Source organism: Phyllobates terribilis, unplaced genomic scaffold, assembly GCF_046119375.1.
Source record: "Phyllobates terribilis strain yellow unplaced genomic scaffold, ASM4611937v1 Scaffold_7__3_contigs__length_470593459, whole genome shotgun sequence".
Lineage (NCBI taxonomy): Eukaryota > Metazoa > Chordata > Amphibia > Anura > Dendrobatidae > Phyllobates > Phyllobates terribilis.
Window position 1 is genome coordinate 167,994,095 of NW_027362767.1, and position 72,089 is coordinate 168,066,183.

Below are 72,089 nucleotides of genomic sequence, written 5' to 3' on the forward strand. Positions count from 1 at the left end.
GCTCTCCTGGGATGCCCTATAACATACTAGAACCTCATTTTGTGGAAGTTTTCACAAAATTGTGAAATTTTCAAAAAACTCAGAAATTTTGCCAAAAACGACTAAGTGTCAAGGACTCATCGGAGGAATCGCTCTGGAACTGAAATCGGATGCGCGCACTGACATGCTCCCCTCTCTGGAAGTCTGACACAAGTTGAAAAATTTTCTAAGTCCCAAAAAAATTTTTTTTTTCAGCTTTTTTTCAATTTTCCCCCTGTGGGATATATATTTTACCCACACATATGGAGCCCTCCTGGGATGCCCTATAACATACTAGAACCTCATTTTGTGGAAGTTTTCACAAAATTGTGAAATTTTCAAAAAACTCAGAAATTTTGCCAAAAACGACTTAGTATCAAGGACTCATCGGAGGAATCGCTCTGGAACTGAAATCGGATGCGCGCACTGACATGCTCCCCTCTCTGGAAGTCTGACACAAGTTGAAAAATTTTCTAAGTCCCAAAAAAATTTTTTTTTTCAGCTTTTTTTCAATTTTCCCCCTGTGGGATATATATTTTACCCACACATATGGAGCCCTCCTGGGATGCCCTATAACATACTAGAACCTCATTTTGTGGAAGTTTTCACAAAATTGTGAAATTTTCAAAAAAGTCAGAAATTTTGCCAAAAACGACTAAGTATCAAGGACTCATCGGAGGAATCGCTCTGGAACTGAAATCAGATGCGCGCACTGACATGCTCCCCTCTCTGGAAGTCTGACACATGTGTGAACATTTTCTAAGTCCCCCAAAAATTTTTTTTCAGCTTTTTTTAAATTTTCCCCCTGTGGGATATATATTTTACCCACACATATGGAGCTCTCCTGGGATGCCCTATAACATACTAGAACCTCATTTTGTGGAAGTTTTCACAAAATTGTGAAATTTTCAAAAAGTCAGAAATTTTGGCAAAAACGACTAAGTATCAAGGACTCATTGGAGGAATCGCTCTGGAACTGAAATTGGATGCGTGCACTGACATGCTCCCCTCTCTGGAAGTCTGACACATGTGTGAACATTTTCTAAGTCCCCAAAAAATTTTTTTTCAGCTTTTTTTAAATTTTCCCCCTGTGGGATATATATTTTACCCACACATATGGAGCTCTCCTGGGATGCCCTATAACATACTAGAACCTCATTTTGTGGAAGTTTTCACAAAATTGTGAAATTTTCAAAAAACTCAGAAATTTTGCCAAAAACGACTAAGTGTCAAGGACTCATCGGAGGAATCGCTCTGGAACTGAAATCGGATGCGCGCACTGACATGCTCCCCTCTCTGGAAGTCTGACACAAGTTGAAAAATTTTCTAAGTCCCAAAAAAATTTTTTTTTTCAGCTTTTTTTCAATTTTCCCCCTGTGGGATATATATTTTACCCACACATATGGAGCCCTCCTGGGATGCCCTATAACATACTAGAACCTCATTTTGTGGAAGTTTTCACAAAATTGTGAAATTTTCAAAAAACTCAGAAATTTTGCCAAAAACGACTTAGTATCAAGGACTCATCGGAGGAATCGCTCTGGAACTGAAATCGGATGCGCGCACTGACATGCTCCCCTCTCTGGAAGTCTGACACAAGTTGAAAAATTTTCTAAGTCCCAAAAAAATTTTTTTTTTCAGCTTTTTTTCAATTTTCCCCCTGTGGGATATATATTTTACCCACACATATGGAGCCCTCCTGGGATGCCCTATAACATACTAGAACCTCATTTTGTGGAAGTTTTCACAAAATTATGAAATTTTCAAAAAAGTCAGAAATTTTGCCAAAAACGACTAAGTATCAAGGACTCATTGGAGGAATCGCTCTGGAACTGAAATTGGATGCGCGCACTGACATGCTCCCCTCTCTGGAAGTCTGACACATGTGTGAACATTTTCTAAGTCCCCAAAAAATTTTTTTTCAGCTTTTTTTAAATTTTCCCCCTGTGGGATATATATTTTACCCACACATATGGAGCTCTCCTGGGATGCCCTATAACATACTAGAACCTCATTTTGTGGAAGTTTTCACAAAATTGTGAAATTTTCAAAAAACTCAGAAATTTTGCCAAAAACGACTAAGTATCAAGGACTCATCGGAGGAATCGCTCTGGAACTGAAATCAGATGCGCGCACTGACATGCTCCCCTCTCTGGAAGTCTGACACAAGTTGGAAAATTTTCTAAGTCCCCAAAAAATTTTTTTTTCAGCTTTTTTTCAATTTTCCCCCTGTGGGATATATATTTTACCCACACATATGGAGCCCTCCTATGATGCCCTATAACATACTAGAACCTCATTTTGTGGAAGTTTTCACAAAATTGTGAAATGTTCAAAAAAGTCAGAAATTTTGCCAAAAACGACTAAGTATCAAGGACTCATCGGAGGAATCGCTCTGGAACTGAAATCGGATGCGCGCACTGACATGCTCCCCTCTCTGGAAGTCTGACACAAGTTGAAAAATTTTCTAAGTCCCAAAAAAATTTTTTTTTTCAGCTTTTTTTCAATTTTCCCCCTGTGGGATATATATTTTACCCACACATATGGAGCCCTCCTGGGATGCCCTATAACATACTAGAACCTCATTTTGTGGAAGTTTTCACAAAATTATGAAATTTTCAAAAAAGTCAGAAATTTTGCCAAAAACGACTAAGTATCAAGGACTCATTGGAGGAATCGCTCTGGAACTGAAATTGGATGCGTGCACTGACATGCTCCCCTCTCTGGAAGTCTGACACATGTGTGAACATTTTCTAAGTCCCCAAAAAATTTTTTTTCAGCTTTTTTTAAATTTTCCCCCTGTGGGATATATATTTTACCCACACATATGGAGCTCTCCTGGGATGCCCTATAACATACTAGAACCTCATTTTGTGGAAGTTTTCACAAAATTGTGAAATTTTCAAAAAACTCAGAAATTTTGCCAAAAACGACTTAGTATCAAGGACTCATCGGAGGAATCGCTCTGGAACTGAAATCGGATGCGCGCACTGACATGCTCCCCTCTCTGGAAGTCTGACACAAGTTGAAAAATTTTCTAAGTCCCAAAAAAATTTTTTTTTTCAGCTTTTTTTCAATTTTCCCCCTGTGGGATATATATTTTACCCACACATATGGAGCCCTCCTGGGATGCCCTATAACATACTAGAACCTCATTTTGTGGAAGTTTTCACAAAATTGTGAAATTTTCAAAAAAGTCAGAAATTTTGCCAAAAACGACTAAGTATCAAGGACTCATCGGAGGAATCGCTCTGGAACTGAAATCAGATGCGCGCACTGACATGCTCCCCTCTCTGGAAGTCTGACACATGTGTGAACATTTTCTAAGTCCCCAAAAAATTTTTTTTCAGCTTTTTTTAAATTTTCCCCCTGTGGGATATATATTTTACCCACACATATGGAGCTCTCCTGGGATGCCCTATAACATACTAGAACCTCATTTTGTGGAAGTTTTCACAAAATTGTGAAATTTTCAAAAAGTCAGAAATTTTGGCAAAAACGACTAAGTATCAAGGACTCATCGGAGGAATCGCTCTGGAACTGAAATCGGATGCGCGCACTGACATGCTCCCCTCTCTGGAAGTCTGACACGTGTGAAAATTTTCTAAGCCTCCAAAAAATTTTTTTTTCAGCTTTTTTTCAATTTTCCCCCTGTGGGATATATATTTTACCCACACATATGGAGCTCTCCTGGGATGCCCTATAACATACTAGAACCTCATTTTGTGGAAGTTTTCACAAAATTGTGAAATTTTCAAAAAACTCAGAAATTTTGCCAAAAACGACTAAGTATCAAGGACTCATCGGAGGAATCGCTCTGGAACTGAAATTGGATGCGCGCACTGACATGCTCCCCTCTCTGGAAGTCTGACACAAGTCGAAAAATTTTCTAAGTCCCAAAAAATTTTTTTTTTTAACTTTTTTTCAATTTTCCCCCTGTAAGATATATATTTTACCCACACATATGGAGCCCTCCTGGGATGCCCTATAACATACTAGAACCTCATTTTGTGGAAGTTTTCACAAAATTGTGAAATTTTCAAAAACTCAGAAATTTTGGCAAAAACGACTAAGTATCAAGGACTCATCGGAGGAATCGCTCTGGAACTGAAATCGGATGCGCGCACTGACATGCTCCCCTCTCTGGAAGTCTGACACAAGTTGAAAAATTTTCTAAGTCCCAAAAAAATTTTTTTTTTCAGCTTTTTTTCAATTTTCCCCCTGTGGGATATATATTTTACCCACACATATGGAGCTCTCCTGGGATGCCCTATAACATACTAGAACCTCATTTTGTGGAAGTTTTCACAAAATTGTGAAATTTTCAAAAAAGTCAGAAATTTTGCCAAAAATGACTAAGTATTAAGGACTCATCGGAGGAATCGCTCTGGAACTGAAATTGGATGCGCGCACTGACATGCTCCCCTCTCTGGAAGTCTGACACATGTGTGAACATTTTCTAAGTCCCAAAAAAATTTTTTTTTCAGCTTTTTTTCAATTTTCCCCCTGTGGGATATATATTTTACCCACAAATATGGAGCCCTCCTGGGATGCCCTATAACATACTAGAACCTCATTTTGTGGAAGTTTTCACAAAATTGTGAAATTTTCAAAAAACTCAGAAATTTTGCCAAAAACGACTAAGTATCAAGGACTCATCAGAGGAATCGCTCTGGAACCGAAATCGGATGCGCGCACTGACATGCTCCCCTCTCTGGAAGTCTGACACATGTGTGAAAAATTTTCTAAGTCCCAAAAAATTTTTTTTTTCAGCTTTTTTTCAATTTTCCCCCTGTGGGATATATATTTTACCCACACATATGGAGCCCTCCTGGGATGCCCTATAACATACTAGAACCTCATTTTGTGCAAGTTTTCACAAAATTGTGAAATTTTCAAAAAACTCAGAAATTTTGCCAAAAATGACTAAGTATCAAGGACTCATCGGAGGAATCGCTCTGGAACTGAAATCGGATGCACGCACTGACATGCTCCCCTCTCTGGAAGTCTGACACAAGTTGAAAAATTTTCTAAGTCCCAAAAAAATTTTTTTTTTCAGCTTTTTTTCAATTTTCCCCCTGTGGGATATATATTTTACCCACACATATGGAGCCCTCCTGGGATGCCCTATAACATACTAGAACCTCATTTTGTGGAAGTTTTCACAAAATTGTGAAATGTTCAAAAAAGTCAGAAATTTTGCCAAAAACGACTAAGTATCAAGGACTCATCGGAGGAATCGCTCTGGAACTGAAATCGGATGCGCGCACTGACATGCTCCCCTCTCTGGAAGTCTGACACAAGTTGAAAAATTTTCTAAGTCCCAAAAAAATTTTTTTTTTCAGCTTTTTTTCAATTTTCCCCCTGTGGGATATATATTTTACCCACACATATGGAGCCCTCCTGGGATGCCCTATAACATACTAGAACCTCATTTTGTGGAAGTTTTCACAAAATTATGAAATTTTCAAAAAAGTCAGAAATTTTGCCAAAAACGACTAAGTATCAAGGACTCATTGGAGGAATCGCTCTGGAACTGAAATTGGATGCGTGCACTGACATGCTCCCCTCTCTGGAAGTCTGACACATGTGTGAACATTTTCTAAGTCCCCAAAAAAATTTTTTTCAGCTTTTTTTAAATTTTCCCCCTGTGGGATATATATTTTACCCACACATATGGAGCTCTCCTGGGATGCCCTATAACATACTAGAACCTCATTTTGTGGAAGTTTTCACAAAATTGTGAAATTTTCAAAAAACTCAGAAATTTTGCCAAAAACGACTTAGTATCAAGGACTCATCGGAGGAATCGCTCTGGAACTGAAATCGGATGCGCGCACTGACATGCTCCCCTCTCTGGAAGTCTGACACAAGTTGAAAAATTTTCTAAGTCCCAAAAAAATTTTTTTTTTCAGCTTTTTTTCAATTTTCCCCCTGTGGGATATATATTTTACCCACACATATGGAGCTCTCCTGGGATGCCCTATAACATACTAGAACCTCATTTTGTGGAAGTTTTCACAAAATTGTGAAATTTTCAAAAAAGTCAGAAATTTTGCCAAAAATGACTAAGTATTAAGGACTCATCGGAGGAATCGCTCTGGAACTGAAATTGGATGCGCGCACTGACATGCTCCCCTCTCTGGAAGTCTGACACATGTGTGAACATTTTCTAAGTCCCAAAAAAATTTTTTTTTCAGCTTTTTTTCAATTTTCCCCCTGTGGGATATATATTTTACCCACAAATATGGAGCCCTCCTGGGATGCCCTATAACATACTAGAACCTCATTTTGTGGAAGTTTTCACAAAATTGTGAAATTTTCAAAAAACTCAGAAATTTTGCCAAAAACGACTAAGTATCAAGGACTCATCGGAGGAATCGCTCTGGAACCGAAATCGGATGCGCGCACTGACATGCTCCCCTCTCTGGAAGTCTGACACATGTGTGAAAAATTTTCTAAGTCCCAAAAAATTTTTTTTTTCAGCTTTTTTTCAATTTTCCCCCTGTGGGATATATATTTTACCCACACATATGGAGCCCTCCTGGGATGCCCTATAACATACTAGAACCTCATTTTGTGCAAGTTTTCACAAAATTGTGAAATTTTCAAAAAACTCAGAAATTTTGCCAAAAATGACTAAGTATCAAGGACTCATCGGAGGAATCGCTCTGGAACTGAAATCGATGCACGCACTGACATGCTCCCCTCTCTGGAAGTCTGACACAAGTTGAAAAATTTTCTAAGTCCCAAAAAAATTTTTTTTTTCAGCTTTTTTTCAATTTTCCCCCTGTGGGATATATATTTTACCCACACATATGGAGCCCTCCTGGGATGCCCTATAACATACTAGAACCTCATTTTGTGGAAGTTTTCACAAAATTGTGAAATTTTCAAAAAAGTCAGAAATTTTGCCAAAAACGACTAAGTATCAAGGACTCATCGGAGGAATCGCTCTGGAACTGAAATCGGATGCGCGCACTGACATGCTCCCCTCTATGGAAGTCTGACACAAGTTGAAAAATTTTCTAAGTCCCAAAAAAATTTTTTTTTTCAGCTTTTTTTCAATTTTCCCCCTGTGGGATATATATTTTACCCACACATATGGAGCCCTCCTGGGATGCCCTATAACATACTAGAACCTCATTTTGTGGAAGTTTTCACAAAATTGTGAAATTTTCAAAAAAGTCAGAAATTTTGCCAAAAACGACTAAGTATCAAGGACGCATCGGAGGAATCGCTCTGGAACTGAAATCGGATGCGCGCACTGACATGCTCCCCTCTCTGGAAGTCTGACACAAGTTGAAAAATTTTCTAAGTCCCAAAAAAAATTTTTTTTTTCAGCTTTTTTTCAATTTTCCCCCTGTGGGATATATATTTTACCCACACATATGGAGCTCTCCTGGGATGCCCTATAACATACTAGAACCTCATTTTGTGGAAGTTTTCACAAAATTGTGAAATTTTCAAAAAAGTCAGAAATTTTGCCAAAAACGACTAAGTATCAAGGACTCATCGGAGGAATCGTTCTGGAACCGAAATCGGATGCGCGCACTGACATGCTCCCCTCTCTGGAAGTCTGACACATGTGTGAACATTTTCTAAGTCCCAAAAAAAATTTTTTTTAAGCTTTTTTTCAATTTTCCCCCCGTGGGATATATATTTTACCCACACATATGGAGCTCTCCTGGGATGCCCTATAACATACTAGAACCTCATTTTGTGGAAGTTTTCACAAAATTGTGAAATTTTCAAAAAGTCAGAAATTTTGGCAAAAACGACTAAGTATCAAGGACTCATCGGAGGAATCGCTCTGGAACTGAAATCGGATGCGCGCACTGACATGCTCCCCTCTCTGGAAGTCTGACACAAGTCGAAAAATTTTCTAAGTCCCAAAAAATTTTTTTTTTTAACTTTTTTTCAATTTTCCCCCTGTGGGATATATATTTTACCCACACATATGGAGCCCTCCTGGGATGCCCTATAACATACTAGAACCTCATTTTGTGGAAGTTTTCACAAAATTGTGAAATTTTCAAAAACTCAGAAATTTTGGCAAAAACGACTAAGTATCAAGGACTCATCGGAGGAATCGCTCTGGAACTGAAATCGGATGCGCGCACTGACATGCTCCCCTCTCTGGAAGTCTGACACAAGTTGAAAAATTTTCTAAGTCCCCAAAAAATTTTTTTTTTCAGCTTTTTTTCAATTTTCCCCCTGTGGGATATATATTTTACCCACACATATGGAGCTCTCCTGGGATGCCCTATAACATACTAGAACCTCATTTTGTGGAAGTTTTCACAAAATTGTGAAATTTTCAAAAAAGTCAGAAATTTTGCCAAAAATGACTAAGTATCAAGGACTCATCGGAGGAATCGCTCTGGAACTGAAATTGGATGCGCGCACTGACATGCTCCCCTCTCTGGAAGTCTGACACATGTGTGAACATTTTCTAAGTCCCAAAAAAATTTTTTTTTCAGCTTTTTTTCAATTTTCCCCCTGTGGGATATATATTTTACCCACAAATATGGAGCCCTCCTGGGATGCCCTATAACATACTAGAACCTCATTTTGTGGAAGTTTTCACAAAATTGTGAAATTTTCAAAAAACTCAGAAATTTTGCCAAAAACGACTAAGTATCAAGGACTCATCGGAGGAATCGCTCTGGAACCGAAATCGGATGCGCGCACTGACATGCTCCCCTCTCTGGAAGTCTGACACATGTGTGAAAAATTTTCTAAGTCCCAAAAAATTTTTTTTTTCAGCTTTTTTTCAATTTTCCCCCTGTGGGATATATATTTTACCCACACATATGGAGCCCTCCTGGGATGCCCTATAACATACTAGAACCTCATTTTGTGCAAGTTTTCACAAAATTGTGAAATTTTCAAAAAACTCAGAAATTTTGCCAAAAATTACTAAGTATCAAGGACTCATCGGAGGAATCGCTCTGGAACTGAAATCGGATGCACGCACTGACATGCTCCCCTCTCTGGAAGTCTGACACAAGTTGAAAAATTTTCTAAGTCCCAAAAAAATTTTTTTTTTCAGCTTTTTTTCAATTTTCCCCCTGTGGGATATATATTTTACCCACACATATGGAGCCCTCCTGGGATGCCCTATAACATACTAGAACCTCATTTTGTGGAAGTTTTCACAAAATTGTGAAATTTTCAAAAAAGTCAGAAATTTTGCCAAAAACGACTAAGTATCAAGGACTCATCGGAGGAATCGCTCTGGAACTGAAATCGGATGCGCGCACTGACATGCTCCCCTCTCTGGAAGTCTGACACAAGTTGAAAAATTTTCTAAGTCCCAAAAAAATTTTTTTTTTCAGCTTTTTTTCAATTTTCCCCCTGTGGGATATATATTTTACCCACACATATGGAGCCCTCCTGGGATGCCCTATAACATACTAGAACCTCATTTTGTGGAAGTTTTCACAAAATTGTGAAATTTTCAAAAAACTCAGAAATTTTGCCAAAAACGACTAAGTATCAAGGACTCATCGGAGGAATCGCTCTGGAACCGAAATCGGATGCGCGCACTGACATGCTCCCCTCTCTGGAAGTCTGACACATGTGTGAAAAATTTTCTAAGTCCCAAAAAATTTTTTTTTTCAGCTTTTTTTCAATTTTCCCCCTGTGGGATATATATTTTACCCACACATATGGAGCCCTCCTGGGATGCCCTATAACATACTAGAACCTCATTTTGTGCAAGTTTTCACAAAATTGTGAAATTTTCAAAAAACTCAGAAATTTTGCCAAAAATGACTAAGTATCAAGGACTCATCGGAGGAATCGCTCTGGAACTGAAATCGGATGCACGCACTGACATGCTCCCCTCTCTGGAAGTCTGACACAAGTTGAAAAATTTTCTAAGTCCCAAAAAAATTTTTTTTTTCAGCTTTTTTTCAATTTTCCCCCTGTGGGATATATATTTTACCCACACATATGGAGCCCTCCTGGGATGCCCTATAACATACTAGAACCTCATTTTGTGGAAGTTTTCACAAAATTGTGAAATTTTCAAAAAAGTCAGAAATTTTGCCAAAAACGACTAAGTATCAAGGACTCATCGGAGGAATCGCTCTGGAACTGAAATCGGATGCGCGCACTGACATGCTCCCCTCTATGGAAGTCTGACACAAGTTGAAAAATTTTCTAAGTCCCAAAAAAATTTTTTTTTTCAGCTTTTTTTCAATTTTCCCCCTGTGGGATATATATTTTACCCACACATATGGAGCCCTCCTGGGATGCCCTATAACATACTAGAACCTCATTTTGTGGAAGTTTTCACAAAATTGTGAAATTTTCAAAAAAGTCAGAAATTTTGCCAAAAACGACTAAGTATCAAGGACGCATCGGAGGAATCGCTCTGGAACTGAAATCGGATGCGCGCACTGACATGCTCCCCTCTCTGGAAGTCTGACACATGTGTGAAAAATTTTCTAAGTCCCAAAAAATTTTTTTTTTCAGCTTTTTTTCAATTTTCCCCCTGTGGGATATATATTTTACCCACACATATGGAGCCCTCCTGGGATGCCCTATAACATACTAGAACCTCATTTTGTGCAAGTTTTCACAAAATTGTGAAATTTTCAAAAAACTCAGAAATTTTGCCAAAAATGACTAAGTATCAAGGACTCATCGGAGGAATCGCTCTGGAACTGAAATCGGATGCACGCACTGACATGCTCCCCTCTCTGGAAGTCTGACACAAGTTGAAAAATTTTCTAAGTCCCAAAAAAAATTTTTTTTTTCAGCTTTTTTTCAATTTTCCCCCTGTGGGATATATATTTTACCCACACATATGGAGCTCTCCTGGGATGCCCTATAACATACTAGAACCTCATTTTGTGGAAGTTTTCACAAAATTGTGAAATTTTCAAAAAAGTCAGAAATTTTGCCAAAAACGACTAAGTATCAAGGACTCATCGGAGGAATCGTTCTGGAACCGAAATCGGATGCGCGCACTGACATGCTCCCCTCTCTGGAAGTCTGACACATGTGTGAACATTTTCTAAGTCCCAAAAAAAATTTTTTTTAAGCTTTTTTTCAATTTTCCCCCCGTGGGATATATATTTTACCCACACATATGGAGCTCTCCTGGGATGCCCTATAACATACTAGAACCTCATTTTGTGGAAGTTTTCACAAAATTGTGAAATTTTCAAAAAGTCAGAAATTTTGGCAAAAACGACTAAGTATCAAGGACTCATCGGAGGAATCGCTCTGGAACTGAAATCGGATGCGCGCACTGACATGCTCCCCTCTCTGGAAGTCTGACACGTGTGAAAATTTTCTAAGCCTCCAAAAAATTTTTTTTTCAGCTTTTTTTCAATTTTCCCCCTGTGGGATATATATTTTACCCACACATATGGAGCTCTCCTGGGATGCCCTATAACATACTAGAACCTAATTTTGTGGAAGTTTTCACAAAATTGTGAAATTTTCAAAAAACTCAGAAATTTTGCCAAAAACGACTAAGTATCAAGGACTCATCGGAGGAATCGCTCTGGAACTGAAATCGGATGCGCGCACTGACATGCTCCCCTCTCTGGAAGTCTGACACAAGTCGAAAAATTTTCTAAGTCCCAAAAAATTTTTTTTTTTAACTTTTTTTCAATTTTCCCCCTGTGGGATATATATTTTACCCACACATATGGAGCCCTCCTGGGATGCCCTATAACATACTAGAACCTCATTTTGTGGAAGTTTTCACAAAATTGTGAAATTTTCAAAAACTCAGAAATTTTGGCAAAAACGACTAAGTATCAAGGACTCATCGGAGGAATCGCTCTGGAACTGAAATCGGATGCGCGCACTGACATGCTCCCCTCTCTGGAAGTCTGACACAAGTTGAAAAATTTTCTAAGTCCCCAAAAAATTTTTTTTTTCAGCTTTTTTTCAATTTTCCCCCTGTGGGATATATATTTTACCCACACATATGGAGCTCTCCTGGGATGCCCTATAACATACTAGAACCTCATTTTGTGGAAGTTTTCACAAAATTGTGAAATTTTCAAAAAAGTCAGAAATTTTGCCAAAAATGACTAAGTATCAAGGACTCATCGGAGGAATCGCTCTGGAACTGAAATTGGATGCGCGCACTGACATGCTCCCCTCTCTGGAAGTCTGACACATGTGTGAACATTTTCTAAGTCCCAAAAAAATTTTTTTTTCAGCTTTTTTTCAATTTTCCCCCTGTGGGATATATATTTTACCCACAAATATGGAGCCCTCCTGGGATGCCCTATAACATACTAGAACCTCATTTTGTGCAAGTTTTCACAAAATTGTGAAATTTTCAAAAAACTCAGAAATTTTGCCAAAAATGACTAAGTATCAAGGACTCATCGGAGGAATCGCTCTGGAACTGAAATCGGATGCACGCACTGACATGCTCCCCTCTCTGGAAGTCTGACACAAGTTGAAAAATTTTCTAAGTCCCAAAAAAATTTTTTTTTTCAGCTTTTTTTCAATTTTCCCCCTGTGGGATATATATTTTACCCACACATATGGAGCCCTCCTGGGATGCCCTATAACATACTAGAACCTCATTTTGTGGAAGTTTTCACAAAATTGTGAAATTTTCAAAAAAGTCAGAAATTTTGCCAAAAACGACTAAGTATCAAGGACTCATCGGAGGAATCGCTCTGGAACTGAAATCGGATGCGCGCACTGACATGCTCCCCTCTATGGAAGTCTGACACAAGTTGAAAAATTTTCTAAGTCCCAAAAAAATTTTTTTTTTCAGCTTTTTTTCAATTTTCCCCCTGTGGGATATATATTTTACCCACACATATGGAGCCCTCCTGGGATGCCCTATAACATACTAGAACCTCATTTTGTGGAAGTTTTCACAAAATTGTGAAATTTTCAAAAAAGTCAGAAATTTTGCCAAAAACGACTAAGTATCAAGGACGCATCGGAGGAATCGCTCTGGAACTGAAATCGGATGCGCGCACTGACATGCTCCCCTCTCTGGAAGTCTGACACATGTGTGAAAAATTTTCTAAGTCCCAAAAAATTTTTTTTTTCAGCTTTTTTTCAATTTTCCCCCTGTGGGATATATATTTTACCCACACATATGGAGCCCTCCTGGGATGCCCTATAACATACTAGAACCTCATTTTGTGCAAGTTTTCACAAAATTGTGAAATTTTCAAAAAACTCAGAAATTTTGCCAAAAATGACTAAGTATCAAGGACTCATCGGAGGAATCGCTCTGGAACTGAAATCGGATGCACGCACTGACATGCTCCCCTCTCTGGAAGTCTGACACAAGTTGAAAAATTTTCTAAGTCCCAAAAAAAATTTTTTTTTTCAGCTTTTTTTCAATTTTCCCCCTGTGGGATATATATTTTACCCACACATATGGAGCTCTCCTGGGATGCCCTATAACATACTAGAACCTCATTTTGTGGAAGTTTTCACAAAATTGTGAAATTTTCAAAAAAGTCAGAAATTTTGCCAAAAACGACTAAGTATCAAGGACTCATCGGAGGAATCGTTCTGGAACCGAAATCGGATGCGCGCACTGACATGCTCCCCTCTCTGGAAGTCTGACACATGTGTGAACATTTTCTAAGTCCCAAAAAAAATTTTTTTTAAGCTTTTTTTCAATTTTCCCCCCGTGGGATATATATTTTACCCACACATATGGAGCTCTCCTGGGATGCCCTATAACATACTAGAACCTCATTTTGTGGAAGTTTTCACAAAATTGTGAAATTTTCAAAAAGTCAGAAATTTTGGCAAAAACGACTAAGTATCAAGGACTCATCGGAGGAATCGCTCTGGAACTGAAATCGGATGCGCGCACTGACATGCTCCCCTCTCTGGAAGTCTGACACGTGTGAAAATTTTCTAAGCCTCCAAAAAATTTTTTTTTCAGCTTTTTTTCAATTTTCCCCCTGTGGGATATATATTTTACCCACACATATGGAGCTCTCCTGGGATGCCCTATAACATACTAGAACCTAATTTTGTGGAAGTTTTCACAAAATTGTGAAATTTTCAAAAAACTCAGAAATTTTGCCAAAAACGACTAAGTATCAAGGACTCATCGGAGGAATCGCTCTGGAACTGAAATCGGATGCGCGCACTGACATGCTCCCCTCTCTGGAAGTCTGACACAAGTCGAAAAATTTTCTAAGTCCCAAAAAATTTTTTTTTTTAACTTTTTTTCAATTTTCCCCCTGTGGGATATATATTTTACCCACACATATGGAGCCCTCCTGGGATGCCCTATAACATACTAGAACCTCATTTTGTGGAAGTTTTCACAAAATTGTGAAATTTTCAAAAACTCAGAAATTTTGGCAAAAACGACTAAGTATCAAGGACTCATCGGAGGAATCGCTCTGGAACTGAAATCGGATGCGCGCACTGACATGCTCCCCTCTCTGGAAGTCTGACACAAGTTGAAAAATTTTCTAAGTCCCCAAAAAATTTTTTTTTTCAGCTTTTTTTCAATTTTCCCCCTGTGGGATATATATTTTACCCACACATATGGAGCTCTCCTGGGATGCCCTATAACATACTAGAACCTCATTTTGTGGAAGTTTTCACAAAATTGTGAAATTTTCAAAAAAGTCAGAAATTTTGCCAAAAATGACTAAGTATCAAGGACTCATCGGAGGAATCGCTCTGGAACTGAAATTGGATGCGCGCACTGACATGCTCCCCTCTCTGGAAGTCTGACACATGTGTGAACATTTTCTAAGTCCCAAAAAAATTTTTTTTTCAGCTTTTTTTCAATTTTCCCCCTGTGGGATATATATTTTACCCACAAATATGGAGCCCTCCTGGGATGCCCTATAACATACTAGAACCTCATTTTGTGGAAGTTTTCACAAAATTGTGAAATTTTCAAAAAACTCAGAAATTTTGCCAAAAACGACTAAGTATCAAGGACTCATCGGAGGAATCGCTCTGGAACCGAAATCGGATGCGCGCACTGACATGCTCCCCTCTCTGGAAGTCTGACACATGTGTGAAAAATTTTCTAAGTCCCAAAAAATTTTTTTTTTCAGCTTTTTTTCAATTTTCCCCCTGTGGGATATATATTTTACCCACACATATGGAGCCCTCCTGGGATGCCCTATAACATACTAGAACCTCATTTTGTGCAAGTTTTCACAAAATTGTGAAATTTTCAAAAAACTCAGAAATTTTGCCAAAAATTACTAAGTATCAAGGACTCATCGGAGGAATCGCTCTGGAACTGAAATCGGATGCACGCACTGACATGCTCCCCTCTCTGGAAGTCTGACACAAGTTGAAAAATTTTCTAAGTCCCAAAAAAATTTTTTTTTTCAGCTTTTTTTCAATTTTCCCCCTGTGGGATATATATTTTACCCACACATATGGAGCCCTCCTGGGATGCCCTATAACATACTAGAACCTCATTTTGTGGAAGTTTTCACAAAATTGTGAAATTTTCAAAAAAGTCAGAAATTTTGCCAAAAACGACTAAGTATCAAGGACTCATCGGAGGAATCGCTCTGGAACTGAAATCGGATGCGCGCACTGACATGCTCCCCTCTCTGGAAGTCTGACACAAGTTGAAAAATTTTCTAAGTCCCAAAAAAATTTTTTTTTTCAGCTTTTTTTCAATTTTCCCCCTGTGGGATATATATTTTACCCACACATATGGAGCCCTCCTGGGATGCCCTATAACATACTAGAACCTCATTTTGTGGAAGTTTTCACAAAATTGTGAAATTTTCAAAAAACTCAGAAATTTTGCCAAAAACGACTAAGTATCAAGGACTCATCGGAGGAATCGCTCTGGAACCGAAATCGGATGCGCGCACTGACATGCTCCCCTCTCTGGAAGTCTGACACATGTGTGAAAAATTTTCTAAGTCCCAAAAAATTTTTTTTTTCAGCTTTTTTTCAATTTTCCCCCTGTGGGATATATATTTTACCCACACATATGGAGCCCTCCTGGGATGCCCTATAACATACTAGAACCTCATTTTGTGCAAGTTTTCACAAAATTGTGAAATTTTCAAAAAACTCAGAAATTTTGCCAAAAATGACTAAGTATCAAGGACTCATCGGAGGAATCGCTCTGGAACTGAAATCGGATGCACGCACTGACATGCTCCCCTCTCTGGAAGTCTGACACAAGTTGAAAAATTTTCTAAGTCCCAAAAAAATTTTTTTTTTCAGCTTTTTTTCAATTTTCCCCCTGTGGGATATATATTTTACCCACACATATGGAGCCCTCCTGGGATGCCCTATAACATACTAGAACCTCATTTTGTGGAAGTTTTCACAAAATTGTGAAATTTTCAAAAAAGTCAGAAATTTTGCCAAAAACGACTAAGTATCAAGGACTCATCGGAGGAATCGCTCTGGAACTGAAATCGGATGCGCGCACTGACATGCTCCCCTCTATGGAAGTCTGACACAAGTTGAAAAATTTTCTAAGTCCCAAAAAAATTTTTTTTTTCAGCTTTTTTTCAATTTTCCCCCTGTGGGATATATATTTTACCCACACATATGGAGCCCTCCTGGGATGCCCTATAACATACTAGAACCTCATTTTGTGGAAGTTTTCACAAAATTGTGAAATTTTCAAAAAAGTCAGAAATTTTGCCAAAAACGACTAAGTATCAAGGACGCATCGGAGGAATCGCTCTGGAACTGAAATCGGATGCGCGCACTGACATGCTCCCCTCTCTGGAAGTCTGACACATGTGTGAAAAATTTTCTAAGTCCCAAAAAATTTTTTTTTTCAGCTTTTTTTCAATTTTCCCCCTGTGGGATATATATTTTACCCACACATATGGAGCCCTCCTGGGATGCCCTATAACATACTAGAACCTCATTTTGTGCAAGTTTTCACAAAATTGTGAAATTTTCAAAAAACTCAGAAATTTTGCCAAAAATGACTAAGTATCAAGGACTCATCGGAGGAATCGCTCTGGAACTGAAATCGGATGCACGCACTGACATGCTCCCCTCTCTGGAAGTCTGACACAAGTTGAAAAATTTTCTAAGTCCCAAAAAAATTTTTTTTTTCAGCTTTTTTTCAATTTTCCCCCTGTGGGATATATATTTTACCCACACATATGGAGCCCTCCTGGGATGCCCTATAACATACTAGAACCTCATTTTGTGGAAGTTTTCACAAAATTGTGAAATTTTCAAAAAAGTCAGAAATTTTGCCAAAAACGACTAAGTATCAAGGACTCATCGGAGGAATCGCTCTGGAACTGAAATCGGATGCGCGCACTGACATGCTCCCCTCTATGGAAGTCTGACACAAGTTGAAAAATTTTCTAAGTCCCAAAAAAAATTTTTTTTTTCAGCTTTTTTTCAATTTTCCCCCTGTGGGATATATATTTTACCCACACATATGGAGCTCTCCTGGGATGCCCTATAACATACTAGAACCTCATTTTGTGGAAGTTTTCACAAAATTGTGAAATTTTCAAAAAAGTCAGAAATTTTGCCAAAAACGACTAAGTATCAAGGACTCATCGGAGGAATCGTTCTGGAACCGAAATCGGATGCGCGCACTGACATGCTCCCCTCTCTGGAAGTCTGACACATGTGTGAACATTTTCTAAGTCCCAAAAAAAATTTTTTTTAAGCTTTTTTTCAATTTTCCCCCCGTGGGATATATATTTTACCCACACATATGGAGCTCTCCTGGGATGCCCTATAACATACTAGAACCTCATTTTGTGGAAGTTTTCACAAAATTGTGAAATTTTCAAACAGTCAGAAATTTTGGCAAAAACGACTAAGTATCAAGGACTCATCGGAGGAATCGCTCTGGAACTGAAATCGGATGCGCGCACTGACATGCTCCCCTCTCTGGAAGTCTGACACGTGTGAAAATTTTCTAAGCCTCCAAAAAATTTTTTTTTCAGCTTTTTTTCAATTTTCCCCCTGTGGGATATATATTTTACCCACACATATGGAGCTCTCCTGGGATGCCCTATAACATACTAGAACCTAATTTTGTGGAAGTTTTCACAAAATTGTGAAATTTTCAAAAAACTCAGAAATTTTGCCAAAAACGACTAAGTATCAAGGACTCATCGGAGGAATCGCTCTGGAACTGAAATTGGATGCGCGCACTGACATGCTCCCCTCTCTGGAAGTCTGACACATGTGTGAACATTTTCTAAGTCCCAAAAAAATTTTTTTTTCAGCTTTTTTTCAATTTTCCCCCTGTGGGATATATATTTTACCCACAAATATGGAGCCCTCCTGGGATGCCCTATAACATACTAGAACCTCATTTTGTGGAAGTTTTCACAAAATTGTGAAATTTTCAAAAAACTCAGAAATTTTGCCAAAAACGACTAAGTATCAAGGACTCATCGGAGGAATCGCTCTGGAACCGAAATCGGATGCGCGCACTGACATGCTCCCCTCTCTGGAAGTCTGACACATGTGTGAAAAATTTTCTAAGTCCCAAAAAATTTTTTTTTTCAGCTTTTTTTCAATTTTCCCCCTGTGGGATATATATTTTACCCACACATATGGAGCCCTCCTGGGATGCCCTATAACATACTAGAACCTCATTTTGTGCAAGTTTTCACAAAATTGTGAAATTTTCAAAAAACTCAGAAATTTTGCCAAAAATTACTAAGTATCAAGGACTCATCGGAGGAATCGCTCTGGAACTGAAATCGGATGCACGCACTGACATGCTCCCCTCTCTGGAAGTCTGACACAAGTTGAAAAATTTTCTAAGTCCCAAAAAAATTTTTTTTTTCAGCTTTTTTTCAATTTTCCCCCTGTGGGATATATATTTTACCCACACATATGGAGCCCTCCTGGGATGCCCTATAACATACTAGAACCTCATTTTGTGGAAGTTTTCACAAAATTGTGAAATTTTCAAAAAAGTCAGAAATTTTGCCAAAAACGACTAAGTATCAAGGACTCATCGGAGGAATCGCTCTGGAACTGAAATCGGATGCGCGCACTGACATGCTCCCCTCTCTGGAAGTCTGACACAAGTTGAAAAATTTTCTAAGTCCCAAAAAAATTTTTTTTTTCAGCTTTTTTTCAATTTTCCCCCTGTGGGATATATATTTTACCCACACATATGGAGCCCTCCTGGGATGCCCTATAACATACTAGAACCTCATTTTGTGGAAGTTTTCACAAAATTGTGAAATTTTCAAAAAACTCAGAAATTTTGCCAAAAACGACTAAGTATCAAGGACTCATCGGAGGAATCGCTCTGGAACCGAAATCGGATGCGCGCACTGACATGCTCCCCTCTCTGGAAGTCTGACACATGTGTGAAAAATTTTCTAAGTCCCAAAAAATTTTTTTTTTCAGCTTTTTTTCAATTTTCCCCCTGTGGGATATATATTTTACCCACACATATGGAGCCCTCCTGGGATGCCCTATAACATACTAGAACCTCATTTTGTGCAAGTTTTCACAAAATTGTGAAATTTTCAAAAAACTCAGAAATTTTGCCAAAAATGACTAAGTATCAAGGACTCATCGGAGGAATCGCTCTGGAACTGAAATCGGATGCACGCACTGACATGCTCCCCTCTCTGGAAGTCTGACACAAGTTGAAAAATTTTCTAAGTCCCAAAAAAATTTTTTTTTTCAGCTTTTTTTCAATTTTCCCCCTGTGGGATATATATTTTACCCACACATATGGAGCCCTCCTGGGATGCCCTATAACATACTAGAACCTCATTTTGTGGAAGTTTTCACAAAATTGTGAAATTTTCAAAAAAGTCAGAAATTTTGCCAAAAACGACTAAGTATCAAGGACTCATCGGAGGAATCGCTCTGGAACTGAAATCGGATGCGCGCACTGACATGCTCCCCTCTATGGAAGTCTGACACAAGTTGAAAAATTTTCTAAGTCCCAAAAAAATTTTTTTTTTCAGCTTTTTTTCAATTTTCCCCCTGTGGGATATATATTTTACCCACACATATGGAGCCCTCCTGGGATGCCCTATAACATACTAGAACCTCATTTTGTGGAAGTTTTCACAAAATTGTGAAATTTTCAAAAAAGTCAGAAATTTTGCCAAAAACGACTAAGTATCAAGGACGCATCGGAGGAATCGCTCTGGAACTGAAATCGGATGCGCGCACTGACATGCTCCCCTCTCTGGAAGTCTGACACATGTGTGAAAAATTTTCTAAGTCCCAAAAAATTTTTTTTTTCAGCTTTTTTTCAATTTTCCCCCTGTGGGATATATATTTTACCCACACATATGGAGCCCTCCTGGGATGCCCTATAACATACTAGAACCTCATTTTGTGCAAGTTTTCACAAAATTGTGAAATTTTCAAAAAACTCAGAAATTTTGCCAAAAATGACTAAGTATCAAGGACTCATCGGAGGAATCGCTCTGGAACTGAAATCGGATGCACGCACTGACATGCTCCCCTCTCTGGAAGTCTGACACAAGTTGAAAAATTTTCTAAGTCCCAAAAAAATTTTTTTTTTCAGCTTTTTTTCAATTTTCCCCCTGTGGGATATATATTTTACCCACACATATGGAGCCCTCCTGGGATGCCCTATAACATACTAGAACCTCATTTTGTGGAAGTTTTCACAAAATTGTGAAATTTTCAAAAAAGTCAGAAATTTTGCCAAAAACGACTAAGTATCAAGGACTCATCGGAGGAATCGCTCTGGAACTGAAATCGGATGCGCGCACTGACATGCTCCCCTCTATGGAAGTCTGACACAAGTTGAAAAATTTTCTAAGTCCCAAAAAAAATTTTTTTTTTCAGCTTTTTTTCAATTTTCCCCCTGTGGGATATATATTTTACCCACACATATGGAGCTCTCCTGGGATGCCCTATAACATACTAGAACCTCATTTTGTGGAAGTTTTCACAAAATTGTGAAATTTTCAAAAAAGTCAGAAATTTTGCCAAAAACGACTAAGTATCAAGGACTCATCGGAGGAATCGTTCTGGAACCGAAATCGGATGCGCGCACTGACATGCTCCCCTCTCTGGAAGTCTGACACATGTGTGAACATTTTCTAAGTCCCAAAAAAAATTTTTTTTAAGCTTTTTTTCAATTTTCCCCCCGTGGGATATATATTTTACCCACACATATGGAGCTCTCCTGGGATGCCCTATAACATACTAGAACCTCATTTTGTGGAAGTTTTCACAAAATTGTGAAATTTTCAAAAAGTCAGAAATTTTGGCAAAAACGACTAAGTATCAAGGACTCATCGGAGGAATCGCTCTGGAACTGAAATCGGATGCGCGCACTGACATGCTCCCCTCTCTGGAAGTCTGACACGTGTGAAAATTTTCTAAGCCTCCAAAAAATTTTTTTTTCAGCTTTTTTTCAATTTTCCCCCTGTGGGATATATATTTTACCCACACATATGGAGCTCTCCTGGGATGCCCTATAACATACTAGAACCTAATTTTGTGGAAGTTTTCACAAAATTGTGAAATTTTCAAAAAACTCAGAAATTTTGCCAAAAACGACTAAGTATCAAGGACTCATCGGAGGAATCGCTCTGGAACTGAAATCGGATGCGCGCACTGACATGCTCCCCTCTCTGGAAGTCTGACACAAGTCGAAAAATTTTCTAAGTCCCAAAAAATTTTTTTTTTTAACTTTTTTTCAATTTTCCCCCTGTGGGATATATATTTTACCCACACATATGGAGCCCTCCTGGGATGCCCTATAACATACTAGAACCTCATTTTGTGGAAGTTTTCACAAAATTGTGAAATTTTCAAAAACTCAGAAATTTTGGCAAAAACGACTAAGTATCAAGGACTCATCGGAGGAATCGCTCTGGAACTGAAATCGGATGCGCGCACTGACATGCTCCCCTCTCTGGAAGTCTGACACAAGTTGAAAAATTTTCTAAGTCCCCAAAAAATTTTTTTTTTCAGCTTTTTTTCAATTTTCCCCCTGTGGGATATATATTTTACCCACACATATGGAGCTCTCCTGGGATGCCCTATAACATACTAGAACCTCATTTTGTGGAAGTTTTCACAAAATTGTGAAATTTTCAAAAAAGTCAGAAATTTTGCCAAAAATGACTAAGTATCAAGGACTCATCGGAGGAATCGCTCTGGAACTGAAATTGGATGCGCGCACTGACATGCTCCCCTCTCTGGAAGTCTGACACATGTGTGAACATTTTCTAAGTCCCAAAAAAATTTTTTTTTCAGCTTTTTTTCAATTTTCCCCCTGTGGGATATATATTTTACCCACAAATATGGAGCCCTCCTGGGATGCCCTATAACATACTAGAACCTCATTTTGTGGAAGTTTTCACAAAATTGTGAAATTTTCAAAAAACTCAGAAATTTTGCCAAAAACGACTAAGTATCAAGGACTCATCGGAGGAATCGCTCTGGAACTGAAATCGGATGCGCGCACTGACATGCTCCCCTCTATGGAAGTCTGACACAAGTTGAAAAATTTTCTAAGTCCCAAAAAAAATTTTTTTTTTCAGCTTTTTTTCAATTTTCCCCCTGTGGGATATATATTTTACCCACACATATGGAGCTCTCCTGGGATGCCCTATAACATACTAGAACCTCATTTTGTGGAAGTTTTCACAAAATTGTGAAATTTTCAAAAAAGTCAGAAATTTTGCCAAAAACGACTAAGTATCAAGGACTCATCGGAGGAATCGTTCTGGAACCGAAATCGGATGCGCGCACTGACATGCTCCCCTCTCTGGAAGTCTGACACATGTGTGAACATTTTCTAAGTCCCAAAAAAAATTTTTTTTAAGCTTTTTTTCAATTTTCCCCCCGTGGGATATATATTTTACCCACACATATGGAGCTCTCCTGGGATGCCCTATAACATACTAGAACCTCATTTTGTGGAAGTTTTCACAAAATTGTGAAATTTTCAAAAAGTCAGAAATTTTGGCAAAAACGACTAAGTATCAAGGACTCATCGGAGGAATCGCTCTGGAACTGAAATCGGATGCGCGCACTGACATGCTCCCCTCTCTGGAAGTCTGACACGTGTGAAAATTTTCTAAGCCTCCAAAAAATTTTTTTTTCAGCTTTTTTTCAATTTTCCCCCTGTGGGATATATATTTTACCCACACATATGGAGCTCTCCTGGGATGCCCTATAACATACTAGAACCTAATTTTGTGGAAGTTTTCACAAAATTGTGAAATTTTCAAAAAACTCAGAAATTTTGCCAAAAACGACTAAGTATCAAGGACTCATCGGAGGAATCGCTCTGGAACTGAAATCGGATGCGCGCACTGACATGCTCCCCTCTCTGGAAGTCTGACACAAGTCGAAAAATTTTCTAAGTCCCAAAAAATTTTTTTTTTTAACTTTTTTTCAATTTTCCCCCTGTGGGATATATATTTTACCCACACATATGGAGCCCTCCTGGGATGCCCTATAACATACTAGAACCTCATTTTGTGGAAGTTTTCACAAAATTGTGAAATTTTCAAAAACTCAGAAATTTTGGCAAAAACGACTAAGTATCAAGGACTCATCGGAGGAATCGCTCTGGAACTGAAATCGGATGCGCGCACTGACATGCTCCCCTCTCTGGAAGTCTGACACAAGTTGAAAAATTTTCTAAGTCCCCAAAAAATTTTTTTTTTCAGCTTTTTTTCAATTTTCCCCCTGTGGGATATATATTTTACCCACACATATGGAGCTCTCCTGGGATGCCCTATAACATACTAGAACCTCATTTTGTGGAAGTTTTCACAAAATTGTGAAATTTTCAAAAAAGTCAGAAATTTTGCCAAAAATGACTAAGTATCAAGGACTCATCGGAGGAATCGCTCTGGAACTGAAATTGGATGCGCGCACTGACATGCTCCCCTCTCTGGAAGTCTGACACATGTGTGAACATTTTCTAAGTCCCAAAAAAATTTTTTTTTCAGCTTTTTTTCAATTTTCCCCCTGTGGGATATATATTTTACCCACAAATATGGAGCCCTCCTGGGATGCCCTATAACATACTAGAACCTCATTTTGTGGAAGTTTTCACAAAATTGTGAAATTTTCAAAAAACTCAGAAATTTTGCCAAAAACGACTAAGTATCAAGGACTCATCGGAGGAATCGCTCTGGAACCGAAATCGGATGCGCGCACTGACATGCTCCCCTCTCTGGAAGTCTGACACATGTGTGAAAAATTTTCTAAGTCCCAAAAAATTTTTTTTTTCAGCTTTTTTTCAATTTTCCCCCTGTGGGATATATATTTTACCCACACATATGGAGCCCTCCTGGGATGCCCTATAACATACTAGAACCTCATTTTGTGCAAGTTTTCACAAAATTGTGAAATTTTCAAAAAACTCAGAAATTTTGCCAAAAATTACTAAGTATCAAGGACTCATCGGAGGAATCGCTCTGGAACTGAAATCGGATGCACGCACTGACATGCTCCCCTCTCTGGAAGTCTGACACAAGTTGAAAAATTTTCTAAGTCCCAAAAAAATTTTTTTTTTCAGCTTTTTTTCAATTTTCCCCCTGTGGGATATATATTTTACCCACACATATGGAGCCCTCCTGGGATGCCCTATAACATACTAGAACCTCATTTTGTGGAAGTTTTCACAAAATTGTGAAATTTTCAAAAAACTCAGAAATTTTGCCAAAAACGACTAAGTATCAAGGACTCATCGGAGGAATCGCTCTGGAACCGAAATCGGATGCGCGCACTGACATGCTCCCCTCTCTGGAAGTCTGACACATGTGTGAAAAATTTTCTAAGTCCCAAAAAATTTTTTTTTTCAGCTTTTTTTCAATTTTCCCCCTGTGGGATATATATTTTACCCACACATATGGAGCCCTCCTGGGATGCCCTATAACATACTAGAACCTCATTTTGTGCAAGTTTTCACAAAATTGTGAAATTTTCAAAAAACTCAGAAATTTTGCCAAAAATGACTAAGTATCAAGGACTCATCGGAGGAATCGCTCTGGAACTGAAATCGGATGCACGCACTGACATGCTCCCCTCTCTGGAAGTCTGACACAAGTTGAAAAATTTTCTAAGTCCCAAAAAAATTTTTTTTTTCAGCTTTTTTTCAATTTTCCCCCTGTGGGATATATATTTTACCCACACATATGGAGCCCTCCTGGGATGCCCTATAACATACTAGAACCTCATTTTGTGGAAGTTTTCACAAAATTGTGAAATTTTCAAAAAAGTCAGAAATTTTGCCAAAAACGACTAAGTATCAAGGACTCATCGGAGGAATCGCTCTGGAACTGAAATCGGATGCGCGCACTGACATGCTCCCCTCTATGGAAGTCTGACACAAGTTGAAAAATTTTCTAAGTCCCAAAAAAATTTTTTTTTTCAGCTTTTTTTCAATTTTCCCCCTGTGGGATATATATTTTACCCACACATATGGAGCCCTCCTGGGATGCCCTATAACATACTAGAACCTCATTTTGTGGAAGTTTTCACAAAATTGTGAAATTTTCAAAAAAGTCAGAAATTTTGCCAAAAACGACTAAGTATCAAGGACGCATCGGAGGAATCGCTCTGGAACTGAAATCGGATGCGCGCACTGACATGCTCCCCTCTCTGGAAGTCTGACACATGTGTGAAAAATTTTCTAAGTCCCAAAAAATTTTTTTTTTCAGCTTTTTTTCAATTTTCCCCCTGTGGGATATATATTTTACCCACACATATGGAGCCCTCCTGGGATGCCCTATAACATACTAGAACCTCATTTTGTGCAAGTTTTCACAAAATTGTGAAATTTTCAAAAAACTCAGAAATTTTGCCAAAAATGACTAAGTATCAAGGACTCATCGGAGGAATCGCTCTGGAACTGAAATCGGATGCACGCACTGACATGCTCCCCTCTCTGGAAGTCTGACACAAGTTGAAAAATTTTCTAAGTCCCAAAAAAATTTTTTTTTTCAGCTTTTTTTCAATTTTCCCCCTGTGGGATATATATTTTACCCACACATATGGAGCCCTCCTGGGATGCCCTATAACATACTAGAACCTCATTTTGTGCAAGTTTTCACAAAATTGTGAAATTTTCAAAAAACTCAGAAATTTTGCCAAAAATGACTAAGTATCAAGGACTCATCGGAGGAATCGCTCTGGAACTGAAATCGGATGCACGCACTGACATGCTCCCCTCTCTGGAAGTCTGACACAAGTTGAAAAATTTTCTAAGTCCCAAAAAAATTTTTTTTTTCAGCTTTTTTTCAATTTTCCCCCTGTGGGATATATATTTTACCCACACATATGGAGCCCTCCTGGGATGCCCTATAACATACTAGAACCTCATTTTGTGGAAGTTTTCACAAAATTGTGAAATTTTCAAAAAAGTCAGAAATTTTGCCAAAAACGACTAAGTATCAAGGACTCATCGGAGGAATCGCTCTGGAACTGAAATCGGATGCGCGCACTGACATGCTCCCCTCTATGGAAGTCTGACACAAGTTGAAAAATTTTCTAAGTCCCAAAAAAATTTTTTTTTTCAGCTTTTTTTCAATTTTCCCCCTGTGGGATATATATTTTACCCACACATATGGAGCCCTCCTGGGATGCCCTATAACATACTAGAACCTCATTTTGTGGAAGTTTTCACAAAATTGTGAAATTTTCAAAAAAGTCAGAAATTTTGCCAAAAACGACTAAGTATCAAGGACGCATCGGAGGAATCGCTCTGGAACTGAAATCGGATGCGCGCACTGACATGCTCCCCTCTCTGGAAGTCTGACACATGTGTGAAAAATTTTCTAAGTCCCAAAAAATTTTTTTTTTCAGCTTTTTTTCAATTTTCCCCCTGTGGGATATATATTTTACCCACACATATGGAGCCCTCCTGGGATGCCCTATAACATACTAGAACCTCATTTTGTGCAAGTTTTCACAAAATTGTGAAATTTTCAAAAAACTCAGAAATTTTGCCAAAAATGACTAAGTATCAAGGACTCATCGGAGGAATCGCTCTGGAACTGAAATCGGATGCACGCACTGACATGCTCCCCTCTCTGGAAGTCTGACACAAGTTGAAAAATTTTCTAAGTCCCAAAAAAATTTTTTTTTTCAGCTTTTTTTCAATTTTCCCCCTGTGGGATATATATTTTACCCACACATATGGAGCCCTCCTGGGATGCCCTATAACATACTAGAACCTCATTTTGTGGAAGTTTTCACAAAATTGTGAAATTTTCAAAAAAGTCAGAAATTTTGCCAAAAACGACTAAGTATCAAGGACTCATCGGAGGAATCGCTCTGGAACTGAAATCGGATGCGCGCACTGACATGCTCCCCTCTATGGAAGTCTGACACAAGTTGAAAAATTTTCTAAGTCCCAAAAAAATTTTTTTTTTCAGCTTTTTTTCAATTTTCCCCCTGTGGGATATATATTTTACCCACACATATGGAGCCCTCCTGGGATGCCCTATAACATACTAGAACCTCATTTTGTGGAAGTTTTCACAAAATTGTGAAATTTTCAAAAAAGTCAGAAATTTTGCCAAAAACGACTAAGTATCAAGGACGCATCGGAGGAATCGCTCTGGAACTGAAATCGGATGCGCGCACTGACATGCTCCCCTCTCTGGAAGTCTGACACATGTGTGAAAAATTTTCTAAGTCCCAAAAAATTTTTTTTTTCAGCTTTTTTTCAATTTTCCCCCTGTGGGATATATATTTTACCCACACATATGGAGCCCTCCTGGGATGCCCTATAACATACTAGAACCTCATTTTGTGCAAGTTTTCACAAAATTGTGAAATTTTCAAAAAACTCAGAAATTTTGCCAAAAATGACTAAGTATCAAGGACTCATCGGAGGAATCGCTCTGGAACTGAAATCGGATGCACGCACTGACATGCTCCCCTCTCTGGAAGTCTGACACAAGTTGAAAAATTTTCTAAGTCCCAAAAAAATTTTTTTTTTCAGCTTTTTTTCAATTTTCCCCCTGTGGGATATATATTTTACCCACACATATGGAGCCCTCCTGGGATGCCCTATAACATACTAGAACCTCATTTTGTGGAAGTTTTCACAAAATTGTGAAATTTTCAAAAAAGTCAGAAATTTTGCCAAAAACGACTAAGTATCAAGGACTCATCGGAGGAATCGCTCTGGAACTGAAATCGGATGCGCGCACTGACATGCTCCCCTCTATGGAAGTCTGACACAAGTTGAAAAATTTTCTAAGTCCCAAAAAAATTTTTTTTTTCAGCTTTTTTTCAATTTTCCCCCTGTGGGATATATATTTTACCCACACATATGGAGCCCTCCTGGGATGCCCTATAACATACTAGAACCTCATTTTGTGGAAGTTTTCACAAAATTGTGAAATTTTCAAAAAAGTCAGAAATTTTGCCAAAAACGACTAAGTATCAAGGACGCATCGGAGGAATCGCTCTGGAACTGAAATCGGATGCGCGCACTGACATGCTCCCCTCTCTGGAAGTCTGACACATGTGTGAAAAATTTTCTAAGTCCCAAAAAATTTTTTTTTTCAGCTTTTTTTCAATTTTCCCCCTGTGGGATATATATTTTACCCACACATATGGAGCCCTCCTGGGATGCCCTATAACATACTAGAACCTCATTTTGTGCAAGTTTTCACAAAATTGTGAAATTTTCAAAAAACTCAGAAATTTTGCCAAAAATGACTAAGTATCAAGGACTCATCGGAGGAATCGCTCTGGAACTGAAATCGGATGCACGCACTGACATGCTCCCCTCTCTGGAAGTCTGACACAAGTTGAAAAATTTTCTAAGTCCCAAAAAAATTTTTTTTTTCAGCTTTTTTTCAATTTTCCCCCTGTGGGATATATATTTTACCCACACATATGGAGCCCTCCTGGGATGCCCTATAACATACTAGAACCTCATTTTGTGGAAGTTTTCACAAAATTGTGAAATTTTCAAAAAAGTCAGAAATTTGGCCAAAAACGACTAAGTATCAAGGACGCATCGGAGGAATCGCTCTGGAACCGAAATCGGATGCGCGCACTGACATGCTCCCCTCTCTGGAAGTCTGACACATGTGTGAACATTTTCTAAGTCCCAAAAAAAATTTTTTTTCAGCTTTTTTTCAATTTTCCCCCCGTGGGATATATATTTTACCCACACATATGGAGCTCTCCTGGGATGCCCTATAACATACTAGAACCTCATTTTGTGGAAGTTTTCACAAAATTGTGAAATTTTCAAAAAACTCAGAAATTTTGCCAAAAACGACTAAGTATCAAGGACTCATCGGAGGAATCGCTCTGGAACTGAAATCGGATGCGCGCACTGACATGCTCCCCTCTATGGAAGTCTGACACAAGTTGAAAAATTTTCTAAGTCCCAAAAAAATTTTTTTTTTCAGCTTTTTTTCAATTTTCCCCCTGTGGGATATATATTTTACCCACACATATGGAGCCCTCCTGGGATGCCCTATAACATACTAGAACCTCATTTTGTGCAAGTTTTCACAAAATTGTGAAATTTTCAAAAAACTCAGAAATTTTGCCAAAAATGACTAAGTATCAAGGACTCATCGGAGGAATCGCTCTGGAACTGAAATCGGATGCACGCACTGACATGCTCCCCTCTCTGGAAGTCTGACACAAGTTGAAAAATTTTCTAAGTCCCAAAAAAATTTTTTTTTTCAGCTTTTTTTCAATTTTCCCCCTGTGGGATATATATTTTACCCACACATATGGAGCCCTCCTGGGATGCCCTATAACATACTAGAACCTCATTTTGTGGAAGTTTTCACAAAATTGTGAAATTTTCAAAAAAGTCAGAAATTTTGCCAAAAACGACTAAGTATCAAGGACTCATCGGAGGAATCGCTCTGGAACTGAAATCGGATGCGCGCACTGACATGCTCCCCTCTATGGAAGTCTGACACAAGTTGAAAAATTTTCTAAGTCCCAAAAAAATTTTTTTTTTCAGCTTTTTTTCAATTTTCCCCCTGTGGGATATATATTTTACCCACACATATGGAGCCCTCCTGGGATGCCCTATAACATACTAGAACCTCATTTTGTGGAAGTTTTCACAAAATTGTGAAATTTTCAAAAAAGTCAGAAATTTTGCCAAAAACGACTAAGTATCAAGGACGCATCGGAGGAATCGCTCTGGAACTGAAATCGGATGCGCGCACTGACATGCTCCCCTCTCTGGAAGTCTGACACATGTGTGAAAAATTTTCTAAGTCCCAAAAAATTTTTTTTTTCAGCTTTTTTTCAATTTTCCCCCTGTGGGATATATATTTTACCCACACATATGGAGCCCTCCTGGGATGCCCTATAACATACTAGAACCTCATTTTGTGCAAGTTTTCACAAAATTGTGAAATTTTCAAAAAACTCAGAAATTTTGCCAAAAATGACTAAGTATCAAGGACTCATCGGAGGAATCGCTCTGGAACTGAAATCGGATGCACGCACTGACATGCTCCCCTCTCTGGAAGTCTGACACAAGTTGAAAAATTTTCTAAGTCCCAAAAAAATTTTTTTTTTCAGCTTTTTTTCAATTTTCCCCCTGTGGGATATATATTTTACCCACACATATGGAGCCCTCCTGGGATGCCCTATAACATACTAGAACCTCATTTTGTGGAAGTTTTCACAAAATTGTGAAATTTTCAAAAAAGTCAGAAATTTGGCCAAAAACGACTAAGTATCAAGGACGCATCGGAGGAATCGCTCTGGAACCGAAATCGGATGCGCGCACTGACATGCTCCCCTCTCTGGAAGTCTGACACATGTGTGAACATTTTCTAAGTCCCAAAAAAAATTTTTTTTCAGCTTTTTTTCAATTTTCCCCCCGTGGGATATATATTTTACCCACACATATGGAGCTCTCCTGGGATGCCCTATAACATACTAGAACCTCATTTTGTGGAAGTTTTCACAAAATTGTGAAATTTTCAAAAAACTCAGAAATTTTGCCAAAAACGACTAAGTATCAAGGACTCATCGGAGGAATCGCTCTGGAACTGAAATCGGATGCGCGCACTGACATGCTCCCCTCTATGGAAGTCTGACACAAGTTGAAAAATTTTCTAAGTCCCAAAAAAATTTTTTTTTTCAGCTTTTTTTCAATTTTCCCCCTGTGGGATATATATTTTACCCACACATATGGAGCCCTCCTGGGATGCCCTATAACATACTAGAACCTCATTTTGTGGAAGTTTTCACAAAATTGTGAAATTTTCAAAAAAGTCAGAAATTTTGCCAAAAACGACTAAGTATCAAGGACGCATCGGAGGAATCGCTCTGGAACCGAAATCGGATGCGCGCACTGACATGCTCCCCTCTCTGGAAGTCTGACACATGTGTGAACATTTTCTAAGTCCCAAAAAAAATTTTTTTTCAGCTTTTTTTCAATTTTCCCCCCGTGGGATATATATTTTACCCACACATATGGAGCTCTCCTGGGATGCCCTATAACATACTAGAACCTCATTTTGTGGAAGTTTTCACAAAATTGTGAAATTTTCAAAAAAGTCAGAAATTTTGCCAAAAACGACTAAGTATCAAGGACTCATCGGAGGAATCGCTCTGGAACTGAAATCGGATGCGCGCACTGACATGCTCCCCTCTATGGAAGTCTGACACAAGTTGAAAAATTTTCTAAGTCCCAAAAAAATTTTTTTTTTCAGCTTTTTTTCAATTTTCCCCCTGTGGGATATATATTTTACCCACACATATGGAGCCCTCCTGGGATGCCCTATAACATACTAGAACCTCATTTTGTGGAAGTTTTCACAAAATTGTGAAATTTTCAAAAAAGTCAGAAATTTTGCCAAAAACGACTAAGTATCAAGGACGCATCGGAGGAATCGCTCTGGAACCGAAATCGGATGCGCGCACTGACATGCTCCCCTCTCTGGAAGTCTGACACATGTGTGAAAAATTTTCTAAGTCCCAAAAAATTTTTTTTTTCAGCTTTTTTTCAATTTTCCCCCTGTGGGATATATATTTTACCCACACATATGGAGCCCTCCTGGGATGCCCTATAACATACTAGAACCTCATTTTGTGCAAGTTTTCACAAAATTGTGAAATTTTCAAAAAACTCAGAAATTTTGCCAAAAATGACTAAGTATCAAGGACTCATCGGAGGAATCGCTCTGGAACTGAAATCGGATGCACGCACTGACATGCTCCCCTCTCTGGAAGTCTGACACAAGTTGAAAAATTTTCTAAGTCCCAAAAAAATTTTTTTTTTCAGCTTTTTTTCAATTTTCCCCCTGTGGGATATATATTTTACCCACACATATGGAGCCCTCCTGGGATGCCCTATAACATACTAGAACCTCATTTTGTGGAAGTTTTCACAAAATTGTGAAATTTTCAAAAAAGTCAGAAATTTTGCCAAAAACGACTAAGTATCAAGGACTCATCGGAGGAATCGCTCTGGAACTGAAATCGGATGCGCGCACTGACATGCTCCCCTCTATGGAAGTCTGACACAAGTTGAAAAATTTTCTAAGTCCCAAAAAAATTTTTTTTTTCAGCTTTTTTTCAATTTTCCCCCTGTGGGATATATATTTTACCCACACATATGGAGCCCTCCTGGGATGCCCTATAACATACTAGAACCTCATTTTGTGGAAGTTTTCACAAAATTGTGAAATTTTCAAAAAAGTCAGAAATTTTGCCAAAAACGACTAAGTATCAAGGACGCATCGGAGGAATCGCTCTGGAACTGAAATCGGATGCGCGCACTGACATGCTCCCCTCTCTGGAAGTCTGACACATGTGTGAAAAATTTTCTAAGTCCCAAAAAATTTTTTTTTTCAGCTTTTTTTCAATTTTCCCCCTGTGGGATATATATTTTACCCACACATATGGAGCCCTCCTGGGATGCCCTATAACATACTAGAACCTCATTTTGTGCAAGTTTTCACAAAATTGTGAAATTTTCAAAAAACTCAGAAATTTTGCCAAAAATGACTAAGTATCAAGGACTCATCGGAGGAATCGCTCTGGAACTGAAATCGGATGCACGCACTGACATGCTCCCCTCTCTGGAAGTCTGACACAAGTTGAAAAATTTTCTAAGTCCCAAAAAAATTTTTTTTTTCAGCTTTTTTTCAATTTTCCCCCTGTGGGATATATATTTTACCCACACATATGGAGCCCTCCTGGGATGCCCTATAACATACTAGAACCTCATTTTGTGGAAGTTTTCACAAAATTGTGAAATTTTCAAAAAAGTCAGAAATTTTGCCAAAAACGACTAAGTATCAAGGACTCATCGGAGGAATCGCTCTGGAACTGAAATCGGATGCGCGCACTGACATGCTCCCCTCTATGGAAGTCTGACACAAGTTGAAAAATTTTCTAAGTCCCAAAAAAATTTTTTTTTTCAGCTTTTTTTCAATTTTCCCCCTGTGGGATATATATTTTACCCACACATATGGAGCCCTCCTGGGATGCCCTATAACATACTAGAACCTCATTTTGTGGAAGTTTTCACAAAATTGTGAAATTTTCAAAAAAGTCAGAAATTTTGCCAAAAACGACTAAGTATCAAGGACGCATCGGAGGAATCGCTCTGGAACTGAAATCGGATGCGCGCACTGACATGCTCCCCTCTCTGGAAGTCTGACACATGTGTGAAAAATTTTCTAAGTCCCAAAAAATTTTTTTTTTCAGCTTTTTTTCAATTTTCCCCCTGTGGGATATATATTTTACCCACACATATGGAGCCCTCCTGGGATGCCCTATAACATACTAGAACCTCATTTTGTGCAAGTTTTCACAAAATTGTGAAATTTTCAAAAAACTCAGAAATTTTGCCAAAAATGACTAAGTATCAAGGACTCATCGGAGGAATCGCTCTGGAACTGAAATCGGATGCACGCACTGACATGCTCCCCTCTCTGGAAGTCTGACACAAGTTGAAAAATTTTCTAAGTCCCAAAAAAATTTTTTTTTTCAGCTTTTTTTCAATTTTCCCCCTGTGGGATATATATTTTACCCACACATATGGAGCCCTCCTGGGATGCCCTATAACATACTAGAACCTCATTTTGTGGAAGTTTTCACAAAATTGTGAAATTTTCAAAAAAGTCAGAAATTTTGCCAAAAACGACTAAGTATCAAGGACTCATCGGAGGAATCGCTCTGGAACTGAAATCGGATGCGCGCACTGACATGCTCCCCTCTATGGAAGTCTGACACAAGTTGAAAAATTTTCTAAGTCCCAAAAAAATTTTTTTTTTCAGCTTTTTTTCAATTTTCCCCCTGTGGGATATATATTTTACCCACACATATGGAGCCCTCCTGGGATGCCCTATAACATACTAGAACCTCATTTTGTGGAAGTTTTCACAAAATTGTGAAATTTTCAAAAAAGTCAGAAATTTTGCCAAAAACGACTAAGTATCAAGGACGCATCGGAGGAATCGCTCTGGAACTGAAATCGGATGCGCGCACTGACATGCTCCCCTCTCTGGAAGTCTGACACATGTGTGAAAAATTTTCTAAGTCCCAAAAAATTTTTTTTTTCAGCTTTTTTTCAATTTTCCCCCTGTGGGATATATATTTTACCCACACATATGGAGCCCTCCTGGGATGCCCTATAACATACTAGAACCTCATTTTGTGCAAGTTTTCACAAAATTGTGAAATTTTCAAAAAACTCAGAAATTTTGCCAAAAATGACTAAGTATCAAGGACTCATCGGAGGAATCGCTCTGGAACTGAAATCGGATGCACGCACTGACATGCTCCCCTCTCTGGAAGTCTGACACAAGTTGAAAAATTTTCTAAGTCCCAAAAAAATTTTTTTTTTCAGCTTTTTTTCAATTTTCCCCCTGTGGGATATATATTTTACCCACACATATGGAGCCCTCCTGGGATGCCCTATAACATACTAGAACCTCATTTTGTGGAAGTTTTCACAAAATTGTGAAATTTTCAAAAAAGTCAGAAATTTGGCCAAAAACGACTAAGTATCAAGGACGCATCGGAGGAATCGCTCTGGAACCGAAATCGGATGCGCGCACTGACATGCTCCCCTCTCTGGAAGTCTGACACATGTGTGAACATTTTCTAAGTCCCAAAAAAAATTTTTTTTCAGCTTTTTTTCAATTTTCCCCCCGTGGGATATATATTTTACCCACACATATGGAGCTCTCCTGGGATGCCCTATAACATACTAGAACCTCATTTTGTGGAAGTTTTCACAAAATTGTGAAATTTTCAAAAAACTCAGAAATTTTGCCAAAAACGACTAAGTATCAAGGACTCATCGGAGGAATCGCTCTGGAACTGAAATCGGATGCGCGCACTGACATGCTCCCCTCTCTGGAAGTCTGACACAAGTCGAAAAATTTTCTAAGTCCCCAAAAAAATTTTTTTTTCAGCTTTTTTTCAATTTTCCCCCTGTGGGATATATATTTTACCCACACATATGGAGCCCTCCTGGGATGCCCTATAACATACTAGAACCTCATTTTGTGGAAGTTTTCACAAAATTGTGAAAATTTCAAAAAACTCAGAAATTTTGCCAAAAACGACTAAGTATCAAGGACTCATCGGAGGAATCGCTCTGGAACCGAAATCGGATGCGCGCACTGACATGCTCCCCTCTCTGGAAGTCTGACACAAGTCGAAAAATTTTCTAAGTCCCAAAAAATTTTTTTTTTCAACTTTTTTTCAATTTTCCCCCTGTGGGATATATATTTTACCCACACATATGGAGCCCTCCTGGGATGCCCTATAACATACTAGAACCTCATTTTGTGGAAGTTTTCACAAAATTGTGAAATTTTCAAAAACTCAGAAATTTTGGCAAAAACGACTAAGTATCAAGGACTCATCGGAGGAATCGCTCTGGAACTGAAATTGGATGCGCGCACTTACATGCTCCCCTCTCTGGAAGTCTGACACGTGTGAAAATTTTCTAAGCCTCCAAAAAATTTTTTTTTCAGCTTTTTTTCAATTTTCCCCCTGTGGGATATATATTTTACCCACACATATGGAGCTCTCCTGGGATGCCCTATAACATACTAGAACCTCATTTTGTGGAAGTTTTCACAAAATTGTGAAATTTTCAAAAAACTCAGAAATTTTGCCAAAAACGACTAAGTATCAAGGACTCATCGGAGGAATCGCTCTGGAACTGAAATCGGATGCGCGCACTGACATGCTCCCCTCTCTGGAAGTCTGACACAAGTCGAAAAATTTTCTAAGTCCCAAAAAATTTTTTTTTTTAACTTTTTTTCAATTTTCCCCCTGTGGGATATATATTTTACCCACACATATGGAGCCCTCCTGGGATGCCCTATAACATACTAGAACCTCATTTTGTGGAAGTTTTCACAAAATTGTGAAATTTTCAAAAACTCAGAAATTTTGGCAAAAACGACTAAGTATCAAGGACTCATCGGAGGAATCGCTCTGGAACTGAAATCGGATGCGCGCACTGACATGCTCCCCTCTCTGGAAGTCTGACACAAGTTGAAAAATTTTCTAAGTCCCAAAAAAATTTTTTTTTTCAGCTTTTTTTCAATTTTCCCCCTGTGGGATATATATTTTACACACACATATGGAGCTCTCCTGGGATGCCCTATAATATACTAGAACCTCATTTTGTGGAAGTTTTCCCAAAATTGTGAAATTTTCAAAAAAGTCAGAAATTTTGCCAAAAATGACTAAGTATCAAGGACTCATCGGAGGAATCGCTCTGGAACTGAAATTGGATGCGCGCACTGACATGCTCCCCTCTCTGGAAGTCTGACACATGTGTGAACATTTTCTAAGTCCCAAAAAAATTTTTTTTTCAGCTTTTTTTCAATTTTCCCCCTGTGGGATATATATTTTACCCACAAATATGGAGCCCTCCTGGGATGCCCTATAACATACTAGAACCTCATTTTGTGGAAGTTTTCACAAAATTGTGAAATTTTCAAAAAACTCAGAAATTTTGCCAAAAACGACTAAGTATCAAGGACTCATCGGAGGAATCGCTCTGGAACCGAAATCGGATGCGCGCACTGACATGCTCCCCTCTCTGGAAGTCTGACACATGTGTGAAAAATTTTCTAAGTCCCAAAAAATTTTTTTTTTCAGCTTTTTTTCAATTTCCCCCCTGTGGGATATATATTTTACCCACACATATGGAGCCCTCCTGGGATGCCCTATAACATACTAGAACCTCATTTTGTGGAAGTTTTCACAAAATTGTGAAATTTTCAAAAAAGTCAGAAATTTTGCCAAAAACGACTAAGTATCAAGGACGCATCGGAGGAATCGCTCTGGAACTGAAATCGGATGCGCGCACTGACATGCTCCCCTCTCTGGAAGTCTGACACATGTGTGAAAAATTTTCTAAGTCCCAAAAAATTTTTTTTTTCAGCTTTTTTTCAATTTTCCCCCTGTGGGATATATATTTTACCCACACATATGGAGCCCTCCTGGGATGCCCTATAACATACTAGAACCTCATTTTGTGCAAGTTTTCACAAAATTGTGAAATTTTCAAAAAACTCAGAAATTTTGCCAAAAATGACTAAGTATCAAGGACTCATCGGAGGAATCGCTCTGGAACTGAAATCGGATGCACGCACTGACATGCTCCCCTCTCTGGAAGTCTGACACAAGTTGAAAAATTTTCTAAGTCCCAAAAAAATTTTTTTTTTCAGCTTTTTTTCAATTTTCCCCCTGTGGGATATATATTTTACCCACACATATGGAGCCCTCCTGGGATGCCCTATAACATACTAGAACCTCATTTTGTGGAAGTTTTCACAAAATTGTGAAATTTTCAAAAAAGTCAGAAATTTTGCCAAAAACGACTAAGTATCAAGGACTCATCGGAGGAATCGCTCTGGAACTGAAATCGGATGCGCGCACTGACATGCTCCCCTCTATGGAAGTCTGACACAAGTTGAAAAATTTTCTAAGTCCCAAAAAAATTTTTTTTTTCAGCTTTTTTTCAATTTTCCCCCTGTGGGATATATATTTTACCCACACATATGGAGCCCTCCTGGGATGCCCTATAACATACTAGAACCTCATTTTGTGGAAGTTTTCACAAAATTGTGAAATTTTCAAAAAAGTCAGAAATTTTGCCAAAAACGACTAAGTATCAAGGACGCATCGGAGGAATCGCTCTGGAACTGAAATCGGATGCGCGCACTGACATGCTCCCCTCTCTGGAAGTCTGACACATGTGTGAAAAATTTTCTAAGTCCCAAAAAATTTTTTTTTTCAGCTTTTTTTCAATTTTCCCCCTGTGGGATATATATTTTACCCACACATATGGAGCCCTCCTGGGATGCCCTATAACATACTAGAACCTCATTTTGTGCAAGTTTTCACAAAATTGTGAAATTTTCAAAAAACTCAGAAATTTTGCCAAAAATGACTAAGTATCAAGGACTCATCGGAGGAATCGCTCTGGAACTGAAATCGGATGCACGCACTGACATGCTCCCCTCTCTGGAAGTCTGACACAAGTTGAAAAATTTTCTAAGTCCCAAAAAAATTTTTTTTTTCAGCTTTTTTTCAATTTTCCCCCTGTGGGATATATATTTTACCCACACATATGGAGCCCTCCTGGGATGCCCTATAACATACTAGAACCTCATTTTGTGGAAGTTTTCACAAAATTGTGAAATTTTCAAAAAAGTCAGAAATTTTGCCAAAAACGACTAAGTATCAAGGACGCATCGGAGGAATCGCTCTGGAACCGAAATCGGATGCGCGCACTGACATGCTCCCCTCTCTGGAAGTCTGACACATGTGTGAACATTTTCTAAGTCCCAAAAAAAATTTTTTTTCAGCTTTTTTTCAATTTTCCCCCCGTGGGATATATATTTTACCCACACATATGGAGCTCTCCTGGGATGCCCTATAACATACTAGAACCTCATTTTGTGGAAGTTTTCACAAAATTGTGAAATTTTCAAAAAACTCAGAAATTTTGCCAAAAACGACTAAGTATCAAGGACTCATCGGAGGAATCGCTCTGGAACTGAAATCGGATGCGCGCACTGACATGCTCCCCTCTCTGGAAGTCTGACACAAGTCGAAAAATTTTCTAAGTCCCAAAAAAAATTTTTTTTTCAGCTTTTTTTCAATTTTCCCCCTGTGGGATATATATTTTACCCACACATATGGAGCCCTCCTGGGATGCCCTATAACATACTAGAACCTCATTTTGTGGAAGTTTTCACAAAATTGTGAAAATTTCAAAAAACTCAGAAATTTTGCCAAAAACGACTAAGTATCAAGGACTCATCGGAGGAATCGCTCTGGAACCGAAATCGGATGCGCGCACTGACATGCTCCCCTCTCTGGAAGTCTGACACAAGTCGAAAAATTTTCTAAGTCCCAAAAAATTTTTTTTTTCAACTTTTTTTCAATTTTCCCCCTGTGGGATATATATTTTACCCACACATATGGAGCCCTCCTGGGATGCCCTATAACATACTAGAACCTCATTTTGTGGAAGTTTTCACAAAATTGTGAAATTTTCAAAAACTCAGAAATTTTGGCAAAAACGACTAAGTATCAAGGACTCATCGGAGGAATCGCTCTGGAACTGAAATCGGATGCGCGCACTGACATGCTCCCCTCTCTGGAAGTCTGACACAAGTTGAAAAATTTTCTAAGTCCCAAAAAAATTTTTTTTTTCAGCTTTTTTTCAATTTTCCCCCTGTGGGATATATATTTTACACACACATATGGAGCTCTCCTGGGATGCCCTATAACATACTAGAACCTCATTTTGTGGAAGTTTTCCCAAAATTGTGAAATTTTCAAAAAAGTCAGAAATTTTGCCAAAAATGACTAAGTATCAAGGACTCATCGGAGGAATCGCTCTGGAACTGAAATTGGATGCGCGCACTGACATGCTCCCCTCTCTGGAAGTCTGACACATGTGTGAGCATTTTCTAAGTCCCAAAAAATTTTTTTTTTCAGCTTTTTTTCAATTTCCCCCCTGTGGGATATATATTTTACCCACACATATGGAGCCCTCCTGGGATGCCCTATAACATACTAGAACCTCATTTTGTGCAAGTTTTCACAAAATTGTGAAATTTTCAAAAAACTCAGAAATTTTGCCAAAAATGACTAAGTATCAAGGACTCATCGGAGGAATCGCTCTGGAACTGAAATCGGATGCACGCACTGACATGCTCCCCTCTCTGGAAGTCTGACACAAGTCGAAAAATTTTCTAAGTCCCAAAAAATTTTTTTTTTCAACTTTTTTTCAATTTTCCCCCTGTGGGATATATATTTTACCCACACATATGGAGCCCTCCTGGGATGCCCTATAACATACTAGAACCTCATTTTGTGGAAGTTTTCACAAAATTGTGAAATTTTCAAAAACTCAGAAATTTTGGCAAAAACGACTAAGTATCAAGGACTCATCGGAGGAATCGCTCTGGAACTGAAATTGGATGCGCGCACTTACATGCTCCCCTCTCTGGAAGTCTGACACGTGTGAAAATTTTCTAAGCCTCCAAAAAATTTTTTTTTCAGCTTTTTTTCAATTTTCCCCCTGTGGGATATATATTTTACCCACACATATGGAGCTCTCCTGGGATGCCCTATAACATACTAGAACCTCATTTTGTGGAAGTTTTCACAAAATTGTGAAATTTTCAAAAAACTCAGAAATTTTGCCAAAAACGACTAAGTATCAAGGACTCATCGGAGGAATCGCTCTGGAACTGAAATCGGATGCGCGCACTGACATGCTCCCCTCTCTGGAAGTCTGACACAAGTCGAAAAATTTTCTAAGTCCCAAAAAATTTTTTTTTTTAACTTTTTTTCAATTTTCCCCCTGTGGGATATATATTTTACCCACACATATGGAGCCCTCCTGGGATGCCCTATAACATACTAGAACCTCATTTTGTGGAAGTTTTCACAAAATTGTGAAATTTTCAAAAACTCAGAAATTTGGGCAAAAACGACTAAGTATCAAGGACTCATCGGAGGAATCGCTCTGGAACTGAAATCGGATGCGCGCACTGACATGCTCCCCTCTCTGGAAGTCTGACACAAGTTGAAAAATTTTCTAAGTCCCAAAAAAATTTTTTTTTTCAGCTTTTTTTCAATTTTCCCCCTGTGGGATATATATTTTACCCACAAATATGGAGCTCTCCTGGGATGCCCTATAACATACTAGAACCTCATTTTGTGGAAGTTTTCACAAAATTGTGAAATTTTCAAAAAAGTCAGAAATTTTGCCAAAAATGACTAAGTATCAAGGACTCATCGGAGGAATCGCTCTGGAACTGAAATTCGATGCGCGCACTGACATGCTCCCCTCTCTGGAAGTCTGACACATGTGTGAACATTTTCTAAGTCCCAAAAAAATTTTTTTTTCAGCTTTTTTTCAATTTTCCCCCTGTGGGATATATATTTTACCCACAAATATGGAGCCCTCCTGGGATGCCCTATAACATACTAGAACCTCATTTTGTGGAAGTTTTCACAAAATTGTGAAATTTTCAAAAAACTCAGAAATTTTGCCAAAAACGACTAAGTATCAAGGACTCATCGGAGGAATCGCTCTGGAACCGAAATCGGATGCGCGCACTGACATGCTCCCCTCTCTGGAAGTCTGACACATGTGTGAAAAATTTTCTAAGTCCCCAAAAAATTTTTTTTTCAGCTTTTTTTCAATTTCCCCCCTGTGGGATATATATTTTACCCACACATATGGAGCCCTCCTGGGATGCCCTATAACATACTAGAACCTCATTTTGTGCAAGTTTTCACAAAATTGTGAAATTTTCAAAAAACTCAGAAATTTTGCCAAAAATGACTAAGTATCAAGGACTCATCGGAGGAATCGCTCTGGAACTGAAATCGGATGCACGCACTGACATGCTCCCCTCTCTGGAAGTCTGACACAAGTTGAAAAATTTTCTAAGTCCCCAAAAAAATTTTTTTTTTCAGCTTTTTTTCAATTTTCCCCCTGTGGGATATATATTTTACCCACACATATGGAGCCCTCCTGGGATGCCCTATAACATACTAGAACCTCATTTTGTGGAAGTTTTCACAAAATTGTGAAATTTTCAAAAAACTCAGAAATTTTGCCAAAAACGACTAAGTATCAAGGACTCATCGGAGGAATCGCTCTGGAACTGAAATCAGATGCGCGCACTGACATGCTCCCCTCTCTGGAAGTCTGACACAAGTTGAAAAATTTTCTAAGTCCCCAAAAAAATTTTTTTTTCAGCTTTTTTTCAATTTTCCCCCTGTGGGATATATATTTTACCCACACATATGGAGCTCTCCTGGGATGCCCTATAACATACTAGAACCTCATTTTGTGGAAGTTTTCACAAAATTGTGAAATTTTCAAAAAAGTCAGAAATTTTGCCAAAAACGACTAAGTATCAAGGACTCATCAGAGGAATCGCTCTGGAACCGAAATCGGATGCGCGCACTGACATGCTCCCCTCTCTGGAAGTCTGACACATGTGTGAACATTTTCTAAGTCCCAAAAAAAATTTTTTTTCAGCTTTTTTTCAATTTCCCCCCCGTGGGATATATATTTTACCCACACATATGGAGCTCTCCTGGGATGCCCTATAACATACTAGAACCTCATTTTGTGGAAGTTTTCACAAAATTGTGAAATTTTCAAAAAAGTCAGAAATTTTGCCAAAAACGACTAAGTATCAAGGACTCATCGGAGGAATCGCTCTGGAACTGAAATCGGATGCGCGCACTGACATGCTCCCCTCTATGGAAGTCTGACACAAGTTGAAAAATTTTCTAAGTCCCAAAAAAATTTTTTTTTTCAACTTTTTTTCAATTTTCCCCCTGTGGGATATATATTTTACCCACACATATGGAGCCCTCCTGGGATGCCCTATAACATACTAGAACCTCATTTTGTGGAAGTTTTCACAAAATTGTGAAATTTTCAAAAAAGTCAGAAATTTTGCCAAAAACGACTAAGTATCAAGGACGCATCGGAGGAATCGCTCTGGAACTGAAATCGGATGCGCGCACTGACATGCTCCCCTCTCTGGAAGTCTGACACATGTGTGAAAAATTTTCTAAGTCCCAATAAATTTTTTTTTTCAGCTTTTTTTCAATTTTCCCCCTGTGGGATATATATTTTACCCACACATATGGAGCCCTCCTGGGATGCCCTATAACATACTAGAACCTCATTTTGTGCAAGTTTTCACAAAATTGTGAAATTTTCAAAAAACTCAGAAATTTTGCCAAAAATGACTAAGTATCAAGGACTCATCGGAGGAATCGCTCTGGAACTGAAATCGGATGCACGCACTGACATGCTCCCCTCTCTGGAAGTCTGACACAAGTTGAAAAATTTTCTAAGTCCCAAAAAAATTTTTTTTTTCAGCTTTTTTTCAATTTTCCCCCTGTGGGATATATATTTTACCCACACATATGGAGCCCTCCTGGGATGCCCTATAACATACTAGAACCTCATTTTGTGGAAGTTTTCACAAAATTGTGAAATTTTCAAAAAAGTCAGAAATTTTGCCAAAAACGACTAAGTATCAAGGACGCATCGGAGGAATCGCTCTGGAACCGAAATCGGATGCGCGCACTGACATGCTCCCCTCTCTGGAAGTCTGACACGTGTGAAAATTTTCTAAGCCTCCAAAAAATTTTTTTTTCAGCTTTTTTTCAATTTTCCCCCTGTGGGATATATATTTTATCCACACATATGGAGCTCTCCTGGGATGCCCTATAACATACTAGAACCTCATTTTGTGGAAGTTTTCACAAAATTGTGAAATTTTCAAAAAACTCAGAAATTTTGCCAAAAACGACTAAGTATCAAGGACTCATCGGAGGAATCGCTCTGGAACTGAAATCGGATGCGCGCACTGACATGCTCCCCTCTCTGGAAGTCTGACACAAGTCGAAAAATTTTCTAAGTCCCAAAAAATTTTTTTTTTTAACTTTTTTTCAATTTTCCCCCTGTGGGATATATATTTTACCCACACATATGGAGCCCTCCTGGGATGCCCTATAACATACTAGAACCTCATTTTGTGGAAGTTTTCACAAAATTGTGAAATTTTCAAAAACTCAGAGATTTTGGCAAAAACGACTAAGTATCAAGGACTCATCGGAGGAATCGCTCTGGAACTGAAATCGGATGCGCGCACTGACATGCTCCCCTCTCTGGAAGTCTGACACATGTGTGAACATTTTCTAAGTCCCAAAAAATTTTTTTTTTCAACTTTTTTTCAATTTTCCCCCTGTGGGATATATATTTTACCCACACATATGGAGCCCTCCTGGGATGCCCTATAACATACTAGAACCTCATTTTGTGGAAGTTTTCACAAAATTGTGAAATTTTCAAAAACTCAGAAATTTTTACAAAAACGACTAAGTATCAAGGACTCATCGGAGGAATCGCTCTGGAACTGAAATTGGATGCGCGCACTTACATGCTCCCCTCTCTGGAAGTCTGACACGTGTGAAAATTTTCTAAGCCTCCAAAAAAATTTTTTTTCAGCTTTTTTTCAATTTTCCCCCTGTGGGATATATATTTTACCCACACATATGGAGCTCTCCTGGGATGCCCTATAACATACTAGAACCTCATTTTGTGGAAGTTTTCACAAAATTGTGAAATTTTCAAAAAACTCAGAAATTTTGCCAAAAACGACTAAGTATCAAGGACTCATCGGAGGAATCGCTCTGGAACTGAAATCGGATGCGCGCACTGACATGCTCCCCTCTCTGGAAGTCTGACACAAGTCGAAAAATTTTCTAAGTCCCAAAAAAAATTTTTTTTCAGCTTTTTTTCAATTTCCCCCCCTTGGGATATATATTTTACCCACACATATGGAGCTCTCATGGGATGCCCTATAACATACTAGAACCTCATTTTGTGGAAGTTTTCACAAAATTGTGAAATTTTCAAAAAACTCAGAAATTTTGCCAAAAACGACTAAGTATCAAGGACTCATCGGAGGAATCGCTCTGGAACCGAAATCGGATGCGCGCACTGACATGCTCCCCTCTCTGGAAGTCTGACACATGTGTGAAAAATTTTCTAAGTCCCAAAAAATTTTTTTTTTCAGCTTTTTTTCAATTTCCCCCCTGTGGGATATATATTTTACCCACACATATGGAGCCCTCCTGGGATGCCCTATAACATACTAGAACCTCATTTTGTGGAAGTTTTCACAAAATTGTGAAATTTTCAAAAAACTCAGAAATTTTGCCAAAAAAGACTAAGTATCAAGGACTCATCGGAGGAATCGCTCTGGAACTGAAATCGGATGCGCGCACTGACATGCTCCCCTCTCTGGAAGTCTGACACAAGTCGAAAAATTTTCTAAGTCCCAAAAAAAATTTTTTTTCAGCTTTTTTTCAATTTCCCCCCCGTGGGATATATATTTTACCCACACATATGGAGCTCTCATGGGATGCCCTATAACATACTAGAACCTCATTTTGTGGAAGTTTTCACAAAATTGTGAAATTTTCAAAAACTCAGAGATTTTGGCAAAAACGACTAAGTATCAAGGACTCATCGGAGGAATCGCTCTGGAACTGAAATCGGATGCGCGCACTGACATGCTCCCCTCTCTGGAAGTCTGACACAAGTTGAAAAATTTTCTAAGTCCCAAAAAAATTTTTTTTTTCAGCTTTTTTTCAATTTTCCCCCTGTGGGATATATATTTTACCCACACATATGGAGCTCTCCTGGGATGCCCTATAACATACTAGAACCTCATTTTGTGGAAGTTTTCACAAAATTGTGAAATTTTCAAAAAAGTCAGAAATTTTGCCAAAAAATGACTAAGTATCAAGGACTCATCGGAGGAATCGCTCTGGAACTGAAATTCGATGCGCGCACTGACATGCTCCCCTCTCTGGAAGTCTGACACATGTGTGAACATTTTCTAAGTCCCAAAAAAATTTTTTTTTCAGCTTTTTTTCAATTTTCCCCCTGTGGGATATATATTTTACCCACAAATATGGAGCCCTCCTGGGATGCCCTATAACATACTAGAACCTCATTTTGTGGAAGTTTTCACAAAATTGTGAAATTTTCAAAAAACTCAGAAATTTTGCCAAAAACGACTAAGTATCAAGGACTCATCGGAGGAATCGCTCTGGAACCGAAATCGGATGCGCGCACTGACATGCTCCCCTCTCTGGAAGTCTGACACAAGTTGAAAAATTTTCTAAGTCCCCAAAAAAATTTTTTTTTTCAGCTTTTTTTCAATTTTCCCCCTGTGGGATATATATTTTACCCACACATATGGAGCCCTCCTGGGATGCCCTATAACATACTAGAACCTCATTTTGTGGAAGTTTTCACAAAATTGTGAAATTTTCAAAAAACTCAGAAATTTTGCCAAAAACGACTAAGTATCAAGGACTCATCGGAGGAATCGCTCTGGAACTGAAATCAGATGCGCGCACTGACATGCTCCCCTCTCTGGAAGTCTGACACATGTGTGAACATTTTCTAAGTCCCAAAAAATTTTTTTTTTCAACTTTTTTTCAATTTTCCCCCTGTGGGATATATATTTTACCCACACATATGGAGCCCTCCTGGGATGCCCTATAACATACTAGAACCTCATTTTGTGGAAGTTTTCACAAAATTGTGAAATTTTCAAAAACTCAGAAATTTTGGCAAAAACGACTAAGTATCAAGGACTCATCGGAGGAATCGCTCTGGAACTGAAATTGGATGCGCGCACTTACATGCTCCCCTCTCTGGAAGTCTGACACGTGTGAAAATTTTCTAAGCCTCCAAAAAAATTTTTTTTCAGCTTTTTTTCAATTTTCCCCCTGTGGGATATATATTTTACCCACACATATGGAGCTCTCCTGGGATGCCCTATAACATACTAGAACCTCATTTTGTGGAAGTTTTCACAAAATTGTGAAATTTTCAAAAAACTCAGAAATTTTGCCAAAAACGACTAAGTATCAAGGACTCATCGGAGGAATCGCTCTGGAACTGAAATCGGATGCGCGCACTGACATGCTCCCCTCTCTGGAAGTCTGACACAAGTCGAAAAATTTTCTAAGTCCCAAAAAAAATTTTTTTTCAGCTTTTTTTCAATTTCCCCCCCTTGGGATATATATTTTACCCACACATATGGAGCTCTCATGGGATGCCCTATAACATACTAGAACCTCATTTTGTGGAAGTTTTCACAAAATTGTGAAATTTTCAAAAAACTCAGAAATTTTGCCAAAAACGACTAAGTATCAAGGACTCATCGGAGGAATCGCTCTGGAACCGAAATCGGATGCGCGCACTGACATGCTCCCCTCTCTGGAAGTCTGACACATGTGTGAAAAATTTTCTAAGTCCCAAAAAATTTTTTTTTTCAGCTTTTTTTCAATTTCCCCCCTGTGGGATATATATTTTACCCACACATATGGAGCCCTCCTGGGATGCCCTATAACATACTAGAACCTCATTTTGTGGAAGTTTTCACAAAATTGTGAAATTTTCAAAAAACTCAGAAATTTTGCCAAAAACGACTAAGTATCAAGGACTCATCGGAGGAATCGCTCTGGAACTGAAATCGGATGCGCGCACTGACATGCTCCCCTCTCTGGAAGTCTGACACAAGTCGAAAAATTTTCTAAGTCCCAAAAAAAATTTTTTTTCAGCTTTTTTTCAATTTCCCCCCCGTGGGATATATATTTTACCCACACATATGGAGCTCTCATGGGATGCCCTATAACATACTAGAACCTCATTTTGTGGAAGTTTTCACAAAATTGTGAAATTTTCAAAAAACTCAGAAATTTTGCCAAAAACGACTAAGTATCAAGGACTCATCGGAGGAATCGCTCTGGAACCGAAATCGGATGCGCGCACTGACATGCTCCCCTCTCTGGAAGTCTGACACATGTGTGAAAATTTTCTAAGTCCCAAAAAATTTTTTTTTTCAGCTTTTTTTCAATTTTCCCCCTGTGGGATATATATTTTACCCACACATATGGAGCTCTCCTGGGATGCCCTATAACATACTAGAACCTCATTTTGTGGAAGTTTTCACAAAATTGTGAAATTTTCAAAAACTCAGAAATTTTGGCAAAAACAACTAAGTATCAAGGACTCATCGGAGGAATCGCTCTGGAACTGAAATCGGATGCGCGCACTGACATGCTCCCCTCTCTGGAAGTCTGACACAAGTCGAAAAATTTTCTAAGTCCCAAAAAATTTTTTTTTTCAACTTTTTTTCAATTTTCCCCCTGTGGGATATATATTTTACCCACACATATGGAGCCCTCCTGGGATGCCCTATAACATACTAGAACCTCATTTTGTGGAAGTTTTCACAAAATTGTGAAATTTTCAAAAACTCAGAAATTTTGGCAAAAACGACTAAGTATCAAGGACTCATCGGAGGAATCGCTCTGGAACTGAAATCGGATGCGCGCACTTACATGCTCCCCTCTCTGGAAGTCTGACACGTGTGAAAATTTTCTAAGCCTCCAAAAAATTTTTTTTTCAGCTTTTTTTCAATTTTCCCCCTGTGGGATATATATTTTACCCACACATATGGAGCCCTCCTGGGATGCCCTATAACATACTAGAACCTCATTTTGTGGAAGTTTTCACAAAATTGTGAAATGTTCAAAAAAGTCAGAAATTTTGCCAAAAACGACTAAGTATCAAGGACTCATCGGAGGAATCGCTCTGGAACTGAAATCGGATGCGCGCACTGACATGCTCCCCTCTCTGGAAGTCTGACACAAGTTGAAAAATTTTCTAAGTCCCCAAAAAATTTTTTTTTCAGCTTTTTTTCAATTTTCCCCCTGTGGGATATATATTTTACCCACACATATGGAGCCCTCCTGGGATGCCCTATAACATACTAGAACCTCATTTTGTGGAAGTTTTCACAAAATTGTGAAATGTTCAAAAAAGTCAGAAATTTTGCCAAAAACGACTAAGTATCAAGGACTCATCGGAGGAATCGCTCTGGAACTGAAATCGGATGCGCGCTCTGACATGCTCCCCTCTCTGGAAGTCTGACACAAGTTGAAAAATTTTCTAAGTCCCAAAAAAATTTTTTTTTTCAGCTTTTTTTCAATTTTCCCCCTGTGGGATATATATTTTACCCACACATATGGAGCCCTCCTGGGATGCCCTATAACATACTAGAACCTCATTTTGTGGAAGTTTTCACAAAATTGTGAAATTTTCAAAAAAGTCAGAAATTTTGCCAAAAACGACTAAGTATCAAGGACTCATCGGAGGAATCGCTCTGGAACTGAAATCGGATGCGCGCACTGACATGCTCCCCTCTATGGAAGTCTGACACAAGTTGAAAAATTTTCTAAGTCCCAAAAAAATTTTTTTTTTCAGCTTTTTTTCAATTTTCCCCCTGTGGGATATATATTTTACCCACACATATGGAGCCCTCCTGGGATTCCCTATAACATACTAGAACCTCATTTTGTGGAAGTTTTCACAAAATTGTGAAATTTTCAAAAAAGTCAGAAATTTTGCCAAAAACGACTAAGTATCAAGGACTCATCGGAGGAATCGCTCTGGAACTGAAATCGGATGCGCGCACTGACATGCTCCCCTCTCTGGAAGTCTGACACAAGTTGAAAAATTTTCTAAGTCCCAAAAAAATTTTTTTTTTCAGCTTTTTTTCAATTTTCCCCCTGTGGGATATATATTTTACCCACACATATGGAGCCCTCCTGGGATGCCCTATAACATACTAGAACCTCATTTTGTGGAAGTTTTCACAAAATTGTGAAATTTTCAAAAAAGTCAGAAATTTTGCCAAAAACGACTAAGTATCAAGGACTCATCGGAGGAATCGCTCTGGAACTGAAATCGGATGCGCGCACTGACATGCTCCCCTCTATGGAAGTCTGACACAAGTCGAAAAATTTTCTAAGTCCCAAAAAAAATTTTTTTTTCAGCTTTTTTTCAATTTTCCCCCTGTGGGATATATATTTTACCCACACATATGGAGCCCTCCTGGGATGCCCTATAACATACTAGAACCTCATTTTGTGGAAGTTTTCACAAAATTGTGAAAATTTCAAAAAAGTCAGAAATTTTGCCAAAAACGACTAAGTATCAAGGACTCATCGGAGGAATCGCTCTGGAACCGAAATCGGATGCGCGCACTGACATGCTCCCCTCTCTGGAAGTCTGACACATGTGTGAAAAATTTTCTAAGTCCCAAAAAATTTTTTTTTTCAGCTTTTTTTCAATTTCCCCCCTGTGGGATATATATTTTACCCACACATATGGAGCCCTCCTGGGATGCCCTATAACATACTAGAACCTCATTTTGTGCAAGTTTTCACAAAATTGTGAAATTTTCAAAAAACTCAGAAATTTTGCCAAAAATGACTAAGTATCAAGGACTCATCGGAGGAATCGCTCTGGAACTGAAATCGGATGCACGCACTGACATGCTCCCCTCTCTGGAAGTCTGACACAAGTTGAAAAATTTTCTAAGTCCCCAAAAAAATTTTTTTTTTCAGCTTTTTTTCAATTTTCCCCCTGTGGGATATATATTTTACCCACACATATGGAGCCCTCCTGGGATGCCCTATAACATACTAGAACCTCATTTTGTGGAAGTTTTCACAAAATTGTGAAATTTTCAAAAAACTCAGAAATTTTGCCAAAAACGACTAAGTATCAAGGACTCATCGGAGGAATCCCTCTGGAACTGAAATCAGATGCGCGCACTGACATGCTCCCCTCTCTGGAAGTCTGACACAAGTTGAAAAATTTTCTAAGTCCCCAAAAAATTTTTTTTTTCAGCTTTTTTTCAATTTTCCCCCTGTGGGATATGTATTTTACCCACACATATGGAGCTCTCCTGGGATGCCCTATAACATACTAGAACCTCATTTTGTGGAAGTTTTCACAAAATTGTGAAATTTTCAAAAAAGTCAGAAATTTTGCCAAAAACGACTAAGTATCAAGGACTCATCGGAGGAATCGCTCTGGAACCGAAATCGGATGCGCGCACTGACATGCTCCCCTCTCTGGAAGTCTGACACATGTGTGAACATTTTCTAAGTCCCAAAAAAAATTTTTTTTCAGCTTTTTTTCAATTTCCCCCCCGTGGGATATATATTTTACCCACACATATGGAGCTCTCCTGGGATGCCCTATAACATACTAGAACCTCATTTTGTGGAAGTTTTCACAAAATTGTGAAATTTTCAAAAAACTCAGAAATTTTGCCAAAAACGACTAAGTATCAAGGACTCATCGGAGGAATCGCTCTGGAACTGAAATCGGATGCGCGCACTGACATGCTCCCCTCTCTGGAAGTCTGACACAAGTCGAAAAATTTTCTAAGTCCCAAAAAAAATTTTTTTTCAGCTTTTTTTCAATTTCCCCCCCGTGGGATATATATTTTACCCACACATATGGAGCTCTCATGGGATGCCCTATAACATACTAGAACCTCATTTTGTGGAAGTTTTCACAAAATTGTGAAATTTTCAAAAAACTCAGAAATTTTGCCAAAAATGACTAAGTATCAAGGACTCATCGGAGGAATCGCTCTGGAACCGAAATCGGATGCGCGCACTGACATGCTCCCCTCTCTGGAAGTCTGACACATGTGTGAAAATTTTCTAAGTCCCAAAAAATTTTTTTTTTCAGCTTTTTTTCAATTTTCCCCCTGTGGGATATATATTTTACCCACACATATGGAGCTCTCCTGGGATGCCCTATAACATACTAGAACTTCATTTTGTGGAAGTTTTCACAAAATTGTGAAATTTTCAAAAACTCAGAAATTTTGGCAAAAACGACTAAGTATCAAGGACTCATCGGAGGAATCGCTCTGGAACTGAAATCGGAGGCGCGCACTGACATGCTCCACTCTCTGGAAGTCTGACACGTGTGAAAATTTTCTAAGCCTCCAAAAAATTTTTTTTTCAGCTTTTTTTCAATTTTCCCCCTGTGGGATATATATTTTACCCACACATATGGAGCTCTCCTGGGATGCCCTATAACATACTAGAACCTCATTTTGTGGAAGTTTTCACAAAATTGTGAAATTTTCAAAAAACTCAGAAATTTTGCCAAAAACGACTAAGTATCAAGGACTCATTGGAGGAATCGCTCTGGAACTGAAATCGGATGCGCGCACTGACATGCTCCACTCTCTGGAAGTCTGACACAAGTTGAAAAATTTTCTAAGTCCCCAAAAAATTTTTTTTTCAGCTTTTTTTCAATTTTCCCCCTGTGGGATATATATTTTACCCACACATATGGAGCCCTCCTGGGATGCCCTATAACATACTAGAACCTCATTTTGTGGAAGTTTTCACAAAATTGTGAAATGTTCAAAAAAGTCAGAAATTTTGCCAAAAACGACTAAGTATCAAGGACTCATCGGAGGAATCGCTCTGGAACTGAAATCGGATGCGCGCACTGACATGCTCCCCTCTCTGGAAGTCTGACACAAGTTGAAAAATTTTCTAAGTCCCAAAAAAATTTTTTTTTTCAGCTTTTTTTCAATTTTCCCCCTGTGGGATATATATTTTACCCACACATATGGAGCCCTCCTGGGATGCCCTATAACATACTAGAACCTCATTTTGTGGAAGTTTTCACAAAATTGTGAAATTTTCAAAAAAGTCAGAAATTTTGCCAAAAACGACTAAGTATCAAGGACTCATCGGAGGAATCGCTCTGGAACTGAAATCGGATGCGCGCACTGACATGCTCCCCTCTATGGAAGTCTGACACAAGTTGAAAAATTTTCTAAGTCCCAAAAAAATTTTTTTTTTCAGCTTTTTTTCAATTTTCCCCCTGTGGGATATATATTTTACCCACACATATGGAGCCCTCCTGGGATGCCCTATAACATACTAGAACCTCATTTTGTGGAAGTTTTCACAAAATTGTGAAATTTTCAAAAAACTCAGAAATTTTGCCAAAAACGACTAAGTATCAAGGACTCATCGGAGGAATCGCTCTGGAACTGAAATCGGATGCGCGCACTGACATGCTCCCCTCTCTGGAAGTCTGACACAAGTTGAAAAATTTTCTAAGCCCCAAAAAAATTTTTTTTTTCAGCTTTTTTTCAATTTTCCCCCTGTGGGATATATATTTTACCCACACATATGGAGCCCTCCTGGGATGCCCTATAACATACTAGAACCTCATTTTGTGGAAGTTTTCACAAAATTGTGAAATTTTCAAAAAAGTCAGAAATTTTGCCAAAAACGACTAAGTATCAAGGACTCATCGGAGGAATCGCTCTGGAACTGAAATCGGATGCGCGCACTGACATGCTCCCCTCTATGGAAGTCTGACACAAGTTGAAAAATTTTCTAAGTCCCAAAAAAATTTTTTTTTTCAGCTTTTTTTCAATTTTCCCCCTGTGGGATATATATTTTACCCACACATATGGAGCCCTCCTGGGATGCCCTATAACATACTAGAACCTCATTTTGTGGAAGTTTTCACAAAATTGTGAAATTTTCAAAAAAGTCAGAAATTTTGCCAAAAACGACTAAGTATCAAGGACGCATCGGAGGAATCGCTCTGGAACCGAAATCGGATGCGCGCACTGACATGCTCCCCTCTCTGGAAGTCTGACACATGTGTGAACATTTTCTAAGTCCCAAAAAAAATTTTTTTTCAGCTTTTTTTCAATTTTCCCCCCGTGGGATATATATTTTACCCACACATATGGAGCTCTCCTGGGATGCCCTATAACATACTAGAACCTCATTTTGTGGAAGTTTTCACAAAATTGTGAAATTTTCAAAAAACTCAGAAATTTTGCCAAAAACGACTAAGTATCAAGGACTCATCGGAGGAATCGCTCTGGAACTGAAATCGGATGCGCGCACTGACATGCTCCCCTCTCTGGAAGTCTGACACAAGTCGAAAAATTTTCTAAGTCCCAAAAAAAATTTTTTTTTCAGCTTTTTTTCAATTTTCCCCCTGTGGGATATATATTTTACCCACACATATGGAGCCCTCCTGGGATGCCCTATAACATACTAGAACCTCATTTTGTGGAAGTTTTCACAAAATTGTGAAAATTTCAAAAAACTCAGAAATTTTGCCAAAAACGACTAAGTATCAAGGACTCATCGGAGGAATCGCTCTGGAACCGAAATCGGATGCGCGCACTGACATGCTCCCCTCTCTGGAAGTCTGACACAAGTCGAAAAATTTTCTAAGTCCCAAAAAATTTTTTTTTTCAACTTTTTTTCAATTTTCCCCCTGTGGGATATATATTTTACCCACACATATGGAGCCCTCCTGGGATGCCCTATAACATACTAGAACCTCATTTTGTGAAAGTTTTCACAAAATTGTGAAATTTTCAAAAACTCAGAAATTTTGGCAAAAACGACTAAGTATCAAGGACTCATCGGAGGAATCGCTCTGGAACTGAAATTGGATGCGTGCACTTACATGCTCCCCTCTCTGGAAGTCTGACACGTGTGAAAATTTTCTAAGCCTCCAAAAAATTTTTTTTTCAGCTTTTTTTCAATTTTCCCCCTGTGGGATATATATTTTACCCACACATATGGAGCTCTCCTGGGATGCCCTATAACATACTAGAACCTCATTTTGTGGAAGTTTTCACAAAATTGTGAAATTTTCAAAAAACTCAGAAATTTTGCCAAAAACGACTAAGTATCAAGGACTCATCGGAGGAATCGCTCTGGAACTGAAATCGGATGCGCGCACTGACATGCTCCCCTCTCTGGAAGTCTGACACAAGTCGAAAAATTTTCTAAGTCCCAAAAAATTTTTTTTTTTAACTTTTTTTCAATTTTCCCCCTGTGGGATATATATTTTACCCACACATATGGAGCCCTCCTGGGATGCCCTATAACATACTAGAACCTCATTTTGTGGAAGTTTTCACAAAATTGTGAAATTTTCAAAAACTCAGAAATTTTGGCAAAAATGACTAAGTATCAAGGACTCATCGGAGGAATCGCTCTGGAACTGAAATCGGATGCGCGCACTGACATGCTCCCCTCTCTGGAAGTCTGACACAAGTTGAAAAATTTTCTAAGTCCCAAAAAAATTTTTTTTTTCAGCTTTTTTTCAATTTTCCCCCTGTGGGATATATATTTTACCCACACATATGGAGCTCTCCTGGGATGCCCTATAACATACTAGAACCTCATTTTGTGGAAGTTTTCACAAAATTGTGAAATTTTCAAAAAAGTCAGAAATTTTGCCAAAAATGACTAAGTATCAAGGACTCATCGGAGGAATCGCTCTGGAACTGAAATTGGATGCGCGCACTGACATGCTCCCCTCTCTGGAAGTCTGACACATGTGTGAACATTTTCTAAGTCCCAAAAAAAATTTTTTTTCAGCTTTTTTTCAATTTTCCCCCTGTGGGATATATATTTTACCCACAAATATGGAGCCCTCCTGGGATGCCCTATAACATACTAGAACCTCATTTTGTGGAAGTTTTCACAAAATTGGGAAATTTTCAAAAAACTCAGAAATTTTGCCAAAAACGACTAAGTATCAAGGACTCATCGGAGGAATCGCTCTGGAACCGAAATCGGATGCGCGCACTGACATGCTCCCCTCTCTGGAAGTCTGACACATGTGTGAACATTTTCTAAGTCCCAAAAAAAATTTTTTTTCAGCTTTTTTTCAATTTCCCCCCCGTGGGATATATATTTTACCCACACATATGGAGCTCTCCTGGGATGCCCTATAACATACTAGAACCTCATTTTGTGGAAGTTTTCACAAAATTGTGAAATTTTCAAAAAACTCAGAAATTTTGCCAAAAACGACTAAGTATCAAGGACTCATCGGAGGAATCGCTCTGGAACTGAAATCGGATGCGCGCACTGACATGCTCCCCTCTCTGGAAGTCTGACACAAGTCGAAAAATTTTCTAAGTCCCAAAAAAAATTTTTTTTCAGCTTTTTTTCAATTTCCCCCCCGTGGGATATATATTTTACCCACACATATGGAGCTCTCATGGGATGCCCTATAACATACTAGAACCTCATTTTGTGGAAGTTTTCACAAAATTGTGAAATTTTCAAAAAACTCAGAAATTTTGCCAAAAACGACTAAGTATCAAGGACTCATCGGAGGAATCGCTCTGGAACCGAAATCGGATGCGCGCACTGACATGCTCCCCTCTCTGGAAGTCTGACACATGTGTGAAAATTTTCTAAGTCCCAAAAAATTTTTTTTTTCAGCTTTTTTTCAATTTTCCCCCTGTGGGATATATATTTTACCCACACATATGGAGCTCTCCTGGGATGCCCTATAACATACTAGAACTTCATTTTGTGGAAGTTTTCACAAAATTGTGAAATTTTCAAAAACTCAGAAATTTTGGCAAAAACGACTAAGTATCAAGGACTCATCGGAGGAATCGCTCTGGAACTGAAATCGGATGCGCGCACTGACATGCTCCACTCTCTGGAAGTCTGACACGTGTGAAAATTTTCTAAGCCTCCAAAAAATTTTTTTTTCAGCTTTTTTTCAATTTTCCCCCTGTGGGATATATATTTTACCCACACATATGGAGCTCTCCTGGGATGCCCTATAACATACTAGAACCTCATTTTGTGGAAGTTTTCACAAAATTGTGAAATTTTCAAAAAACTCAGAAATTTTGCCAAAAACGACTAAGTATCAAGGACTCATTGGAGGAATCGCTCTGGAACTGAAATCGGATGCGCGCACTGACATGCTCCACTCTCTGGAAGTCTGACACAAGTTGAAAAATTTTCTAAGTCCCCAAAAAATTTTTTTTTCAGCTTTTTTTCAATTTTCCCCCTGTGGGATATATATTTTACCCACACATATGGAGCCCTCCTGGGATGCCCTATAACATACTAGAACCTCATTTTGTGGAAGTTTTCACAAAATTGTGAAATGTTCAAAAAAGTCAGAAATTTTGCCAAAAACGACTAAGTATCAAGGACTCATCGGAGGAATCGCTCTGGAACTGAAATCGGATGCGCGCACTGACATGCTCCCCTCTCTGGAAGTCTGACACAAGTTGAAAAATTTTCTAAGTCCCAAAAAAATTTTTTTTTTCAGCTTTTTTTCAATTTTCCCCCTGTGGGATATATATTTTACCCACACATATGGAGCCCTCCTGGGATGCCCTATAACATACTAGAACCTCATTTTGTGGAAGTTTTCACAAAATTGTGAAATTTTCAAAAAAGTCAGAAATTTTGCCAAAAACGACTAAGTATCAAGGACTCATCGGAGGAATCGCTCTGGAACTGAAATCGGATGCGCGCACTGACATGCTCCCCTCTATGGAAGTCTGACACAAGTTGAAAAATTTTCTAAGTCCCAAAAAAATTTTTTTTTTCAGCTTTTTTTCAATTTTCCCCCTGTGGGATATATATTTTACCCACACATATGGAGCCCTCCTGGGATGCCCTATAACATACTAGAACCTCATTTTGTGGAAGTTTTCACAAAATTGTGAAATTTTCAAAAAACTCAGAAATTTTGCCAAAAACGACTAAGTATCAAGGACTCATCGGAGGAATCGCTCTGGAACTGAAATCGGATGCGCGCACTGACATGCTCCCCTCTCTGGAAGTCTGACACAAGTTGAAAAATTTTCTAAGTCCTAAAAAAATTTTTTTTTTCAGCTTTTTTTCAATTTTCCCCCTGTGGGATATATATTTTACCCACACATATGGAGCCCTCCTGGGATGCCCTATAACATACTAGAACTTCATTTTGTGGAAGTTTTCACAAAATTGTGAAATTTTCAAAAAAGTCAGAAATTTTGCCAAAAACGACTAAGTATCAAGGACGCATCGGAGGAATCGCTCTGGAACCGAAATCGGATGCGCGCACTGACATGCTCCCCTCTCTGGAAGTCTGACACATGTGTGAACATTTTCTAAGTCCCAAAAAAAATTTTTTTTCAGCTTTTTTTCAATTTTCCCCCCGTGGGATATATATTTTACCCACACATATGGAGCTCTCCTGGGATGCCCTATAACATACTAGAACCTCATTTTGTGGAAGTTTTCACAAAATTGTGAAATTTTCAAAAAACTCAGAAATTTTGCCAAAAACGACTAAGTATCAAGGACTCATCGGAGGAATCGCTCTGGAACTGAAATCGGATGCGCGCACTGACATGCTCCCCTCTCTGGAAGTCTGACACAAGTCGAAAAATTTTCTAAGTCCCAAAAAAAATTTTTTTTTCAGCTTTTTTTCAATTTTCCCCCTGTGGGATATATATTTTACCCACACATATGGAGCCCTCCTGGGATGCCCTATAACATACTAGAACCTCATTTTGTGGAAGTTTTCACAAAATTGTGAAATTTTCAAAAAAGTCAGAAATTTTGCCAAAAACGACTAAGTATCAAGGACGCATCGGAGGAATCGCTCTGGAACCGAAATCGGATGCGCGCACTGACATGCTCCCCTCTCTGGAAGTCTGACACATGTGTGAACATTTTCTAAGTCCCAAAAAAAATTTTTTTTCAGCTTTTTTTCAATTTTCCCCCCGTGGGATATATATTTTACCCACACATATGGAGCTCTCCTGGGATGCCCTATAACATACTAGAACCTCATTTTGTGGAAGTTTTCACAAAATTGTGAAATTTTCAAAAAACTCAGAAATTTTGCCAAAAACGACTAAGTATCAAGGACTCATCGGAGGAATCGCTCTGGAACTGAAATCGGATGCGCGCACTGACATGCTCCCCTCTCTGGAAGTCTGACACAAGTCGAAAAATTTTCTAAGTCCCAAAAAAAATTTTTTTTTCAGCTTTTTTTCAATTTTCCCCCTGTGGGATATATATTTTACCCACACATATGGAGCCCTCCTGGGATGCCCTATAACATACTAGAACCTCATTTTGTGGAAGTTTTCACAAAATTGTGAAAATTTCAAAAAACTCAGAAATTTTGCCAAAAACGACTAAGTATCAAGGACTCATCGGAGGAATCGCTCTGGAACCGAAATCGGATGCGCGCACTGACATGCTCCCCTCTCTGGAAGTCTGACACAAGTCGAAAAATTTTCTAAGTCCCAAAAAATTTTTTTTTTCAACTTTTTTTCAATTTTCCCCCTGTGGGATATATATTTTACCCACACATATGGAGCCCTCCTGGGATGCCCTATAACATACTAGAACCTCATTTTGTGAAAGTTTTCACAAAATTGTGAAATTTTCAAAAACTCAGAAATTTTGGCAAAAACGACTAAGTATCAAGGACTCATCGGAGGAATCGCTCTGGAACTGAAATTGGATGCGTGCACTTACATGCTCCCCTCTCTGGAAGTCTGACACGTGTGAAAATTTTCTAAGCCTCCAAAAAATTTTTTTTTCAGCTTTTTTTCAATTTTCCCCCTGTGGGATATATATTTTACCCACACATATGGAGCCCTCCTGGGATGCCCTATAACATACTAGAACCTCATTTTGTGGAAGTTTTCACAAAATTGTGAAATTTTCAAAAACTCAGAAATTTTGGCAAAAATGACTAAGTATCAAGGACTCATCGGAGGAATCGCTCTGGAACTGAAATCGGATGCGCGCACTGACATGCTCCCCTCTCTGGAAGTCTGACACAAGTCGAAAAATTTTCTAAGTCCCAAAAAATTTTTTTTTTTAACTTTTTTTCAATTTTCCCCCTGTGGGATATATATTTTACCCACACATATGGAGCCCTCCTGGGATGCCCTATAACATACTAGAACCTCATTTTGTGGAAGTTTTCACAAAATTGTGAAATTTTCAAAAACTCAGAAATTTTGGCAAAAATGACTAAGTATCAAGGACTCATCGGAGGAATCGCTCTGGAACTGAAATCGGATGCGCGCACTGACATGCTCCCCTCTCTGGAAGTCTGACACAAGTTGAAAAATTTTCTAAGTCCCAAAAAAATTTTTTTTTTCAGCTTTTTTTCAATTTTCCCCCTGTGGGATATATATTTTACCCACACATATGGAGCTCTCCTGGGATGCCCTATAACATACTAGAACCTCATTTTGTGGAAGTTTTCACAAAATTGTGAAATTTTCAAAAAAGTCAGAAATTTTGCCAAAAATGACTAAGTATCAAGGACTCATCGGAGGAATCGCTCTGGAACTGAAATTGGATGCGCGCACTGACATGCTCCCCTCTCTGGAAGTCTGACACATGTGTGAACATTTTCTAAGTCCCAAAAAAAATTTTTTTTCAGCTTTTTTTCAATTTTCCCCCTGTGGGATATATATTTTACCCACAAATATGGAGCCCTCCTGGGATGCCCTATAACATACTAGAACCTCATTTTGTGGAAGTTTTCACAAAATTGGGAAATTTTCAAAAAACTCAGAAATTTTGCCAAAAACGACTAAGTATCAAGGACTCATCGGAGGAATCGCTCTGGAACCGAAATCGGATGCGCGCACTGACATGCTCCCCTCTCTGGAAGTCTGACACATGTGTGAACATTTTCTAAGTCCCAAAAAAAATTTTTTTTCAGCTTTTTTTCAATTTCCCCCCCGTGGGATATATATTTTACCCACACATATGGAGCTCTCCTGGGATGCCCTATAACATACTAGAACCTCATTTTGTGGAAGTTTTCACAAAATTGTGAAATTTTCAAAAAACTCAGAAATTTTGCCAAAAACGACTAAGTATCAAGGACTCATCGGAGGAATCGCTCTGGAACTGAAATCGGATGCGCGCACTGACATGCTCCCCTCTCTGGAAGTCTGACACAAGTCGAAAAATTTTCTAAGTCCCAAAAAAAATTTTTTTTCAGCTTTTTTTCAATTTCCCCCCCGTGGGATATATATTTTACCCACACATATGGAGCTCTCATGGGATGCCCTATAACATACTAGAACCTCATTTTGTGGAAGTTTTCACAAAATTGTGAAATTTTCAAAAAACTCAGAAATTTTGCCAAAAACGACTAAGTATCAAGGACTCATCGGAGGAATCGCTCTGGAACCGAAATCGGATGCGCGCACTGACATGCTCCCCTCTCTGGAAGTCTGACACATGTGTGAAAATTTTCTAAGTCCCAAAAAATTTTTTTTTTCAGCTTTTTTTCAATTTTCCCCCTGTGGGATATATATTTTACCCACACATATGGAGCTCTCCTGGGATGCCCTATAACATACTAGAACTTCATTTTGTGGAAGTTTTCACAAAATTGTGAAATTTTCAAAAACTCAGAAATTTTGGCAAAAACGACTAAGTATCAAGGACTCATCGGAGGAATCGCTCTGGAACTGAAATCGGATGCGCGCACTGACATGCTCCACTCTCTGGAAGTCTGACACGTGTGAAAATTTTCTAAGCCTCCAAAAAATTTTTTTTTCAGCTTTTTTTCAATTTTCCCCCTGTGGGATATATATTTTACCCACACATATGGAGCTCTCCTGGGATGCCCTATAACATACTAGAACCTCATTTTGTGGAAGTTTTCACAAAATTGTGAAATTTTCAAAAAACTCAGAAATTTTGCCAAAAATGACTAAGTATCAAGGACTCATCGGAGGAATCGCTCTGGAACTGAAATTGGATGCGCGCACTGACATGCTCCCCTCTCTGGAAGTCTGACACATGTGTGAACATTTTCTAAGTCCCAAAAAAAATTTTTTTTCAGCTTTTTTTCAATTTTCCCCCTGTGGGATATATATTTTACCCACAAATATGGAGCCCTCCTGGGATGCCCTATAACATACTAGAACCTCATTTTGTGGAAGTTTTCACAAAATTGGGAAATTTTCAAAAAACTCAGAAATTTTGCCAAAAACGACTAAGTATCAAGGACTCATCGGAGGAATCGCTCTGGAACCGAAATCGGATGCGCGCACTGACATGCTCCCCTCTCTGGAAGTCTGACACATGTGTGAACATTTTCTAAGTCCCAAAAAAAATTTTTTTTCAGCTTTTTTTCAATTTCCCCCCCGTGGGATATATATTTTACCCACACATATGGAGCTCTCCTGGGATGCCCTATAACATACTAGAACCTCATTTTGTGGAAGTTTTCACAAAATTGTGAAATTTTCAAAAAACTCAGAAATTTTGCCAAAAACGACTAAGTATCAAGGACTCATCGGAGGAATCGCTCTGGAACTGAAATCGGATGCGCGCACTGACATGCTCCCCTCTCTGGAAGTCTGACACAAGTCGAAAAATTTTCTAAGTCCCAAAAAAAATTTTTTTTCAGCTTTTTTTCAATTTCCCCCCCGTGGGATATATATTTTACCCACACATATGGAGCTCTCATGGGATGCCCTATAACATACTAGAACCTCATTTTGTGGAAGTTTTCACAAAATTGTGAAATTTTCAAAAAACTCAGAAATTTTGCCAAAAACGACTAAGTATCAAGGACTCATCGGAGGAATCGCTCTGGAACCGAAATCGGATGCGCGCACTGACATGCTCCCCTCTCTGGAAGTCTGACACATGTGTGAAAATTTTCTAAGTCCCAAAAAATTTTTTTTTTCAGCTTTTTTTCAATTTTCCCCCTGTGGGATATATATTTTACCCACACATATGGAGCTCTCCTGGGATGCCCTATAACATACTAGAACTTCATTTTGTGGAAGTTTTCACAAAATTGTGAAATTTTCAAAAACTCAGAAATTTTGGCAAAAACGACTAAGTATCAAGGACTCATCGGAGGAATCGCTCTGGAACTGAAATCGGATGCGCGCACTGACATGCTCCACTCTCTGGAAGTCTGACACGTGTGAAAATTTTCTAAGCCTCCAAAAAATTTTTTTTTCAGCTTTTTTTCAATTTTCCCCCTGTGGGATATATATTTTACCCACACATATGGAGCTCTCCTGGGATGCCCTATAACATACTAGAACCTCATTTTGTGGAAGTTTTCACAAAATTGTGAAATTTTCAAAAAACTCAGAAATTTTGCCAAAAACGACTAAGTATCAAGGACTCATTGGAGGAATCGCTCTGGAACTGAAATCGGATGCGCGCACTGACATGCTCCACTCTCTGGAAGTCTGACACAAGTTGAAAAATTTTCTAAGTCCCCAAAAAATTTTTTTTTCAGCTTTTTTTCAATTTTCCCCCTGTGGGATATATATTTTACCCACACATATGGAGCCCTCCTGGGATGCCCTATAACATACTAGAACCTCATTTTGTGGAAGTTTTCACAAAATTGTGAAATGTTCAAAAAAGTCAGAAATTTTGCCAAAAACGACTAAGTATCAAGGACTCATCGGAGGAATCGCTCTGGAACTGAAATCGGATGCGCGCACTGACATGCTCCCCTCTCTGGAAGTCTGACACAAGTTGAAAAATTTTCTAAGTCCCAAAAAAATTTTTTTTTTCAGCTTTTTTTCAATTTTCCCCCTGTGGGATATATATTTTACCCACACATATGGAGCCCTCCTGGGATGCCCTATAACATACTAGAACCTCATTTTGTGGAAGTTTTCACAAAATTGTGAAATTTTCAAAAAAGTCAGAAATTTTGCCAAAAACGACTAAGTATCAAGGACTCATCGGAGGAATCGCTCTGGAACTGAAATCGGATGCGCGCACTGACATGCTCCCCTCTATGGAAGTCTGACACAAGTTGAAAAATTTTCTAAGTCCCAAAAAAATTTTTTTTTTCAGCTTTTTTTCAATTTTCCCCCTGTGGGATATATATTTTACCCACACATATGGAGCCCTCCTGGGATGCCCTATAACATACTAGAACCTCATTTTGTGGAAGTTTTCACAAAATTGTGAAATTTTCAAAAAAGTCAGAAATTTTGCCAAAAACGACTAAGTATCAAGGACTCATCGGAGGAATCGCTCTGGAACTGAAATCGGATGCGCGCACTGACATGCTCCCCTCTATGGAAGTCTGACACAAGTTGAAAAATTTTCTAAGTCCCAAAAAAATTTTTTTTTTCAGCTTTTTTTCAATTTTCCCCCTGTGGGATATATATTTTACCCACACATATGGAGCCCTCCTGGGATGCCCTATAACATACTAGAACCTCATTTTGTGGAAGTTTTCACAAAATTGTGAAATTTTCAAAAAAGTCAGAAATTTTGCCAAAAACGACTAAGTATCAAGGACGCATCGGAGGAATCGCTCTGGAACCGAAATCGGATGCGCGCACTGACATGCTCCCCTCTCTGGAAGTCTGACACATGTGTGAACATTTTCTAAGTCCCAAAAAAAATTTTTTTTCAGCTTTTTTTCAATTTTCCCCCCGTGGGATATATATTTTACCCACACATATGGAGCTCTCCTGGGATGCCCTATAACATACTAGAACCTCATTTTGTGGAAGTTTTCACAAAATTGTGAAATTTTCAAAAAACTCAGAAATTTTGCCAAAAACGACTAAGTATCAAGGACTCATCGGAGGAATCGCTCTGGAACTGAAATCGGATGCGCGCACTGACATGCTCCCCTCTCTGGAAGTCTGACACAAGTCGAAAAATTTTCTAAGTCCCAAAAAAAATTTTTTTTTCAGCTTTTTTTCAATTTTCCCCCTGTGGGATATATATTTTACCCACACATATGGAGCCCTCCTGGGATGCCCTATAACATACTAGAACCTCATTTTGTGGAAGTTTTCACAAAATTGTGAAAATTTCAAAAAACTCAGAAATTTTGCCAAAAACGACTAAGTATCAAGGACTCATCGGAGGAATCGCTCTGGAACCGAAATCGGATGCGCGCACTGACATGCTCCCCTCTCTGGAAGTCTGACACAAGTCGAAAAATTTTCTAAGTCCCAAAAAATTTTTTTTTTCAACTTTTTTTCAATTTTCCCCCTGTGGGATATATATTTTACCCACACATATGGAGCCCTCCTGGGATGCCCTATAACATACTAGAACCTCATTTTGTGAAAGTTTTCACAAAATTGTGAAATTTTCAAAAACTCAGAAATTTTGGCAAAAACGACTAAGTATCAAGGACTCATCGGAGGAATCGCTCTGGAACTGAAATTGGATGCGTGCACTTACATGCTCCCCTCTCTGGAAGTCTGACACGTGTGAAAATTTTCTAAGCCTCCAAAAAATTTTTTTTTCAGCTTTTTTTCAATTTTCCCCCTGTGGGATATATATTTTACCCACACATATGGAGCTCTCCTGGGATGCCCTATAACATACTAGAACCTCATTTTGTGGAAGTTTTCACAAAATTGTGAAATTTTCAAAAAACTCAGAAATTTTGCCAAAAACGACTAAGTATCAAGGACTCATCGGAGGAATCGCTCTGGAACTGAAATCGGATGCGCGCACTGACATGCTCCCCTCTCTGGAAGTCTGACACAAGTCGAAAAATTTTCTAAGTCCCAAAAAATTTTTTTTTTTAACTTTTTTTCAATTTTCCCCCTGTGGGATATATATTTTACCCACACATATGGAGCCCTCCTGGGATGCCCTATAACATACTAGAACCTCATTTTGTGGAAGTTTTCACAAAATTGTGAAATTTTCAAAAACTCAGAAATTTTGGCAAAAATGACTAAGTATCAAGGACTCATCGGAGGAATCGCTCTGGAACTGAAATCGGATGCGCGCACTGACATGCTCCCCTCTCTGGAAGTCTGACACAAGTTGAAAAATTTTCTAAGTCCCAAAAAAATTTTTTTTTTCAGCTTTTTTTCAATTTTCCCCCTGTGGGATATATATTTTACCCACACATATGGAGCTCTCCTGGGATGCCCTATAACATACTAGAACCTCATTTTGTGGAAGTTTTCACAAAATTGTGAAATTTTCAAAAAAGTCAGAAATTTTGCCAAAAATGACTAAGTATCAAGGACTCATCGGAGGAATCGCTCTGGAACTGAAATTGGATGCGCGCACTGACATGCTCCCCTCTCTGGAAGTCTGACACATGTGTGAACATTTTCTAAGTCCCAAAAAAAATTTTTTTTCAGCTTTTTTTCAATTTTCCCCCTGTGGGATATATATTTTACCCACAAATATGGAGCCCTCCTGGGATGCCCTATAACATACTAGAACCTCATTTTGTGGAAGTTTTCACAAAATTGGGAAATTTTCAAAAAACTCAGAAATTTTGCCAAAAACGACTAAGTATCAAGGACTCATCGGAGGAATCGCTCTGGTACCGAAATCGGATGCGCGTACTGACATGCTCCCCTCTCTGGAAGTCTGACACATGTGTGAAAAATTTTCTAAGTCCCAAAAAATTTTTTTTTTCAGCTTTTTTTCAATTTCCCCCCTGTGGGATATATATTTTACCCACACATATGGAGCCCTCCTGGGATGCCCTATAACATACTAGAACCTCATTTTGTGCAAGTTTTCACAAAATTGTGAAATTTTCAAAAAACTCAGAAATTTTGCCAAAAATGACTAAGTATCAAGGACTCATCGGAGGAATCGCTCTGGAACTGAAATCGGATGCACGCACTGACATGCTCCCCTCTCTGTAAGTCTGACACAAGTTGAAAAATTTTCTAAGTCCCAAAAAAATTTTTTTTTTCAGCTTTTTTTCAATTTTCCCCCTGTGGGATATATATTTTACCCACACATATGGAGCCCTCCTGGGATGCCCTATAACATACTAGAACCTCATTTTGTGGAAGTTTTCACAAAATTGTGAAATTTTCAAAAAAGTCAGAAATTTTGCCAAAAACGACTAAGTATCAAGGACTCATCGGAGGAATCGCTCTGGAACTGAAATCGGATGCGCGCACTGACATGCTCCCCTCTATGGAAGTCTGACACAAGTTGAAAAATTTTCTAAGTCCCAAAAAAATTTTTTTTTTCAGCTTTTTTTCAATTTTCCCCCTGTGGGATATATATTTTACCCACACATATGGAGCCCTCCTGGGATGCCCTATAACATACTAGAACCTCATTTTGTGGAAGTTTTCACAAAATTGTGAAATTTTCAAAAAAGTCAGAAATTTTGCCAAAAACGACTAAGTATCAAGGACGCATCGGAGGAATCGCTCTGGAACCGAAATCGGATGCGCGCACTGACATGCTCCCCTCTCTGGAAGTCTGACACATGTGTGAACATTTTCTAAGTCCCAAAAAAAATTTTTTTTCAGCTTTTTTTCAATTTTCCCCCCGTGGGATATATATTTTACCCACACATATGGAGCTCTCCTGGGATGCCCTATAACATACTAGAACCTCATTTTGTGGAAGTTTTCACAAAATTGTGAAATTTTCAAAAAACTCAGAAATTTTGCCAAAAACGACTAAGTATCAAGGACTCATCGGAGGAATCGCTCTGGAACTGAAATCGGATGCGCGCACTGACATGCTCCCCTCTCTGGAAGTCTGACACAAGTCGAAAAATTTTCTAAGTCCCAAAAAAAATTTTTTTTTCAGCTTTTTTTCAATTTTCCCCCTGTGGGATATATATTTTACCCACACATATGGAGCCCTCCTGGGATGCCCTATAACATACTAGAACCTCATTTTGTGGAAGTTTTCACAAAATTGTGAAAATTTCAAAAAACTCAGAAATTTTGCCAAAAACGACTAAGTATCAAGGACTCATCGGAGGAATCGCTCTGGAACCGAAATCGGATGCGCGCACTGACATGCTCCCCTCTCTGGAAGTCTGACACAAGTCGAAAAATTTTCTAAGTCCCAAAAAATTTTTTTTTTCAACTTTTTTTCAATTTTCCCCCTGTGGGATATATATTTTACCCACACATATGGAGCCCTCCTGGGATGCCCTATAACATACTAGAACCTCATTTTGTGAAAGTTTTCACAAAATTGTGAAATTTTCAAAAACTCAGAAATTTTGGCAAAAACGACTAAGTATCAAGGACTCATCGGAGGAATCGCTCTGGAACTGAAATTGGATGCGTGCACTTACATGCTCCCCTCTCTGGAAGTCTGACACGTGTGAAAATTTTCTAAGCCTCCAAAAAATTTTTTTTTCAGCTTTTTTTCAATTTTCCCCCTGTGGGATATATATTTTACCCACACATATGGAGCTCTCCTGGGATGCCCTATAACATACTAGAACCTCATTTTGTGGAAGTTTTCACAAAATTGTGAAATTTTCAAAAAACTCAGAAATTTTGCCAAAAACGACTAAGTATCAAGGACTCATCGGAGGAATCGCTCTGGAACTGAAATCGGATGCGCGCACTGACATGCTCCCCTCTCTGGAAGTCTGACACAAGTCGAAAAATTTTCTAAGTCCCAAAAAATTTTTTTTTTTAACTTTTTTTCAATTTTCCCCCTGTGGGATATATATTTTACCCACACATATGGAGCCCTCCTGGGATGCCCTATAACATACTAGAACCTCATTTTGTGGAAGTTTTCACAAAATTGTGAAATTTTCAAAAACTCAGAAATTTTGGCAAAAATGACTAAGTATCAAGGACTCATCGGAGGAATCGCTCTGGAACTGAAATCGGATGCGCGCACTGACATGCTCCCCTCTCTGGAAGTCTGACACAAGTTGAAAAATTTTCTAAGTCCCAAAAAAATTTTTTTTTTCAGCTTTTTTTCAATTTTCCCCCTGTGGGATATATATTTTACCCACACATATGGAGCTCTCCTGGGATGCCCTATAACATACTAGAACCTCATTTTGTGGAAGTTTTCACAAAATTGTGAAATTTTCAAAAAAGTCAGAAATTTTGCCAAAAATGACTAAGTATCAAGGACTCATCGGAGGAATCGCTCTGGAACTGAAATTGGATGCGCGCACTGACATGCTCCCCTCTCTGGAAGTCTGACACATGTGTGAACATTTTCTAAGTCCCAAAAAAAATTTTTTTTCAGCTTTTTTTCAATTTTCCCCCTGTGGGATATATATTTTACCCACAAATATGGAGCCCTCCTGGGATGCCCTATAACATACTAGAACCTCATTTTGTGGAAGTTTTCACAAAATTGGGAAATTTTCAAAAAACTCAGAAATTTTGCCAAAAACGACTAAGTATCAAGGACTCATCGGAGGAATCGCTCTGGTACCGAAATCGGATGCGCGTACTGACATGCTCCCCTCTCTGGAAGTCTGACACATGTGTGAAAAATTTTCTAAGTCCCAAAAAATTTTTTTTTTCAGCTTTTTTTCAATTTCCCCCCTGTGGGATATATATTTTACCCACACATATGGAGCCCTCCTGGGATGCCCTATAACATACTAGAACCTCATTTTGTGCAAGTTTTCACAAAATTGTGAAATTTTCAAAAAACTCAGAAATTTTGCCAAAAATGACTAAGTATCAAGGACTCATCGGAGGAATCGCTCTGGAACTGAAATCGGATGCACGCACTGACATGCTCCCCTCTCTGTAAGTCTGACACAAGTTGAAAAATTTTCTAAGTCCCAAAAAAATTTTTTTTTTCAGCTTTTTTTCAATTTTCCCCCTGTGGGATATATATTTTACCCACACATATGGAGCCCTCCTGGGATGCCCTATAACATACTAGAACCTCATTTTGTGGAAGTTTTCACAAAATTGTGAAATTTTCAAAAAACTCAGAAATTTTGCCAAAAACGACTAAGTATCAAGGACTCATCGGAGGAATCGCTCTGGAACTGAAATCAGATGCGCGCACTGACATGCTCCCCTCTCTGGAAGTCTGACACAAGTTGAAAAATTTTCTAAGTCCCCAAAAAATTTTTTTTTTCAGCTTTTTTTCAATTTTCCCCCTGTGGGATATATATTTTACCCACACATATGGAGCTCTCCTGGGATGCCCTATAACATACTAGAACCTCATTTTGTGGAAGTTTTCACAAAATTGTGAAATTTTCAAAAAAGTCAGAAATTTTGCCAAAAACGACTAAGTATCAAGGACTCATCGGAGGAATCGCTCTGGAACTGAAATCGGATGCGCGCACTGACATGCTCCCCTCTCTGGAAGTCTGACACAAGTCGAAAAATTTTCTAAGTCCCAAAAAAAATTTTTTTTTCAGCTTTTTTTCAATTTTCCCCCTGTGGAATATATATTTTACCCACACATATGGAGCCCTCCTGGGATGCCCTATAACATACTAGAACCTCATTTTGTGGAAGTTTTCACAAAATTGTGAAAATTTCAAAAAACTCAGAAATTTTGCCAAAAACGACTAAGTATCAAGGACTCATCGGAGGAATCGCTCTGGAACCGAAATCGGATGCGCGCACTGACATGCTCCCCTCTCTGGAAGTCTGACACATGTGTGAAAATTTTCTAAGTCCCAAAAAAATTTTTTTTTCAGCTTTTTTTCAATTTTCCCCCTGTGGGATATATATTTTACCCACACATATGGAGCCCTCCTGGGATGCCCTATAACATACTAGAACCTCATTTTGTGGAAGTTTTCACAAAATTGTGAAATTTTCAAAAAACTCAGAAATTTTGCCAAAAATGACTAAGTATCAAGGACTCATCGGAGGAATCGCTCTGGAACTGAAATCGGATGCGCGCACTGACATGCTCCCCTCTCTGGAAGTCTGACACAAGTCGAAAAATTTTCTAAGTCCCAAAAAAAATTTTTTTTCAGCTTTTTTTCAATTTCCCCCCCGTGGGATATATATTTTACCCACACATATGGAGCTCTCATGGGATGCCATATAACATACTAGAACCTCATTTTGTGGAAGTTTTCACAAAATTGTGAAATTTTCAAAAAACTCAGAAATTTTGCCAAAAACGACTAAGTATCAAGGACTCATCGGAGGAATCGCTCTGGAACCGAAATCGGATGCGCGCACTGACATGCTCCCCTCTCTGGAAGTCTGACACATGTGTGAAAAATTTTCTAAGTCCCAAAAAATTTTTTTTTTCAGCTTTTTTTCAATTTCCCCCCTGTGGGATATATATTTTACCCACACATATGGAGCCCTCCTGGGATGCCCTATAACATACTAGAACCTCATTTTGTGCAAGTTTTCACAAAATTGTGAAATTTTCAAAAAACTCAGAAATTTTGCCAAAAATGACTAAGTATCAAGGACTCATCGGAGGAATCGCTCTGGAACTGAAATCGGATGCACGCACTGACATGCTCCCCTCTCTGGAAGTCTGACACAAGTTGAAAAATTTTCTAAGTCCCAAAAAAAATTTTTTTTTCAGCTTTTTTTCAATTTTCCCCCTGTGGAATATATATTTTACCCACACATATGGAGCCCTCCTGGGATGCCCTATAACATACTAGAACCTCATTTTGTGGAAGTTTTCACAAAATTGTGAAAATTTCAAAAAACTCAGAAATTTTGCCAAAAACGACTAAGTATCAAGGACTCATCGGAGGAATCGCTCTGGAACCGAAATCGGATGCGCGCACTGACATGCTCCCCTCTCTGGAAGTCTGACACATGTGTGAAAATTTTCTAAGTCCCAAAAAAATTTTTTTTTCAGCTTTTTTTCAATTTTCCCCCTGTGGGATATATATTTTACCCACACATATGGAGCCCTCCTGGGATGCCCTATAACATACTAGAACCTCATTTTGTGGAAGTTTTCACAAAATTGTGAAATTTTCAAAAAACTCAGAAATTTTGCCAAAAATGACTAAGTATCAAGGACTCATCGGAGGAATCGCTCTGGAACTGAAATCGGATGCGCGCACTGACATGCTCCCCTCTCTGGAAGTCTGACACAAGTCGAAAAATTTTCTAAGTCCCAAAAAAAATTTTTTTTCAGCTTTTTTTCAATTTCCCCCCCGTGGGATATATATTTTACCCACACATATGGAGCTCTCATGGGATGCCATATAACATACTAGAACCTCATTTTGTGGAAGTTTTCACAAAATTGTGAAATTTTCAAAAAACTCAGAAATTTTGCCAAAAACGACTAAGTATCAAGGACTCATCGGAGGAATCGCTCTGGAACCGAAATCGGATGCGCGCACTGACATGCTCCCCTCTCTGGAAGTCTGACACATGTGTGAAAAATTTTCTAAGTCCCAAAAAATTTTTTTTTTCAGCTTTTTTTCAATTTCCCCCCTGTGGGATATATATTTTACCCACACATATGGAGCCCTCCTGGGATGCCCTATAACATACTAGAACCTCATTTTGTGCAAGTTTTCACAAAATTGTGAAATTTTCAAAAAACTCAGAAATTTTGCCAAAAATGACTAAGTATCAAGGACTCATCGGAGGAATCGCTCTGGAACTGAAATCGGATGCACGCACTGACATGCTCCCCTCTCTGGAAGTCTGACACAAGTTGAAAAA